This window comes from Tasmannia lanceolata, unplaced genomic scaffold, assembly GCF_043159265.1.
Source record: "Tasmannia lanceolata isolate RefF3 unplaced genomic scaffold, GAP_Taslan_0.1 ptg000005l, whole genome shotgun sequence".
Taxonomy (NCBI): Eukaryota; Viridiplantae; Streptophyta; class Magnoliopsida; order Canellales; family Winteraceae; genus Tasmannia; species Tasmannia lanceolata.
Window position 1 is genome coordinate 11,233,207 of NW_027518682.1, and position 71,472 is coordinate 11,304,678.

General features: G+C 38.5%; 4 protein-coding genes across 27 annotated transcripts; 3 read left to right on the plus strand and 1 right to left on the minus strand.

Moving 5' to 3' along the window:
* The first annotated feature begins 325 nt into the window (after positions 1-325).
* On the plus strand, positions 326-6,342 carry LOC143877477 (uncharacterized). Of its 23 annotated transcripts, XM_077379529.1 has the most exons (6): positions 326-846; positions 1,042-1,199; positions 1,527-1,569; positions 2,424-2,454; positions 4,563-4,624; positions 5,969-6,162. In XM_077379529.1, the coding sequence occupies exons 2-6, from the start codon at positions 1,197-1,199 to the stop codon at positions 6,094-6,096; spliced, it is 267 nt and encodes an 88-aa protein (XP_077235644.1). In that variant the 5' UTR covers positions 326-846; positions 1,042-1,196; the 3' UTR covers positions 6,097-6,162. The 23 variants fall into 23 exon arrangements, 4 of the variants coding, with proteins under 4 accessions (XP_077235644.1, XP_077235642.1, XP_077235641.1 ...); XR_013250635.1 differs by lacking the exon at positions 5,969-6,162 and adding an exon at positions 6,190-6,342 and having other exon boundaries at positions 1,042-1,569; positions 2,424-2,577; XR_013250637.1 differs by lacking the exon at positions 5,969-6,162 and adding an exon at positions 6,190-6,342 and having other exon boundaries at positions 1,042-1,569; positions 2,424-2,466.
* Positions 6,343-9,863: 3,521 nt separating this feature from the next.
* LOC143876624 (cytokinin riboside 5'-monophosphate phosphoribohydrolase LOG7-like) lies at positions 9,864-16,497 on the plus strand. Of its 2 annotated transcripts, none has more exons than XM_077378315.1 (7): positions 9,864-10,056; positions 11,004-11,101; positions 11,897-11,927; positions 12,898-12,997; positions 13,141-13,211; positions 14,979-15,122; positions 16,250-16,497. In XM_077378315.1, the coding sequence occupies exons 1-7, from the start codon at positions 9,949-9,951 to the stop codon at positions 16,343-16,345; spliced, it is 648 nt and encodes a 215-aa protein (XP_077234430.1). In that variant the 5' UTR covers positions 9,864-9,948; the 3' UTR covers positions 16,346-16,497. The 2 variants fall into 2 exon arrangements, with proteins under 2 accessions (XP_077234430.1, XP_077234431.1); XM_077378316.1 differs by lacking the exon at positions 9,864-10,056 and adding an exon at positions 10,824-10,869.
* An 11,277-nt stretch (positions 16,498-27,774) lies between these two features.
* LOC143877478 (2-Cys peroxiredoxin BAS1, chloroplastic-like) lies at positions 27,775-40,353 on the minus strand. The gene is made up of 7 exons (XM_077379531.1): positions 40,082-40,353; positions 38,473-38,544; positions 36,384-36,465; positions 36,201-36,280; positions 30,749-30,874; positions 28,292-28,405; positions 27,775-28,192 (listed from the first exon to the last, which is right to left on the minus strand). Exons 1-7 carry the CDS (start codon positions 40,277-40,279, stop codon positions 28,076-28,078), a joined length of 789 nt encoding a protein of 262 aa, XP_077235646.1. The 5' UTR covers positions 40,280-40,353; the 3' UTR covers positions 27,775-28,075.
* A 3,829-nt stretch (positions 40,354-44,182) lies between these two features.
* On the plus strand, positions 44,183-59,631 carry LOC143877479 (transcription factor E2FB-like). The gene is made up of 14 exons (XM_077379532.1): positions 44,183-44,647; positions 55,720-55,903; positions 56,063-56,122; positions 56,212-56,297; positions 56,378-56,466; positions 56,559-56,613; positions 56,897-56,949; positions 57,106-57,156; positions 57,251-57,299; positions 57,404-57,469; positions 57,555-57,631; positions 58,529-58,760; positions 59,062-59,128; positions 59,225-59,631. Exons 1-14 carry the CDS (start codon positions 44,468-44,470, stop codon positions 59,350-59,352), a joined length of 1,377 nt encoding a protein of 458 aa, XP_077235647.1. The 5' UTR covers positions 44,183-44,467; the 3' UTR covers positions 59,353-59,631.
* Positions 59,632-71,472: the final 11,841 nt, after the last annotated feature.

Below are 71,472 nucleotides of genomic sequence, written 5' to 3' on the forward strand. Positions count from 1 at the left end.
TATTACAATTCCAAAAAGCTACATAAGCTAATCCTATATCTTCTATCTATCTATCAATGATCTATCTTCTATTATAATAAGGAGGATCGCCTGTTTAATGTTCATTCGTGCTTACGTGTTAGCGTCCCATTTCGTCTAACCATATATATTTTAAAAACAATTTTGCTTACGTGTCAGGCCCTCTTTCGTCTTACACAGAGAGAAAATCTCCCCGATATTTTCTAGATTTTCTCACGATATATTCTCCCAATCTTTCTTTCCGAGATTTTCTCCTTCTCTCTCTCGTTGGCGCTTGGTTACGCTTAAAATCTCGCCTCCACTCACACGTAAAGAAACTTGCGAGATATTTTCCCTCTCTCTCGATCGATATGTCGGTTGGCTTCCCCATCTCAACGTCTTTACCTTGGCCCGCCTCGACTCGCACATAAAGAAATTTGCGCTTCACGTCTTTCTTCGGAGACCGATTGGGCGAAAGCCCAAAGTTCGACTCACAACATTCTCTTCTTTTTTCCGATCTCAATCAATCAACCTACAAATCTAGGGTTTGAGTTTGAGTTTGAGTTTTAGGGTTTTTGGGTAGGGAGGAAGTTATAGATGTAGGAAATTGAAGGTTTCAGATGGCGATAATGGAGATGCTTCTTTTAGATGGAGCAGAGCGTGCCGTGCCGCTACCTCTCAAAATCAATCTAGCCTGGATCTGTGCTTCTTCAATTTTGAGATGTTTGGTAGTCTTTTTGCAGTTCAAAATGCTAACACCCAGAATTTGTACAGATCAACGCCACCAGGCATATCGGCCTCGACCGTTCCCTGTCTGCCTACATCGAGCTCATCTCTCTTCCGTACTGGGTATGTTTCACCTCCTCTTTCAATTATAGCTATATTTTCTGTGGTTTGAAAGAAAAATCACAATACTTCTTCCAATTGTAGCTATATTTTATGTGGTTTGAAAGAAAAAACACAATACTTTTGACATTTTTTCTGCAATAGAGGCCTATGGCTTTTCCCTATCCATCGTGTGAATCCCCTGGTTTCGTTGAGCAGGACTGGCTCGGGGCGCTTGCAGTTTTTGGCATGTTTTGGGTTGCGCGAATGACATCGGGCATTATCGGTGTCAAGGCCAGGTGTCAGATCTGTGCCTTGGTTGAGTGATCCCTGCATAGATCTTACATTGCAGATATTTTGCAATTTCATATCAGATGGTGATCAATTTCATGCCAATTGATGTCAGTACTTATATATTGTTGATCAATTATTCCAACAAATGCTTCAGTAAAAAATCACAAATTTAATTCTTTGCTCGCTGGCTTCTCTATTTATTTAACCGGTGGAATGTCAAGAGGTTTTCAAGAAGATTTCGAGGCAAATTTCCACTTCACAACAAAATTCTCCCTTTAGAGGAAATCCAAAGACACCCTTAAGATTTGATTCGTACCATCTCTTACCTCATAAAGCTTTCGGCTCTGGATTTCAATTTATTGGTTTCACTCACAAATTCTGTCCATTGGATGATGTTCAATTCTTAGGAGTGTGTTTCAAGGATCTACATAGAGGGCCTATTCAGGGCTCTAGGTACGTACATGTATGGTTTAAGTTTTCAGTTTGTCATATTCAAGTTCTCTTACTAATGCAAACAAAAACCATGAATATCTTCTTAACTCCCATATTGCTAATTATAATTTATTCTTTTTTTTTAAATGGTTGCTAATATCTTCTTAAGTCCCATATTGCTAATTATATTTTTGGGCATTCATATTATGGTTGCAAGTGAATGACTCATGTGAGTTCAATTTGGTTATGATTTCAATGTTAATTAAAATAAATTATCAATGAGTATTGTTTCTTCTCGGACCAAAAACTTTTCTTCTTCTTCATCCCAGCTGTCCACTAGGTTAGATCTACCCTGGGTTGCACATGGCCCAAAATATGCTGTAATCGGGCAATCCTAACTGTTTGATGAAGAGCCTGCAAATGCATGGTTACGAAACAGGACGTCTGGAAGACACTTAACTTCTAGATATACATTTTTCGTACTCTTGAGGATTTTTTTTTTATCAGAGTGAATTTTCGACCATCAATAATCCAAGATGGAGCCTACTAGGTGGCTGTTTTGAATTTATCAAGGATGTGGCCTGCCCATGAAATTCCTGCACATGTGCATCATGTGATGCCACATATTGGATCATTTCCTTCCTCTTCTAATATGTTATATACATTCTCACTATAAACAATTTATTACTTCACTGTTTGCTTTGGTTTTTCTCCTGTTCAATTCTATATTGTTTTACAATGTCTTAAGATATATAACTAAATATTTAGGCCCGCCCATTTTCACTGTTTGCTTTGATATTTAGTCATTTTGATCAATTTCAGAAGTAATTAATGATATGTATTGGAAAATGTTGTTTTTTGTGTTCTGTGTACAGTTCAGCAGAGGAGCTTTGTACTAAGATACAAGTAAGCCACAAGGTTAATACGTTCAAGTGTCCCACTTAATATTTTATGAACATCAAAGAACATAAATGGAAGTGAAGAAACAATCTAAAAATCATTTGGGATCACTATTGGTCAATGTTTAAGGTAATTTTGTGACTCTTTTAGAATTCACGCACGAACGTAGAAGTTGGTGTCATTTATGAGCTTATTTATTTGGGGCCATTTATTAACTTACATTAGAATATATATTCCTAATTCTTTTTTCTGTTGTATATTTATACCTTATTTATGAATTCTTCGGCCAATTCTTATTTATGTTTGTTATTTTATAATGTCTCTATTTTTAATTCAGATTTTTGTTATCTTTATCTCAACCACGTTAAAAGGAGATTTATCACTTTCTAAGCTCCAACAATATAGACATTTTTTAAATTGAGCAAAACAAACTTATTTTTACTTTTTTGGATGCCTTTAATTGTTTTGGTTGCCCCGTGCATTGCACGGGCTGTCACACTAGTTTATATGTAAAGCGGAATCCTCTAAGCTGTGGTGGTGCCATGTGGCAGCCCCCTCCTCTATCCCGAAATTTTAAGAAGTCTAAATTTCTAAATTTCCAATAACGTTTGTATTCCCTTATTTTAAGCCTATGTAAATACGATTTATAAACGATTACGGTTTTCCACTATATCCACTCCCCATAACCCCCACGACGGTTTTCCCCTATATCCACTCCCCATAACCCCCACGACCTTTTGTTTTGACACTAAATGCGGTTACTTTCCATTGTTCCTTTTTATTTTTAATAAGGAAGCATTATATATTCACCCACTAAATGTTTCCGTTTTCCAACGTCACTAAATGTTTCCGTTTTCCAACGTGATTTTCAGCATTCCATTCAACGCTAAAATCTCCTTCATCTAAACTCCCTGATTCATTTCCATAAATGTAGCCCATCCTCCTGATTTATTTATAATTGGAAAACCCATACGTTTCTCATGTTGGTATTTATAGCTCAACTTTGGGTTTATCTCTTGACATTTCTTATGCCTATTTACAGCTCATATTTCCGTTTGTCTCTCTTCACCTTCCGTATAGCTTTAACGAATACGTTTCGAATACACTGCTATTTATTTCCTAATCACTCCATTCTCTCCTTATTTACTTCCAAAAAAAGATACTTCCCCTTATCATTTTTATATTTCCACTGATTTCCGTACAAACCTTTTTAATGCCCATAAGAAATCGTTTCCCTTCCCCGTTGGCATCCATAAACCTCGAAAATTCTTCTGATAAAATGAATTCACTGGCCACTATTGCAAACCCTATTGCATAACATTCGTTTGAAAACCAGAAAACGCATGGTTTAGGGTCGCACATTATTCCTTTTTGGTACTATGTCTCATTCTTTATAGTAATTTGGATTTTTTTCTAATCTCTTCCTGCTTTCTTTTTTTTTAAGGGTAAGCTGGGGTTTAACGGGGACCCCTACCGATTTATTAGAAATAGAAAAAAGATGGAACAATAAAAACTCCTAAAAACTCCTGCTTTCTTCTGTACGAGGTTGAAACAAGACACCCCATGCAAGAAATTATTTCCTGCATGAAGTTTTCGAAATATTCCAGAAAAAGGAAAGTGATTGATGGGGGTGTATTCTCATCAGAAGAAGGGATAAGAATTTATGCACATGTGTGTGCTTTTGGGTTTCTATGAGAAATATGTAGGTCTTCTATAGTTGTTTTTACAAGTGTTACGCATGTGGGCAATGTTTGTCAGCCATGGATTTTTTTCATGTAATATTTAACTAATCAAGTCGTGAAATAGGGGTGTAGAGGGTGGGAGGAGAGACTTGACAGGAATTTTAAATCTTCACTTACCCTCCTAAATCCCTCTCCCGTCCTCTCTGTCCATTGATTAAGTTTATCCATAAAAAAATTCATGGTTTCCAAACATGGTCGTAGAGATTTTGATGTTATTGCAATGGAATATTTGGCTTACAAAGCTTCAAGCATAGATGTGGGTCCAGTTGAGTAAAATACTGTTGTTGAGTGGATAGTAAGTTGAACATGTTTGTTGCTAAGATTTTGGATGTTTTATTTATGTTTTTATAATTTTTTGGGTGCCTCTTGCAGTTTACTTAAAGATGGGACAATCCACAAACAGAAGCTGATGCGATGCTCTGCACCAGCTAGAGGTATAATGACTAGGAAATTTCAACGCCTGTAGAATTCACAATTCTTCTTCAATTCCATTATATACTTTTCCTTTTTATACATCGGTAGCTTCACAAACCCAATTATGATTTTCTATGATGGGTTTGTAATTGCATATCTCTCTGTACTATTATATCTTCTTATGGATTTGTAATATTTTCTTCATATTTTCTTTCCCGAGTGGGTTGGGATAGGGTGTAAATAAATCAGAAAATATGTGAATTTTCTTTCTTCGATGAGAATTTATGTTTTATTTTTGCCCTTTCATGTTCCATATCATTTCCTGTTTTTTTCATTTTCCCATTTGTTCAGAATTTGAGTTGATTTTTGCAATGTGAATGATATGGTTTTACCAACTTTTAGGCTTTACAGAGTAGTTGGTCTTTTGAGAGTAGAAGTTTCATATTTTCTTGGGCTCTTTTTGAGCTATTAAAATGATAGATATATTGTTCTAAACAGTAGGTAGCTCGAAGTTTTGCATTAGAAGATGAGCCCAACATAGTTTTTCTAATGTGAATAAAGATTTCAAGTTACTAACTGCAAGCACGAATATCATCTTCACCACATCCTTGAATGATAGGCCCAATTACCATTAGACATCCTCACAATAGTTTCAAGACGTATCATTTTTCTTCCTAATATTGATAACCTATTTAGATGGTACAAAACTACCATTAAAAAAATATGGTACTAACTGTTTTGTTCTTTATCTTTCTCTCCCTGGCCAGATATAAAGCTCATGCTATTGCTTCATCTATTTGTTTTTTTGGTTAATTAACTTTATATTTCTTTTCGATCTTAAATTACTACCAAATCGTGCATCGTACGGGTTTTAGTTTTTAAAACTCTGTTGGAAACACCTTCTAAATAGATTCTTCCTCCTCTATCTTGCTTCACACCGATTTAGGGCTTCTCCGCTTGCCCCACCAACCACATCTTCTACCGCTCACACCTCCGTCTACGGTTGAAGCACTCTAATATGTCCATCAAATGGCCATCAGAAATCAAATAGCTTTTCTGCCAAGAAGCGAGATATCATAAACCTTATGATTTGGGTGTCATCTTGATGCTAGAATTTCTTGATCTCCTCCTCCCATCATAATGATGAGGAAGAAGGTGTTTCCTTCTTTCAAATGAGTTTGGCTATTACTAACAAATTTTTCTTTGAATTTGTTTTGGAAAGAGATACATTTAGTTCCATTTTTTTTAGTTTTCCCAAGGTAAGCATTAACCTTCTTTCATTAGATGCTAGATAAACAATGTTTCTAAGTGTGATCTATAAGCCTCTTTTGACTGCATTTCCTTCTGTTTTCCATTTGTTGTAGATGCTAATGCAGTTGAGTTCATCATAAACCATGAGGACGTCTCAATAACGTTAGCTCAAGGGAACGAGATAATTTGTTTTGGAAGAGATATATTTAGTTCCATTTGTTTTCAGTTTTCCCAAGGGTAACATTGGGAATACTTTCTAGATAAACAATCTTTCCAACTGTGATCTATAAGCATCATTTTTACTGCATTTTCTTTTGTTTTATATTTGTTGCAGGTGCTAATGCATTTGAGTTCACCATAAACATGTGGAAGTCTCAATAACCTTTGTTCAAGGAAACAAGAAACTATGACATTACTATCTTATATCCTAACCAAGTCTATTATGAACTGCTTATTGGGAGCAAGCATACGAATACTGTCTTTTGTCGTCACGGGTCTGCAACTAGTTAAAATGGAAAACAGTATGTAAGTTTTCCCTTTTATCAAAACATGGTAGTGCCAATATCAGTAGGGGAAGTATGTCTCAAGGGCTGTGGTGGAGATGTCAATTCTTGTAGGAAGTATGTCTCAAGAAATGATAACAGGATTCGTAGCACGTGTCATGTTACGGCCGTGGGTAGTACGTGTCATGCATTTGCCTAGTCTCACAGACAGCTCCACTTTCAGCCCCACCCGTTGATCTTGAGTCCAAAAATAAGTTTTCAGACTCAAAAGTCAAAATCAATTCTCAAAATCCAAAACAAACAGAGCCTCAAAAGCCGTTTGGATTTATGTATTTTATAATCCAAGATTGAAAAATCCTGGATTTTACATGCTAAAATCTGAATTTTACAAGATTGAGAGTGGTAAGACACCTTATTTACAATTCTGGATTATAGAATCTACATTTTTGCGTGGTTATATGTTTTGCTAAACTATGGGTTAGAACACCTCTAATAAATAACTAAAAATGGCTTTTAGTGCTACTCGAAGCCGTTAGAAGAATAGTCTGAAATCATCTTTTATTTTTGGGTCATGTCTATCGATCTTGACATGCCATCAAGTATCATATAATTCTTGTTAAATAACAAGGGAGATGATAAATTCGCACCCCCTGTAGGATAATTCGCAACCCCTTTGAAGGAGGATATGTGGCAGACTTTACCGCTTTTTGACGTTAAATGGGTGCAATTATCCTACACGGCGTGTGAATTTATCTTCACCCAATAACAATTGGAATGACGAAAGATGAACGTTGCACATGAAGCTCTAATCAACGTAGTTTATTCACGACCTAGATTGCCATAATCAACTGATCAAACGATCACAACATTTTCAGGGCTATGGCTTATCCTCACGGTACCCATCCTCACATGGTAGCAAGGATAGACGGTCCTGATATAAAGGTCATATCGGACCGGATCCCCTCCCAAGTCCCAATATTGATATATCAGCAATTATCAGTCACATATCCCCTCCTAAGTCCCAATATTGATATATCAGCAAGTATCAGTCACATATTGGGGGATATCCTGAAATATTATTGGCACCTGTACAGATATTTGCAACACTTAAATCTAGGGCTGCAACTTGGGTAGGATAAAACCCGACCTGCATCATCAGGCTGGCCCGAAAATAACATGGGTCGGGTTTAGAAATCATGGGTCACGGCTAGGGTAAGGTTTTAAATTGGAAACCGGACTCAATCTTGGGTAGGGCCGGGTTTAAAGAAAAAAAACCAGAAACCCGACTCGACCCGACTCATATGGGTGTTATGTGACTTTCTTAAATATCTCTTGAATAATAAAGAAAATTATTTTAGAAGATATTAATACAATTGTTTTCATCGAGGGGGCCTGAAGGATGGATCATTGGACCATAAGGGTATGATGGTCTTTAATGGAAAAAAAATATGACAAGAGTGCAAGCGTAGGAAATGACGTTGCATTTAAGTCGGGCACTTTTGACTACCGGGCACCGACATACGAGGGCGAAAAGCGAGGCAAGATCCAAAGACGGAAAGGAAATAAAAGAGAAGAGACGAAAGGTCGCAATCGATACACTTTTTGGTATTTTTCGTTTTCCGGAAGAAGGGCCTGTTATGTATCGAATCCCATAAGTTATGCCGCCAAAACTTGTCAGTATATTCCATCTTAATTCTTCCTAGATCCTTTTTTTTTTTTTTTACTTTCTAGTTCCAAACCTCTTTTACCGATAAACATGGTAAAAGATAATGATAAACATGATCATCCTAATCTAAATCATTTGCCTAATCATATCCAAATACCTCTCACCTTTCATCTAATACATGACGATCCAACGGCTACATCTCATCAGATCTGTTTTACTCTAACAATCAGAAGTATATGTCAGCAACACTTTTTTTCTTCTTCTTTTTTTTCCAATCTTTTTAATGCGATTTTTATTGTAAGACTAATTTGGGCTGTCATTGATTATGTATGGTCTTAGATTGTTGATCGAGGAGATTGAATGTGAAATCACCATGGATTTCCATAATCAGTAATGTTTAAGATCGGTTTGGCACTCACAATCGATTGTCAAAATCTCAAACGAAAGTTCAATGGATAAGGACAACATGTTAAGGTAGTTATCAGATTAATAAGGTAAACATATTTTGACAAGGGTTATGAGCTTATCTGTTAGAGTTCTATGATGATAAAAAATCTAATAGGACTTTTCTATTTATATGCCGTTGGTCCCACTACTTTCTATCCATTGACTAAGGTTAATCTGGCCTTGCTTCATCATCAAACACCATCAATTGTAAATAGAGTTTAGCAATCTAAATTGTGGTTTTGTATTCCAGTCAACAGTACATTTAGATCAATATTAGATCTTTATGTTGCTTAGATCTATACTGATGATGAAAATTAGTAAACTATAATAGATTTTTAAAGTTTTATAATAGATCATAAATAAATTTTAATATAAGATGTTTGATCTAGCTAGTTCTACATTTATATGATGGATGCGCATATTTTTCTATAAAAAAAAAAGAAAAAAAAAAGAGAGAGAGAGCTGGCAAAAGTACAAACGGAGACTACTTGTTCCACGATCCAAACCATTTATCTAAAGAAGGGTGACAGAATTTACAAAACAATGGTGTTTTAAATAAGGTTTTAGCAAGCTCACAATTTAGATTGCTATAGAGTTTAATATAGCTCAAATTAAATAAGTGCATTTTTATTATTCAATATTTTATCAAAAACTTTAAATTTATAAAAAGAAATCTTAGACACTGATTTAATATGGGAGGAGCGCTAACAATGAGTTGTGGGTCAAATCAGACGATTGCCCGAGTCACAACTAACGATTCTTATGTCATTGATGAGAATCATTAATTGACGAAAACACCCCTATCTGAACTACTTTAGAGCTAAAAAGTTTCATTCCAATACGTGTATTTACGTAATTCTAGTGGGTGTTTTAGTAAATTCGGACAAAAAACTAAATTAGTTTACCAAAAAGGATCCGTGCACCCTCCATTGACATTCCAAGCACAAAGTTAAAGGCGCGAGCAGCGTGGGAATTAAAAAAAAAGGAAATTTGTAAAAAGTCGCGGAACTCCTATTGATAAACGAAATTGGGTGGGGCCTACATACATCATGCGGTCCCAGCATCTCCACGAATGAATTGTCCCATGTGGACCTACTTTGTTTGCACGCGAAGGTCCCTAGCAATCTTGGTATTAATAATAGGGAAATATTCAAACTAAATGATTTTTTCTCCAAAGCTTATACTCAAATCCAAGATACAAACGACTCGACTAGTGTTTTATAGATTCTTTATGTGAAATATCCTATTTCCTTATTTGCATAAGCTTGTAGGGGTGGGGTCTCTAAGAGGGTCTTCTTATAATATAATATGATTATTTAAATACTCCTCTATCCCTCTTCTAGACTCTCTAATATGATTATATAAATATATTCTTCTATCCCTCTTCTAGACTCCCTACCCTCTCTTTTCATAGAGATTTGTTGAGAGAGAACAAGTTGAAGAGAGAAAAAAACGGAGAAGGATTCCAAATAAACACATGGAAGATAGGGAATCAAGATTCAAAAGGTTATGTGTCTTTTGTGGTAGCAGCCCAGGGAAAAAAGCCAGCTATCAAGAGGCAGCAGTCCAGTTGGGAAACGAATTGGTAAGATTCTCATTGTCTTTAAATTCGATCTGACTATAAGTTTTAGATAAGTTTTTTATTTCTTAAGAAACCCAACAAAGTTATCCATGTTTGATTCAAATCACTCAAGAAAATCATTGATTTTTTCTAAATTAATTACAGCCCAATTAGAATTTTGATGATTTAAAGGTTCAAACCATTTCCCTTTTCTTTTCTTTTCTTCTCTTCCTCCCTTTCGATCCATCTTGAAATGGGTTTTTGACATATTGGTTTTGTTAGTTGAGGATTGGGTTCTGAAAGTTTTTGACTTTCTGTATGGAAAAAGAAAAACGACATGACTGTGGGACAAACTGTTCTTTTCTTCTACTTTTTGCTATATTTGGGATGCATTTTTTGAGGGTGTTTGTGAGTTTTGACAAGTGCAATCTAATACCATCTTCTTCTTCCTCTCTCCTCCTCCTCTGATGAAAGACACTTCATTTCTTCTGCCATTTTGCATTTTCCTCCTCTTTTAATCACTCTTAATTTTTATTTTTATTTTTCCTATTTTTTTATGTGTTGGCTTTGTAACTAACAAGCTTTCAACGTGGGATTATAATTGGTGAATTAGGTTTTGAGTTTAGGCATGAGAGATGCTAGCTGTAATCAGCCTGTCTGTTGGGCAGCCTTCTTGCATGATCTTGTTTTTAAACTAATTAATAAAAAAAAAAATCATGCTTTTCCCTAGGGAACAAACGTGCTACCTTGGTATCATGACTCATTAGCATGTTTTCTTGGGTACCAAAGAGAAATTTAGGATTTATGGGTTCAATGAGATTTCAACTATCCTAGGGTGTAAGCAATGTTCTTTTACTAATTTTCAAATAATCATATTAATAGTTTTATTTACTATAATGAGGGCAACTAGTTTTGTGCTGGGTCTTTGACACGTGTCACATGGGTGGTTTGCATTTCAATGTGTTTTGAAGGTGGAGAGAAGGATTGATTTGGTGTATGGAGGGGGAAGCGTGGGACTGATGGGGCTCGTTTCTCAGGCAGTTCATGATGGTGGACGCCATGTCATAGGGTGTGTTTTCTACCATTATACTCTTTCTTTTTTATGTATGGAAGATGTGAATGAATGGAGTTTATTTTTTAAGTTATTTTGGCCTTAATGAGTATGTTTCTTGTTTTTATCTTAGCACTTATTACCACACCCTCTCCATGTCCACCTTACACGTGGCCATATTAATTCTGATCTGGTTAGCTCATCTAACTGGTCCCACATAGATTGGCCACTGCTCTAAAAAATGCACTGGTTTAACGACCCAACTGGTGTGGTCAATCCAATTTTTGGTTGCTAAATGTGGATCTTTCCATTTGGGTTTTTGGGTCATGGCCAATTCATAATGAGCACACCAAATGGACAGTCTAAGATCGAGCTACACATATGTATTGCATCTGTGTACGGTGATGATCTAGCTAGCCTATAGATGAATTCGAGTTTATTAGTGGCATGGCAATTTTTTCGAGAGGAAAAGGGTTCTTTTGTAATGTGGGTCCAATAGGCTTTGCTGAATTGAATCATGTTTGATAATATTTAGTTTTCTGGTGAGGGTGATTATAGAAAATAAAGGGAGAATATTTTTACTTCTTTTTTTTACATGATATGGTTCTCTTCGTGCCTAAGCAAGAGTACATGATGCTAGATCTAGGACATGCTGATTCTTTATTAATTTACCTTGACAATGTCAGTAAAATGTCAAGATGAATATTATGTGGAGTTTTCAATATTCATGCCATTGGTATTATTTAGTTATACAGCTTTAAGTATGTGACATCATGGAACTTTTACTGATCTTGTAGTGTGTGGGTTTTGTAGGGTCATTCCAAAGACGTTGATGCCAAGAGAGGTGAAGTTCACAACTTGAAAAAAATCCCTTCTTTTTATCATTTTCTTCCCCTATTATGAGCTCCAAGCTTTTCTGTTTATAAACAGACGAATCCATGACCTAAGAGCAATAAAGCTCACTGGACCTTTTGCAACAGTACAGCTTGTCAAGAGCAGTGTATGTTTCTGTGAAGGGGAAAGGATTGATGGGATTCTGGCTAGTGTGGTGTGGCTAGGCTTTCATGTTTTCTTGTTTTATATTTTGTTTTTTGGAGCAGTAATAATGCCCAGAATTTGATAGATGTCATCTTGTCTGAGGCTGTCGGGTTGGGCTTTTATGATTCATTTTGCTTTTATTTCTTTTGGGGGCCTCAGATTATTGGTTTTTCTTATATTTCTGGAGATATATAGATCTGCAAGGTTTTTGGGTCTTCTTAATTGGGTTTGAGACATGCTAATTAAAGTGAATAATAGGCATTGTTTCTATGATGGGTTCATGGACTGTGAAAGTTAATGAATTGCATTAATTGCTAGCATCAATCAAAGTATCTTATTTCGTGGATTTCAATTTTTTATCTTTGATTTACTGTTTTTTTAAAAAAAAATTAAACAGACAACAATAAGTTTAGGGAATTATTTAAGAAGAAAAAAATATTCTCCATTTCTGCTGTTATCTTGTATTATAATTGTTTCCCTGCTCCTATCAGTGTTTGTCGAATTGGCTATTTGACTATCTCTTTCTTTTGCTTTTCGTGGTCTTTTAAAAGGTTGTTGTGATTTGTATTTATGGGACAGCTAGCAATTTATCCAAAGTAAAGAATTATTTTCTCTATGGCTCTATATTTTTTATTTGACTTGTATTGTTTATAATCTTATACAGAATCTTCTTCAGCTGAGTCTCTTTATTTCTGCTGTTAGAATTAAAATCTTTGATGATATGATAAATACATCAACTATTAGATTTCTGAATATATTATATGATCTTGTTGCAGATAACTGGCGAGAGTGTTGGAGAGGTGAGAGCTGTATCTGACATGCACCAAAGGAAAGCTGAGATGGCTCGCCAAGCCGATGCTTTTATTGCTCTGCCCGGTATGGATTCTTAGCCCACCTCCAAAATATTCTCCATGCTTGACTATCCATTTTTATGTACAAATTCACACAATTTGTGATCTTTCTAATCTTTACTATGCCCCCCGCGCCTCGCGGGACATTGGGAAAATTTAATAAATCAGGTGGATATGGGACGCTGGAAGAACTGCTGGAAGTCATAACTTGGGCTCAGCTGGGAATCCACCAGAAACCGGTAAAACTCTCATTTAATTGCTACATTTAGTAGAAGATATATGATTATTATGGTGTATAGCCTATCATCCACTATCTCTATATATCCTTAATGTACTCAAGGGTGGTTGTGCACCTTGGGTTGGGTTAGGTTGAGGTTGTGCTTAAAAAGAGGAATGCTAAAGTGAAGGGTGCCCTTGCAAAACCCAGCTACAAGGGCACCCCTATTGGACCATCTCACCAAACTCTATTGATAACAGCCCAAAAAATATATATATAATTAACGGAATAGTAAAATCACTTTGATGAGATGTCGTCCAATGGGGCGTCCTTGTAGCTGGGTTTTTGCAAGGCCATCCTTCAGTTTGGCATTCCTCACTAAAAATGAATCGAATTTGATTGATTGCCATAGTTAGCAAAAATACGATTTTAAACAACCTTTAAAAAAAAGGGAAATGATAAATGTACCAATTTTCATCACATGGGACACCCAACTGCAGTGTACGTGGCAATCAAATCCATTGAATTCTTCTGACGTGAAGTACGTCAGCCCCTCTGCAGCCATTGATACACTGCTGCTGGGTGTCCCAAGTGATGAAAAGGAGCTCATTTATCATTTCCCTAAAAAAAAAAAACGTCCGGTTGTGTTTTAAAGAAAAAAAAAACTGCATTTTTGACAAATTTTTCTGCTTAAACCCACTATATTTAAGAAATGGCAAAGTAACCCTTGAGAGGGGTAGCGCTTGATGTTTGTCTTTTATCTTAGTCGTAATGTTTTTGACATAGTTTCTTTTCTAATTTTTATATAAAGTTAATGTTATATTTAGGATTTTGGTTTGATATCGAGGCGTACAGATACACGCATATGCCCTTTCCCATTTATTTAAAACCAAAATTTATTAAACATGTTTTTTTGTGTTTCCCTTTATTTGACCTTTTTTACTATATTTGTTTAACCTTTTTTACCATATTAAATCCGAATTTTCCCTCCTCTTTTTTTTTGCCGTATCATGTTTTGCTAACTATAGGTAGCACCCTATTCAAGGTATGGTGTGGCGCACTCCAGACATGGTTCTCCTTGACTTATGGTCCTTATGGAACATGTCACCATGAATGCTTAACCTTTTATAAAGAAATAAAGGAAGAAAAGTGAAATATGCATGCATTTGCCATGGTAGACGCCATGCCTTTTGCCACCTTGAATCTTCCCTCGAAGTCATAATGTTCCCACTGGAAAGTTCTATGGTACCCAATACTAGATAGGTTAGTCGTCTTCAAAAGTAGTCAAATATATATGTAACCAAAGACTCTCTATACTGCATTCGAGTCCGATTCCTTGCGTGTATACAATGATCTCCCCCTGGTTGCCAATGGCTGGTCAGTTACCTCCTTTTCAGTCAAAGTATAAACTAAAAGCATATACCCCATTTTGATTACTTGCATTAATGTAAGACTTTTCATTTTGTAAAACCCTAGAATCAAGGAATTGCATGGTGTTTTCTTGTGTCAAAGTATAAACTAAAAGCTAAAAAGCATATACCCCATTTGATTACTTGCATTAATGTAAGGCTTTTCATTTTTGGAAAGCCCTAGAATCAAGGAATGGCATGGTGTTTTCTTCTGTCTCCTGTCATGGAAAAAACCGGATGGGATTGATTAAAAATAATCAAATTTATTGCAGTCAAACCAATGTTTTAGGTAGGCGATTAGCATATCTGGATTACTTTATATGAATATATCTTCACGTTGTATATTGCAATATAAAGGCTTTTGAATATATTTTGGGCAGGTGGGTCTTTTGAACGTTGATGGATACTATAATTCCTTATTATCATTCATCGATAAGGCCGTTGATGAAGGTTTCATCTCTCCATCTGCTCGTCGTATAATCATATCTGCCCCAACAGCCAAGGAGTTAGTGAGGAGCTTAGAGGTAACGAAGGCTATCTTTATATAAGAGATTCTAGTGGTTTTGGGATTTGTGCCCGGTTCACCAGGTTCTACTACTGTAGGGCTCAATCATACTCAAAAGAAGAGTTTGATCTTGGCGCAGAAAGATATTTCGTGGCTTACATATGCATGAGAGAAGAGCCACCTCAGATTAATTAAATGAATAAGACAAAATCTGCGGAAAAGTGAGTCTGAGTGGTTGTTCTGTCGTGCAAAAGTCAGCCGTGAAATGCTCTCCAGCCAAATCCCCTAGCAAATCCACCTCTTTTTTATATTTCTAATAGTTAAATGATAGAGAATGTAGTTGTCAAGAGAAATTTGCGAGCGGTTTGACTTTACTGCACTTCCAATGCTTAAATAACTAATAAATTATAAGAATCAACTTGCCTTGAAATTTTTTAATTTGCACTTAAAGCCGAAACTAACATGGGTTCCTCTCACATGTTTTTAATAATCAGTTTTGTAGTAGCTTCACTACTTAATTATGCATTAAAAGTAGATATTATTGCCTAAGAATAGGGTAGGGTCTAGGTCACCACATGAGTGTGACTGCAAATGTGGATTTTAATCCTTAATCTGTAGCATCTAGATTCTAGCCAGTGGGTCCTACCTTAAATTACCCATGGTTAATCTCAATCATTGGATTGATTAATTGCATTCCACAAAGGGAGCATTTGGATTACGAGAGTTAAGCGGTCTAATCGGCATCTGATTCCAGGGTTTCCTTCAACAAAATGAATGGAATCCGGGGCGGAAATGACACCCTTTTGTAATTGAAGTGGGGAAAATGCCCAAAAAAAAAAGTGTCATCCTGATTCCGCCCCGATTTTACTAGAGTTTTTCTAATTGAGTTTTTTATTATAATTTTTTAACCATTATATTTCCCAAGAAATCAGAATAGAATGCCGATTTCGATTCCTGATTCCAGCAATCCAATTTAATGCGGTCAAATTGTTAAATATTTCCAAAATTAGGGCAATATCTTGGCCATGTCCAATCCGATGTGGGCCATGCTGTGGAGGCCGGATTAATGGCTGTTCTTCACATTTATTTACCTGTTATTATCTAAATAAATGTACCTAGAAATGTATTTATCTTATTTTTTTTCAGGAGTATGTACCAGAGCATGATGAGGCTGCCTCGAAGTTGATTTGGGAGGTAGATCAGCTAAGCTACGTGGCTGAAGCAGGTGTTGCGACGTTGTGACCAAGGGATCGTATCAGAATTTTGGGCCCTACTACATACACGTTTTGCCATCTTCACCCTTACCAAAAAAATGTTGGTTTTTTTTGTTCTTTCTGATGGGGTAAAACAGAAATGTCATACAGATCTCTCTATACATAGTCACTACCTTTGTTTTGCCCAAAAGCTCTTCATCTCCGATAATCTTTTGAACATGCTCATCTCTTGGCAATTATAAATTGTGAATAGGTGTAGGAATAATATAGAACTAGTTACGAGAGAAAAAAAATAAAGATAAAATAAAACAATAAGGGGCCGTTTGGATACACGGATTTTAGATTAATCCATGATTTCTTCAAAATTGTAGCTAAGAGACAAGAGAAGAAGTGGGCCGGCCGTCGTTTTTTACTTCTCGCCCTTCTTTCTGTCTGCAAGAGAGTAGCAGATCCTCCAACATTTCCAGGTTTTAGAAATCTCAGGATGCACGAGAGATTTTTAAAACCTGAATTTCTCACTTAAAATTCAAGAAATGCTGTCAGGATAGCATACAACAGCTTGATCATGAATCCTCTTTCACACTGTTTTCAAACTAAAAACCTGGATTCTAAAATTCGTGTGTCCAAACGGCCCTAAATCTATTAATTGAACGCTATACTGTGTCTGACGAAGGAACATGTCGCATCTAAGTGATTGTGTTACAGACTTACAACAAAGAGTGCGCGTCAAAATAATACTCGCTCAAACCGTCATAATTAGGGCTGCAACTCGGGTCGGGTTTTGGAGAACCCAACCCTACCCGAGAAATATCTCAGGTCGGGTCGGGTTGGGTTTTTTTTTGGAAAACCCACGATTCCCAAACCCGGCCCTACCCATGATAAATCTCGGGTCAGGTCGGGTTTTTTCACGTTGACGCAATTTTTTAAGGAAAATTCTTGTTTGGCAAGGCAACTCAACTCATAGAAGTAGAAATTACAGTCACAGTACACTTGAATCAAACAATGATGTAATTACACTCACATTATACTTGAATCAAACAATTCTGTAATCAAACAATGTTGTAATTACAATCAAACAATGCTGAGTCAAACACTTGAATCAACTCAACTCATAGAAGCAGAAATTACACTCACATACAATAACAGTGGTGCGTGGGCTTTCACTTTTAACTTTTAAATAACAATAGAAAAAAATGTACATACTATAACTTATGTAACTCGGGTATGTAACTCGGGTCGGGTCGGGTCGAGTCGGGCCCCATCAAACCCGGCTCGATCCGAGATTCATGCGGGCTTTTGAATGGTGAACCCGGCTCGACCCGAAACCCATGAAACCTGAACCCAACCCAGGCTATTTTCGGGTCGGGTCGATGCGGGTCGGGTAAAACCCAGCTCGAGTTGCAGCCCTAGTCATAATAATAAATATAAGCAATAATACTCCCTCATACTGTCATAATAATATGATAAATTCGCACCCCATGGAGGATGATTTGCTCCCCTTTTACACGAAATAAAGCGTTGAAGTCTGACACAATTCACCTTAATTAAAATTGGTGCGAATCATCCTACTAGGGGGTGGGAATTTATCATCTCCCTCTCTCTCTCTCTCTCTCTCTCTCTTAATTTTTCTAGGAAATTTGGTGGAAAAGCATTTTGAGGCTGGCTTTTGCATGAGAGAATATAATCTGAAATTGACATATGTGGCTGTTCTCTCAAGCAAAAGTAAGCTGCGGAATGCCTAATCTGAAATTCCATAGCAAATCCTAATTTAGAAAAAAAGATTGTTTTGGTTGGTACATTCTTCTTTTTGGAAAAGACTTTTAAAATCAAAACTCCGACTTTGGCGATTAAAAGGTTGCCAAAATGACAAAAACACCCATCAAGGGTTGAATTTTTAAACAAACACCACCGTCCATAAAGCACCCACTAGCCATAGATGTGACGATAGAAGAGGACAATAGAAAACAATGTCACCTCTAGAGTTTTCAGCGATTAGAACTAATCGCCTCGGATTTTACAGTACCGGAATATCTGCTTCTCAAATAGTGAAACTGAGGTTTATACTAGCACAAGATCCACAACCGACATAAAAGAAGAGCAATCACTAACAAGATTTATTCCAATATATGATAGAAGAACAGCACTACAAGATAACAACAATAAGAAAAACACCCCTTCAAGACGTGAAGAAAATACGGCTCAAGTTCAGTCTTTGCTTTAATGGAAAATACAGAGTAAATGGCTTCGGTGAGTGGTAGTGGATATGGGAAAAGTGGAGACTTCAATTCTTGAAAAATTGGTCGTGAGATTAGAGTTTCAAACGTGGTCCGAATTTGAAATAGGAGCAAAATGACACACATATGCAAGCTAGGCCAACAAAATGCCCATGGACACAAAATTACATTCTTGTTCCCGCTACATCTCTCAAAATAAAAAGAAAATAAAAGCTAAACAAAATAAACTTCCATAAAATACACTTTAAAATTTAACAGCCCTATCGTAGACCCCACGTGCTCATAAACAAAAAAAAAGTCAGGTAGACATTGTTCAACCATCTAATCATGTCGGCTTTGCATGCTCTAAACTCAAATGAACGCGTTTACATAGTTTTCGTGCTGTCGCTCTTCATCTTCTAATTATGTGGAGAATGTCGGCGACCGAATTCTGCGAGATCTCATCCATTTTCTTCTGTTTTTTCTTTCTTTATTCTAATTTTGTCATTCTTTTTTTTTTTTTTTTAATTCCATTCTTCTATAATCCATATTGAGGAGAAGACTTCATTATGGAGAAAAGGCGAGGTCGTAATTTAAAAGAACCGAGTGGAGATTTCAAAGCCTACCGACAGTTTTCTTTCTTTTGGAACATCTACGTAATAACAAAAGTGACATTATTTTTCACAATATGTAAAGGGATTTGCTAGGGACCATCTTAGAAGGCATTTCGTGCTTGGGCTGTTGCATGCGAGAGCAGCCACATCATATGAATTAAATGAATAAGACAAAATCTGAGCCTATGTGGCTACTCTCACGTGCAACAGCCAAAGCACGAAATGCCTTCTAAGATGGACCCTAGCAAATCCCCACAATAAATGTAAAAACAATTCATCTGTGGGTCTCCATTGTAAGTAGGTCATGCCGTCAAAGCATTATCCATCGGACTATCCTAACCATCCATTTTGTTGGCGTAAAATAGATGGTTAGGAGAGTTGTAAACAGAGGTATAAATGATCTCCACAAATTGGAAGGTTAGGATTGTTGGAAAATCTGCCTTATTTCCCACCACCGTATTTGCTTGCGTAGGAAGGCATAAGGCAATTTAGGAAACATTGCTTTCTTTAGGTTTGGTAAAAGCTAGTATATTACTCTTGTATCACACGGTAAAACATTGTTTTCTTTAGGTTTGCATATTACATTTCTTGTGAAAATTAGCGTCACTTTTGTTTTATATTGATGTTCCAAATGAAAGAAAACTGTGGGTAGGCTTTGAAATTTCCACTCGGTTGTAAAGGATTCGCAACGGGGCTGATTGCCACATACACTGCTGCTCGATGTCCCAAGTAATCAAAAGGGGAGGATATATCTGTTACGAACCTAAATCGGTTCGCAACGGAATTGATCTTCTTAGAGGGAAGATCAGCCTCTTGATCCACTTCGAGAGAAGGATCAATCCTCCTTTATGCAAAAGACACAATTTCTCAAATTAGTTTCTTCACTGATTTTTCCATTAATAATAACATGTGCTTATATATATATATATATAGAGAGAGAGAGAGAGGAAGTCTAAACTGAAGGGAGCCCTTGCAAAAAAGAGGTGAAATGGCTCCTCCATTGGCTGCACATCACCATCATGTTTGACTTTTCAGCCGTTATTAATGCATGATGGTGATGTATAACCAATAGGAGAGCCCTTTTACCTCTTGTTGAAAGGGTTCCCTTCAGTCTAGAATTCCTCATATATATATATATATATGAGGAAAGTGTCTCTAGTCTCTCCCCTAGATAAGCTTATCTACTCCTCCCTTTAAAAAAACACAGTGGGCCCACGCTGTTTGGATGATCCAAAACATTCATTTGATAGGTCCTAACATAGATAGGATGTGCCCAAAAAATCAGCACCAAAGGGTCATCCTAGAACTTCGTTTGTGGTGCCTTGTGGTACCCAGAATGGACACATATAAACGTCCACACGTTTATATGCGTCCATTTTGGATATGGTGTGCCCAATAAAACGAAGTTCTAGGATGACCCTTTGGTGCTGATTTTTTGGGCACACCCTATCTATGTTAGGACCTATCAAATGAATGCTTTGGATCATCCAAACAGTGTGGGCCCACTGTGTATTTTTAAAGGGAGGAGTAGATAAGCTTATCTAGGGGAGAGACTAGAGACACTTTCCTCTCTCTCTCTTTATATATATATATATATATATATATATATATATATATATAAAGTACTCAAAGATAAACATAGAAAGATCCTATTATAAGAATAAAAATAACTAATTAAAGGCTATCTTAATCTAACCTAACTACTAAATATATCAGATCTGGTAGGATTCGATCTCATTCTCTAAAATAGCCTACTAATTTATTCCATCGCAAGTGGGTCCCATTTAGGCACGTAACAATATCACTTCCCATTTTAGAGTCTTAATCGTGGGTTTAAATTTCGACCAAAATCCGAAATTTCGGGTTTCGATCGAGTCCGACACCGAAATCACACATACCTGAAATAGTAGTTTATTTCGACCAAAATTTCAACCGAAATTGAAGGGATTTCACCCAAAAATCTCAATTTTATTAATTATTTAATATCTTCCGACGGTTGAAATTACCAAAATTTTGAATACGAGATAAAATATTATTTTTTTCGATTTCGTCAGATTTCATCCGAAATTTTGAAATTTCGGTTTCGGTGAGGACCGAAACGCATTTCCAAACCTAAATTTGAAACCGTGGTCTTAATCGAGAAGAATTGTTGCACATTTGGGTTGCTCCGACCTGTGTCAAAATGGAATGGATCATGGATGTCAGGACTCACAAAGAGAAATAATGGTCTTTTCTTTTTGGGAAGTGATATTTACGCCCCTTTTGATCACCAGTTAGCCCCCCTTTAGTCATTGATACACCGGCGCTGGGTGTCCCTAGTGATCAAAAGGGGCGTAAATATCACTTCCCTTCTTTTTCCGTTATAGATGTCAGGACTCACAAAAGAGAAATATACTCATTTCACAATACAGTGAAGGGCAGCAATTGAACAATCTGAAGTTCACAAATGGTTTCCCTGTTATATACAAACAGTGATTTGAGCATATAGAAAAAAGCATATATACAAATTCAGATGCATAAAGGAATGATTCAATACAATATTGAATGAGGGAGGAATGAAGTAAATTGGCATTGTCTACAAAATCAGCAAATAGTAGTTTATGTTGAACTTTTGAAATGTTAAAGTACAAAAGATAAATAACGCCTTCTCCAAAAGCTTAAGCTTTTGGAGAAGTTGGTAAGTTTACATGGTATCAGAGCCAAAGGTCTCGAGTTCAAACCTCCCAGATAGCAAAAATCCACTTGCGATGGTCGGCCCAAAGTGAGACCACATGTGCCACGTGTTTGCCGAGTGGGCTACACGTGCGGGGGAGTGTTAAAGTATAAAAGATAAATAACGCCTTTCTCCAAAAGCTTAAGCTTTTGGAGAAGTTGGTAAGTTAACAATTAGGTTGCCTCATTTGCCTTTCCAACTGCCTCATTTGCAACTCCAGCCCCCTTGCTAATCAGTGATGACGTGGCCTACATTCATGCATTCATCTGGAAATATAAAAGGTCCAAAAGATCTTCACAGTCGGTTGTTAAAAAAAACCAAAGTGAAACAGAGACTTGGGTCATGAAACCAGTAATATTTAAATAGCTAATTATAAAGATAGGAACCACAAACACCAAACTACTTCTAATACCTACAAGGCGAGTGGGATACGCTTAAGATGTGAGATTTTGAGAAAATTGTGCAGCTAAATGTGAGCAAACAACAAGAAACAGAGGTCAGAAAATTAATCAAATACAGTAAAAGATTCTCATTGCTAACAATCTTATAAGTGTAAACAACATCCGAAGGTGGATTTTCTAAAAAGAGCTGACGAACAGACTATATGCAACTTTCAAAGTTCTGGTCATTTACTTTCTAACCACAAAGGAGTATGAAGTAGACTTGAGAGACACTTGATCATGGGACTGGTGCAAATATTCTCTTCATCACCCAAATCCAATGGGTGTAATGTTGCAAGTACCCAGGAAGAGCAACAAATGATTCTTGTTGGGAATCAAATTTCAAAAACAAATGTCACATGGATTGAAATTGCAATTCTAATCTATGAGAGAAGATACGAGTGTTGGAGATCAAAATACTCCAACCAAAGGATGGGATACTCACACTGGATCTTTTAACTTCAAATCATTATTCAACCTTGTTGCACCCTTTCCTGCACCTGCACCTTCGCCAGTAGCTAGTGTGTGGAACATACTGGCTCCTCTTAGGGTATGTGCCTTTTCTTGGACGGCGGTTCTAGACAAAATCCTCACAGGGAATCACCTCCGGCACATGTGGATCATTGACCATTGTGTGTTAGGTGTGGAGGCGGGAGAGTCAATTGATCACATGTTAATCCATAGCAAAACAGCCAGGTATTTGTGGAACAAAATTCTAAACACATGGTATAATGGGTATTCCCTTCCAAGCTATCCGAGCTCTTGGAAAGTTGGTCTTTCGCTCCTTGGCGTAGTAAAAGAGGCAAAATATTATGGAATGTGGCATTATTAACCACCATTTGGGTGTAATGGAAAGAGAGGAATGCAAAGTGTTTAGAGGCTTGGTAAAGATTCCTCCTTTCCTCTTTATTAAGGTGATTGTGCTGACCATCTCTTGGGTCAGGGCTGGCCCAGTTTCCGATTTGTGTCAGCTCATGACTTATGACAAGGTTGGTCAAAGATATGCTCCAGCAAGGAGCAGAGGCTTGGGATCCACCTAGTAGCGGATATCTAAAGCTAAAATTTGATGGTTCAAGCTTGGGGAATCCCAGGTCAATTAGAGTAGGTGGTCTTCTTTGAGACGAATGTGGCACAATGATATGGGCATTTTCAAGACCCATTGGGGTTGCAGACTTCGATGGGGCGGAGATCAGAGCAGCTCACCAAGGAATTAGAATGGCTGACCCCAACATTCTAGATCAGGTTATGGTGGAGGGCGGCTCCCTTAATGTTATTAGATGGTTGGAGGGAAGTTGCTCTCATCTATGGCGGTTTACACATTGGATAGATGAGATTTTGGATCGAGTGGCAGGTGAGAAGATTGGCTAATAGTGACGCCGATAGGCTAGCTAGAGAGGGTCTTAAGGGTGGCCTTAGAAATCTTCGATTTCCTTCCCTTTGACAGGTCTTTCTGTTGTAAGCATTTTCTTCTTTTTTGTTGTTGTCTTGGCTCAATCTTCACGATCGCTGGGGTGTTTCCCTTGTTCTTTTTCCTATTAATTTAATTCTTTGCCATTAAAAAAAAAATGGATGGAATACTGAAAAAAAAATGAATTGGGGGTTCATTCCTTTCCTATAAATGAACTGTTTTTACTTCACATACTAGCAGCTGGGCTAACCCCATGACCTTGAATTGCATCTTAAACAGCTAGTCTGAAATAATCAACCCATGACTTACTAATAGCTCTTATACGAGACTCTTGCAGGTCACTCATCCACCTCGAGGTGGCCAAAGATCATACATAAAGGCAAAGCATAGATGATGTACAAACCACAGAGCAGCATGTAGATACAACAACAGCTGGATTATTAGGATCAGATTATTATTGGGTTGTTTGGATATCTTTTCTTCGTAACAGTCCTACCATTTTCAGGCTTCAACTATTTCAACAGTTTTTTTTCTTTGAAACTGTTCTTGATTCTTTGCTGTTAAGTCTTGACTTCACACGTACAGGAAGCTATTGTAGTAGAAACAGATCATTTGACTTCTTTGCTATTAAGTATTGTCTTCACATGCACCGCACAATCAAGTATTTAGATTCTCAATGCAATAAAATTTAGTAATAAATGAATTAGTAACTAGCTCTGTTTCTTTCGTCGTAAAAATGGACGTAAATTTGTTTTATGTTCATTTTTACCACATAAAACAAATTTTACTGTCTTTAAGAGATTCAGATCAATCTTTTTGCAATGCTGTCTTTAAATTCTGCAAAAAGAAACAAAGTGAGTGAAGAGAGATACTTCAAGTCTATGAAGAGAGAGAGAGAGAGAGAGAGAGAGAGAGAGAGAGATACCCGGACTGGTAATCTCTCTTAGAATGATGAGGAGCTTTCTCTACAGTGCTTGAAAAAAATGAATGCACAATAACGTGAAAGGCGGGGTTTAAATAAAGTGACCCAAACTGGGCCGGGCCGGGCCGACCCGTGGGTGCCCGCAAGTGCCCGTAAAAACGATTTAGATTTTATATGGTGTAAGCCGTTATAATCATGTACCGTACGGACCACATCTTAGGATGATCTAAACCGTCCATGTGATGGAACACAACTTCAATTGGTCATACCCCAAAAATCATTTCCTTAGGATGATGCTAGCCCTCCTATCTATGTACGTTTCCATAAATAATAATATGTGATTCCTACATAGATCAGAGGGCTAGGATTATCCTATGGAAATGAGTTTTTGGGCTCAACCTATTTATTTATGTTATTGCCCATCACATGGACAGCTTGAATCATCTATTATATAGTGTGGGAATAAAAACAACAATAAAAAAAGAAGAAGAAAAACCCGGGTGACCTGCAGGTCCACACGGCCCATAAGGGTGGGGTTGGGTTCACCAAATTGTGACCCGTAAAATTCCGGGTCACTTATGACCTGACCCGTAAGATGCAAACCCGCATGGGTTGGGTGAAACCCGGCCCGGCTCACCCGTTTGCCAGGTCTAACCTTAATCACGGGGTGATGAATAAGAGATCCTTAGGGAAGTGATATATTCGCCCTATTTTCTTCCCTTGGCCACCCCCTATAGTGATTTATAGTACATGAGGGTGGCCCGGATATCATTTCCTGATCCTTTTAGAAAACACGTGTGCAGCTGGTCAGTCCCACCTTACGATTGATCTGAACATCCATTTGATAGGCATTGCTTTGGATCTCTAATGGCCAAAAAAAAAAAAGCGCCAATCACGCAATCATAGCATCTAAGAATGTGAATCTATGTCATGTTTGTAGGTTCATGGCTACATTGCCGTTATCATATGACAACCTCAATAGTTATTAGTTGTTCCATCACTTCTGAGCCTCCCCTTTGCATTTGCCTTGGATGGCCTTTCTAAGGGTATGCCATACAGGCTGTGTCGCCAAGGGTTCTTCAAGATAAAATTATCAGGGTAGACAATCTCAAGAATAGCTTATCCAAGGATTTCTATCCTAGTGGAGAACAGCCTCATCATATGTTGTTTTGGCTTGTGGAGAGGGTATATTTGCATTCGCCAGCAAGCAAGCAGTTTGTTGGGTGAACCAGAAAAATTTGGGTAGTACATATGGCGCCCAACATCTAGTGATTTAGATAGTTAATCACTTAATCTAGTGGGTCTCATAGTAGATGGGCCAATAGACATGTAAAAGCTTTGTTCACTTAATAGTAACTTCACAATTTAAAAGCAAAAAACAAAAGCAATTAAGAATTTGGAAGATAAAAATCAAGGTACAAAAGATAAAGAGAGAAGTTGAGAGAAGTGCAAGAGACTTTTTATAGTGGTTCGGCCAAACTCAACCTACGTCCACTCTCACAAGGAAACTCCCTCCTTTTGATTCCACGATCCCGGTATTCTTAGGAGTGAAGACCAAACCGTTGCATTCAAGCTTTATCATCAAGCTTGACTACGGGTTGATCTAATGCTTCTCCACCAAGCTCAAGTTTACCCCCAAGCTTGTCCTTCTAGAGATTGATAAGATGCCTGCTCATCAATTACAAGAAGAAAGAAAATAATCTTCACAGAGGCAAATTTACAATTGAAACGCAAACACTCTCAAAGAAAAAAAAATTGCAAGTGAAATCATAAGCTAATCCCTCGAATTGTGTGCAAATAATGGCTCTGGGGTATTTTACCCTTGGAAGATGGTTCAAGGTAACCCCAAGTGCGTTTTTTACATGCTTAAGACCTTAGAACCCTTTTTATAGAGGTTTGGAACCAAAACTAGCCGTTATAGGCTCCAAATGGTTACAACAACGAACCACGAACCACAGTCGTCCGTTGGTCTAGCCATTGGAAATGGCCAATTTAGACAATTTCTCAGATGGTTGACTGTCCACTTGCACGGTTGTCCATCAAGGGTTCTGTTCTGGATTGCACAAATTGCATAGTTTTAGGCCAAATTGCACATTTTCAGGTCATGGCCATCTGTCTAAAGGGTGGAATGTGTCCAAAAGTATTTAAACTCCTCTCGAACTTTCCGGGCATGTGTGCAATCCATTTTATGTTCAAATTAAGCTCAATTACTCTCGTTTTAGTTTAACCCTAGTGTCATTTACCCACACGGCCACACATACAATTAGGGACTAGTTTGTACATTCTAGGCTTTAACTTGAATCTTCAATTCTTCTTCGAGCCTTCAGCATCTTCTCCTTCCTTGGCCTTCATACTCCAAGGCTCCAAGCTTAGTGCTTTGATCCATGCTTCTATAAGTCCCATTTTGACCTTCAAGAAGAATACTTAAAACAACAATCAAGCATTAGTATTATAACTAATATAAAATTACAGTGTGTGACATGTAAAAGAGGCCAACGTTGAAGCCTTGGGCTAACATATTGTTTTACAAAATAATATCAGGTTTGCTAAGACACTATTGTAAGAAAGAAGACTTCAAGAGACGAGATCCCCTCACACCAGACACAAATTGAGAAGATAAATAGACCAGTCATCGGATTTATCACGAAACGAAGATGTAACTGCCCATGTTCTGAATTGCAAAGATCTAATTACCTAATTTGTAAATTAGGTTTGAAATTCCATTTATTATATTCATAAATAATAGTGTTTATTTAACAGAAATTGGTTCTTATTTTGTAAATTGAACAGAAATTGCCTTTCTTATTCTTGTAAACCTGTTGTTCCAAGTTTTATGTGTATATTGACCATAGGTTTCTCAACACAGCCATGAAGCACCAAGAAGCTTCATGTAAATGATTTCATATATATTGACCAAGTGTTAAGCATGTGAATGATTTCACAAGACAACAGCATTCTACAAGAAAAGAGAGGTGACTTTGAGGACCCCATCCTTGTTGAACACCCAGAAGCTTTACTCATAGCATTCTTCCAAGGCAGTAGAGCATCTTGTTGTGGCTATACTTAATCCGAGTGCAGTTGCTGAGTACTCAATTTCATGGCTACTGTATGAAAGTTTTGATCACATACAAGAAGTTTCTTCATTATCAAGAAGAAAACTCCCTCCACAAGAATCTAGATCCAATTCAATCTACATATGTCGACAAGGGGGTGAATATCAAATGGCAGGGAATAAATTTATCAGCGCTGAGAGAGAGAGAGAGAGAGAGAGAGAGAGAGCGGCACCGGGGCAATGAATTCAAAACCCGGGAAATATCCCATTAAATTAAAAAAGAAAATGGACTGAAGGAACGTCTCTAAACTCGGAGAAGACTAGAAGCAGGAAATAAAACTCCCTTTGCAGCTCTTCAACAAAAAAAAATGCAGCAGAGATACTGCTAACGTTTGTTTATATAGCTGCAAAATACTCTTTGCTAAGCTTGGGATCCGGCTTCATTGACTTATCGCCCGGCTTCCACCCAGCTGGGCAGACCTCATCTGGGTTTTCTTGGACATACTGTAGAGCCTACAGGACATTCCAATTAAAAGGGATTCAATAAGAGGAAAGCTCTCTATTAGCCTAAGAAAATGTGAAAGTGCTCTCCCTTTCTTTTTCATTGCTTACCTGAAGTGTCCTCATTGTCTCATCGACACTCCGGCCAATGGCAAGGTTGTTAATGGTGGAGTGCTGAATCACACCTTCCTTGTCAATGATGAAAAGTCCCCTCAATGCAATCCCCTGTAAAAATAAATAATTGATACTAACATGAAATCCAAATTCTTAAGAGCAAATAGACAAAATGGAAGTTGACTAGTATTTTTTGGGGATACTTCTTAGTTCAGCTTTGTATTAATGAGCAAAAGGTTAATAGAAAATCAATAATTTGGAATAGAACCTTTGTAAGAGAGGATTAAGAGACACTATGCAACAACGGGTCCTTTTCATTTACTTAGGTTACGGGCTTAATTATAGACCTTAATTATAGACCGAAGCTGTGCATACACAAAAGACAGTACTGACACTATGCAACAACGGGTCCTTTTCATAGGTTACGGGCTTAATTATAGACCGATGCTGTGCATACACAAAAGACAGTAAAAATCATTTTGAATGTTAGCACTCTCGATATCATATGTGAATTCTTCTAATGTATTTGTGATTTACACTGGGTATATATCTCAAGTGCACCATCTTTCCAACCTCATAAGTTCAATTTCCGACCCGGATATTTATTCATCCTTTCGTGCTCAACCCTTCATAACAGAAATCTTCTGCATAAACAGCTGCTTTGCACTCTGCCCTTTAAAACATTACTCTAGCTTGTGCAGCCAAGATCTTGCCTTATTCCTGCCTCCAACTAGTACTTTAGTACCAATTCCATCAGGACTGCCTTCATGTGAATCAACTTCTTATTACTCGTTGTTTGTCATTTTCGAAATCAAGATATTTCAGGTATTGATACACAATCATTAAATCACTAAATATGATTGCTTCATATTTCGCTAGATGTGGATACATATTCTAAATTATTTGATATAATCTTATACTGCATTTCCTTAGATGCTTATGTTTTACTTTTGAGAACCACTAGTTTCCTGCAATCCTGCTGCTTCTTCAGAATAACTAATGCCATCCCCTCCCCTCTTGAATCCTCCTTTTCTTCGTTGGCTTTCTCTATAAGTTTGAAAGATTGAAAGCATATGAATTTAAAACAACAAATACAAACATATATGAGGTCTAACTCCACTATACTTAGTATCTTAAAACAACATAAACTAGCGTGCATGTGATATTTCTTCCTATCCTCATAAGCAGCATACGAATTCAAACATTGATCTCATAGTGGCATATCATCTTATCTTGAACAGAGGCAACACAGGCATGCACACGTGTGTTACGCATGAACACACGCGTGCGCGCATGTGCATGGCCGTACCTTCCCACACGCACAGCACACAGTGCGCATGAGCGTGCGCACTCATGCGCTGCGCCTGCCAAAAAAGAACGAACAAGGGAGAACGCCGAAAAAGGTACAATTAATCAGGGAATTCTTGAGAAGAATCAAAACTGTAGTTTTTTTATATCCATATGTACTACGTGACATTAAATAATTTTAAATAGTATGATTCTTCCGTACACTTAAAAAATAGTACGATTCTTCCGTGAAATTTCTGTAATGGATCAAGATTTGACTTGGTGTTGAATGTACAAACAGACCATTATTTTGGGGAAAAAATGCGAATGTTAACAATTGTGCCTATGGTTAGTCTAGAACACCCTAGTGTTACAAACCAAAAGGTAATTCAACAAACAGCCTCTGACACCCCCACACCATTGCAATGGGCTTGCCCATCAGCCTAATTAGCTCTAATTGAGATGGGAGTGAAAGAAGCACAGCAACCTAGCCCAAACATACTTAGGGCATGTTTGGCTACCATGAATTTTTTTCCTGGAATATTAGCTAAACCAATAGTGAGGGAGGGTGGGAGAGGGATAGACGCAAGAGGGACTGAGAGGAAAGGGTCAGAATAGCCTAAAAAACAAGGAAACAAAAATCTCCACCCAAAACATGATTGGATTTTTCCTTGTTTTTTATCCACTTCTCACCCTCTCCTCATCTGTGCCCTCTCAAGTTTCTCCTCCCCCCACCGCCCTACGCCTTCTCCCTTCACTTGAGAAACTAATTTATCATCAAAAAAAAAAATTCATGGAGCATGCCCTTAGATGAAGCAGCAAGGCGTATGAAGGGAGTGATGACCCTTCTTGAAGATCACTCCAAAAGATCAACCAAAAGCGACTTAAACAACCCCTTCCATTCCCTAAAAAAAATCGTTTTTCCGTTCTTTTTCATTGAATCTCTATGATAGTGAACGAGAAGCGGTTTATTAATTGCTGAGATCTAGTGAAAAAGCAAAATTATAGTTCCTTTGGATCGCAATATGAGATATATCATGAATAATTGCAATGATTAATGGACTGCAGTAAGCTTTTTAATCAAAAAAAAAAATTGTCACAGAAGACAAGTTGAAAAATCCTTTGCTCCAAAAATAAAATACCAATTAAAAATGAGTAACAGCATACCTGCTGTGGAATTAAAACACCAAAGGATTGTGAAATTGATTTGGTCACATCCGAAATCAGTGGATAGTTAAGATCACCAAGTCCACCCGACTTTCTGTCTGTTTGAACCCATGCAAGATGGGAAAACTACATGGTATAATGATAACTATTGTCAGGATATAGGGAAAAAAACAAATTTCCAGTAGAAAGATGACAAGGGCCATGAGAATGTGTAAATTAAAGATTCAAGTGAATATCATATATGAAAAAATGTCTCATCCACCAAAATACCTGGAAAGCATATAAGCCATCTAACCAGTACCATATTCAACCATCAAAGACAAAACAAAAGAACCTGATTTTACTGAGGAATCACTTCAAAGTGAACATGATGCTTGGGAAATTGATTTGGTCACATAGTTAGCCGTTGTACTTTGGGATCTTATTCAAAGTATGTAAATACCAATGCCGATCACTATTCAAACAAGTCCAGTAGCCTTTGCTTTCCAAACTAGCACTAAGGGGATAGAAAACCGAGAAAAGAACAATTAAAAAATATACTTAAACCATTATAAAAACACTTAAAATAGTGATCTAGCTGAAACATTAGAAGTTATGCTTTGCTCAATAGAAGATAATATGACAAATTGTGTTGCCATATCGACGGTGTATTTATTTGACAGTATTTCAACGTATTATTAGTTACATTTCATTGCAGGTCCTCCATAAGGGTAAATCCTGCTCCAATATTCTGTTCTTTCCAACTCAACTCAACTAAGCCTTTGTCCCAAACTAGTTGGGTTCATTTCATAGAAGAGTGGCAAAGTTTACGGCCGGCTGCCAACCTGACATTCTGTTCTTTCCAATGCAATCCCAAAAAATTTCTTCCACTTATATCTAGATTATAATATCCAACTATAAACGGGAAAAAAAGATTAGATTTTCTATGCATAAATTTTTTTATACTGGGGAAGATTTTCTGATTTTCAAAGTACTCTCAGTTTACCAAAGCCCCCCCCCCCCCCCCCCCCCCCCCCCCAGGAACAAAAATGATAATACTACTCTTTGAAAATGTTAAACATAAATTAGAAGTACAGGTTGTGTTCCTAATTTCCTATTAAGAGGTAACAACAGAAGACAGATTTTTTTCATTCTCAGCCAACAGCCATATAAATGTATCGTGTGCCATGAGAAGCATTTGGAAATGGAATGTCCTTAAATTTCTTATATACTAGATTGTGTAAAGGTAAGATAAAAAATTTCTCTTAGATTTTTCACTATTTCCAATCATGTTTCTGATTATTTATTAGCGCTAGGTGCCATCTGGCAGCATTGGATATGAGCAACACAGCACTTCACACTACCACTCTCAAGGTGCCCACTTACAAATGATTACATAAAAGACTTATCCTCATAAAAATTCCAAAACTGCCAGCTTTTACTATTTCCTGCTCATTATGTTTTGTACTCCTATGTCTATGTTGAGCTTTAGAGAATTTGTCCGACACTATGTCTCAGCGTCCACACTCCAAAGTAACATGTATCCAGTTAACAAAGACAAACTCAACCACAATGCCTTCATAGAAGTCATATGGTTAGCATCTCTGGTTAGGATAAATAAAAGTGCAACCTCACACTGGACCCATAAAGGCGATACAGCTGACCCACATGAAATCAACGAGAGATGAAGTACAATTTACTGAGCAATGCTACAGAAAAAGGTTGTGGAGGAAAGAATATTCTTAACTAAAGAGAGGTGACCTATAATCCGTCGTGGCAAAGTTAGTCGCATGAAAAGTAAAACAGGCAGCAATGTATGTTTTTTGTCTATTAATCACAGCCTTTCAAATAAAGTGAATGGCTGATTTTGCTGCACTGAAGCTTCAGCGCAAAGGATCTTAGTCCCCTCAACTCTAGAATGGCTTCCAGGAGTAGCACAGAATGGGTTCAGCCAACTTATTCCATAGCTTGTATGTGTCGCAATAAGATCTCATCAAGTGAAACTGTTTATAGAATATTCGGGGATATATGTGTCACACATAGGCTTTCTAAGGTGCCGCTAAAACATTTGACGGTTCCCTATAGCGTTCTCTTGCATTCAATTGACTTGCATCTAAATCTTATTAATGGACATTTGGAAGAATGTGACTATAAATTACTTACTAGATATTGGAAGATAAGTAAAGTAGTCGATTGGCAGTATGAAACATCCCGAGGAAGCAATATAAGTTTTTTGAAGGGATCAGGTATAGAGTTTATAAAAGAGACAAGGTTGGATTATGGAATGATAGATGGTTCAAAGATGGACTCTTTTTTCTTCTTTTTTTGAAAGGTGTTCAAAGATGGACTCTTAGGGGGGTTGTTCCCTGATATTTACATTGTAACCACAAAGAAAGATGATTTTGTTCAGGACTGCTTCCAGTAGATCAAGACTTAGATTTCTTCAAAGATCCAGGTTTTTCTTTTTTTTTTGAAAAGTAACAGTTTCCATTTGATAGAAAAAAGGATTACATCAAGGGGACAAGAGGTCCCCAACCATACGTGAAAAAGCCACACTAATACACGGTGTTACAGAAAGGATTGCCACTCATTCAGCCCCCTCAACTGGTCCCTAAAAACACTTGAACGGTCTCCGAGTTAACCCCATCTTTTGCCAAACCGTCCGCCATTGTATTAGCGGATCTCCTCATATGCTGTATATGAGGGCGGATAAGACGAACCAAGTCCCGGATCATGTCTAAAATATTATTAAGATTCCATGGCCCACAGCTTCTATTGGGTGCCCATGCAATGGTATTTTTTGAATCACCTTCGACAATAAGAGGACCAAGTTATGCTTTTCATACCACTTCAACCCAAACAATAAGGCCCTCGCTTCAGCTTCATTAACGTCGCAGGACCTCGCCGGGCCGCAAAACGACATTAGTGCATGGCCGTTTGTATCACGGACCACACTACCAATACCGGCCCTGCCAGGATTGCCCAAGGAGCTGCCACCAAAGCTCAATTTAAACCACCCATCCGGAGGGGGATTCCACCTTAGGGAAGCTTTCACAACAGCCTTTTTCTCTGATATAACCGAGTACCAATTCCTCAAGATAGCCCCAACAATGTAAGGAAGACCACCCTCTCCTTTTGACCAAGCTATAAGAATAAGTTTAATGTCAAGGGCAATATGATGCCAACTCTTCGCCTTTTCATGAAAAAATCGATTATTAGTTTATTACGCTCTATCCAGATTACCAAATTAATGCATATGGTATCGACATCCACATACGTTGCCCAATACAACCATGAAAAGCACCACCCCAATGTAGCACCTTGGTTATACTGTTTTGAAATACCCATGACATTCCAAAAAACTTGATGATACCCATTCAAATTGTACAAGTGAAAGGGCATAGAAGCAACAAGTGATCCAAAGATTCCTCCTCCTTGCGGCATAAAACGCACTAGCTAGCAAGCCTAACTTTTCTTTTCTTTAAGCGGTCGCAGGTGTTTATGCGTCTAGGAGAGACCGTCCAAGCGAAAGCCACGATACGAGGAGGAGCAATAGACCGCCAAATACGAGCACGACTGGAAGCAGGGCTACACCCATCATTCAACTGGTAAAAGAAAGATTTAATGGAAAAAGGGCAATTAGGATTTCGCTCTTGGAAGATCAAGTTTAGGCGGAACTTTTTTATGGAGAGATTTATCAGATGGCTCTTTTTTTTATTCTCTTGACTCTTGCTACATGAAGAAGCCATGAGTACATAAAAGGATTTGGATCTGGGACTCTTCCGAGTTTTTAGCGTCAAGTCTTTCTATCACCATATTGTTCCCTTTCGCACCTAATCAAAGTTTGGCATATCCCTGCACCGCCGAGAGTTTGTGCTTTTGGCTAGACTGCTTTCCAGGATAAGATTCTGAATTTCTGACCGGTGTTTAAAAACTCGTTGACTCGACTCGGAACTTGCCCGAGTCGACTCCCTTTCACCTTGGCCGCGTTCCGCATAGTACCGCATCCGCATTCCGCATTTTGCCCTACAGAGTCAATAAAAAACTCCTTCGACTCTCCTGAGATATGACCACGTCCACCGTGTTATTGGCCGCATCTGAGCCGAGTCGATGAGGATTTTTCTTGGCAGCGTTCTATGTCATATCTGCATTTTTAAACACTGTTTTTGACAATGGACCACCTTTGCAACCATAAGTTTCTAATTGAAGATCACTGCGCTCTGTGTGGAGGGAGGTGAGTCAGTGGACCACTTGTTTAATCATTGTAGGTTAGCCAGAGACATGTGGAACTGCAACCTCAATAGATTTGGAGAGTCATGGGTGTTCCATGCTCGAATGGCAGATTTGTTCTATTGTTAGTCCTACGTGCCTTGTTCGAGGAAAACAGAAGATTTTATGGAGAGTTGTTCTGCCAGTCGTCATATGGGTCTTATGGAAGGAGAGAAACACCCGCATATTCAAAAGTTTTGTAAAAGGTACACGATTCATATACATGAAAGTTATGGCGCTCACAACAGCTTGGGTGAAGATATTGCCATGTTTCAAATTTACTTCTAGTACTGAGCAGGTGCTGGAGGGAGATATATTTCAGGAGAGGGCCCAAGTACCATTACCGAGATGGATCCCTCCAAATCCAAGCTCGATTATGCTATACTTTGATGGCTCGAGTTTGGGCAATCCATGTCCAGTCTGAGTAGGGGGGAGCTTTAAGAGAAGAGTCGGGCCGCAGGATTTGGGCTTTTGGTGCAATCGGAATCAAGAACTCTAACGGGACGCAAGTGAGAACGTTGTTGGAGGCTATAGGTCCACTGAAAGAAGAGTCGTGGGAAGGGGATTCTCTCAATGTTACAAGGTGGATGGATAGAAGTAATCCCCACCAATAGAGATTCGTGGACATGATTGAAGAGATGCAAGATCACGCTAAGGAGTTTCCGGTTCACTTTCAGTATTCAGTAAGTTAGGAGATTGGTCAAGAGTGATGATGAACGGTTGGTCTGTATGGGAGTTGACAGAGATCAGGCAGAGAGTTTTTTTTATTTTCTTCCACTATAATTTTTCCTTGTTCGAAGGAGTTTTATGTGCAGCTTTTGCTTGTTCGTTTCGCTTGTCCTGTTTCAGACTATCTCGGTCATGGTTTTCCTCTTTCAATAAGATGCATCATCATTCAAAAAACATAAGTTTTTTTTATTGAAACAACAAGAAAACACAGCATAAGTTTTTATTAGAAATGTCTCATGTCAAACTGATCACGAAGACCATTGCTAATTGTAGACCTCAAGTAGGACCCATGATGTATTTGGGACTGTAAGATAAAGACATAACAGATGCACGATATACAGGTTGATTTCCAATTATTATCATCTAAACCTCACCTTTCACAGATCTACACAATATTCAATATGCCTACGAGATCATAAGGGAACTAAGGTAATGTCATCAAATCGTGTTTTATACAAAATAGGGATCAACTTACCACACTGTCAATTGAAACACCCAATATTTCTGTGTTTAACTTCTCAAAATCTGCATATCGGTCACTGAAAGCAGTTATCTCTGTGAAAGGAAAAAACATCAGTACTCACTCACAACCAGTCTACTGATTATGATTCTTTCAACTCAACTTAGTATTAATATGCAACAGAGGCCCCAAACTTACCAGTTGGACAAACAAATGTAAAATCCAGTGGATAGAAAAACAGAATCACATATTTCTTCCCAATATAATCAGAGAGCTTAACCTGTGACAAGGAAGTTTTAATTAGCAATGACGGCCCATATTAGCCTTATTAACCAGATTGAAACTTCATCTCCATTACTCCAACTTTCTGGGATGTACCATCAGGTTTCATTTATTCCACATTCAACTCACGATCTAATTTAGAAACAAAAATCATAATCAGCAAGGACATATATACATACATTTTTTTTAATATACATACATACATATAGCACCCCCATTACAGTACAATGGGTCCCACCTTTGATTGATCTGAACCATTCATTTGACCCTTGCTTTGGACCCCTTATGACCCAAAAAATCAAGCCAATCATTCATGCAATCATCATGTCCAGTAATGTGAATTTTTTGTTGGTGGATGTGAATTTTTGCTTGAAAATACATTCTTACCGTCCATAATTAACAGCAAAAATTAAATATTATGGGAAGTAAGGGTTGGGATATTGTCTGATTTTTGGTCCATAGAAAGTCCAATGCAAGAGCTATGAAGTGCAGAATTTAGATCAATCAAGGGTGGGACACACTATGCCAAAATGAGGGACCGCTTTGTATTACGAGGTCGTTATATTAAAACCCGGAATATTTTTTTTTTTTAAGAAAATAAAAATCTTCTGTGCATTTGGTCCAACATTAAACAGATGCATCACAAAACGTAAATAACATGGAAAATAGGTAGTTTAGTGAAACAACACTTTGTCCTAAAGAGTCAACATTGAGATGAAGCAATCATTTTTTTCAATGAGTAATAACTCATAAAATCTGAATGAAAATGCAAACAAAGCTAATGTGAACAAGTATCAAACTGTAAGGATCAACTATCTGCGACAGCAGAACTTTGAAGGCAAATAGATGGGCAATAGGACATTATCGAATAGGTAAATGGCCACTATCGAACAAATGTAGTCTATAAACTGTATAGCTTGGAATGTCAGCTAGGGTAGTTAATGACAAAAGAAAAACTTTCGATTTCCTTGAGCAATCAATTTTCGAATTATTCAATTGGAATTCAGAAGAGGGCGAGCCTTGGCGCAACGGTAAGGTTGCCCCATTGTGACCTAGTGATCATAGGTTCGAATCACAGAAACAGCCTCTCTACAAAGCAGGGGTAAGGCTTGCGTACATCTAGCCCTCCCCAGACCCCGCACTGGCGGGAGCCTCGTGCACTAGGGCCGCCCTTTTTTTCAATTGGAATTCAAAAATGAAAAGAAGAAGAAGAAGAAACTGGTAAGAAACTTTTATTGGTAAAAAGAGGAAAAAGAAAGCTATTTAGTATCCACACTCCCTTTCTTCAACGATACCATTCCAATCTTTACTTTAGACTTCTTTAATTTGCTTCTAAAAGTTGTTACAATTCCCAATACGCTCTCAATAGCCACTAAAATAGTAGTTAACAAAGTAGGAAGTACTTTATCAAAACAGGGTGTGGATATCATTTCCCGAAAGAAAATGTCTAGTTTGTTGAATAATGACATTTGGAGTTAATAAAGTGGGAAGTAAATTAATCAAAACAGGGTGTAGATATCATTTCCCAAAAGAAAATGTCTAGTTTGTTTTATAATGACATTTGGCTGCTCTTCTTACCTGTTCCACAATTTGCAAGCACTTATGTGGTAATCAAACGGCACATGGGACAAGACCAAGACAGTTTATTCAATCATTTAACAATTAGTACAATGTATATGCTTGGAAGTGAATAATCAGTTAATTTGTTATTTATGTTGCTTACATACACAACTAATGTATTAGAAACATAGTTTCTGTTTACATCCATTTTCCATCTAAAAACCGTGAGAACTTCTCCGCAGTTCAATATGTAAGCTAAGGTATAGTTTTCTCTGCATTAAGATATATTCTTTCTAGAAAAACAATATATCATGTTTATCTATCAAAAACAAAAGCAGAATATATCATCCTTTGCATTAAGATAAATCAGATTTACATTTTCTTGATTGCAGATGAATGTGCAGTATAATCTGTGCTAACGTAAGGGCCACGTAAAATTGTTTACCTTGATGAACTCCTGGTCAAAAACTGCCTCAGCTTCAAAATCAGGCGCTGGGTTTCCAACCAATGGAAGGGTCTTTTCAAGAATGAGGAAAGAAAGAAAGAAATGAAGCTAAATCAGATGCTTGGAGGAAAACCACTAAAACTTTTACTAATATCTTTGACAGAACCATAAATGCAGACAGATAAGTAACTAACTAACAATAAAAACATGTTATAAAAGTATTGTTTAACTAACATAACATGTATTTTTCCAGCAGGGCTGAGATAAATTACAATTTGTGCCCTTGAGAATGCATGTTCTCTTTGGAAATTCAGTCGTGTGGACTATCAAGTTTCCCCATTTTGTCATTTAGCTATGGAGAAGCTATGGAGAACATGGAAATTAATTGGTACAATAAACATTTTGTGTTGTTATCGAGCTAGTTCAAGACAACAAAATAGTTGAATTCTAGCTCATTGGCTGCTTGCTTGACTATGGGATCCCAATGGAAGCCCTTTAAAATAGTTTTATAACATTAAGTTTTAAAAGAAGGAAAGAAGGAATACAAAGAATCCAGTTGACATTAGGGTATGTAGGGAATTTAACCGGGTAGAACTCGCCCCTAAAAGCTAGTCGTTAGAGGGAGGGTGCCCAATAATCTCCCCCTCCACGGGGAAGCAACATGGACAATCTCGCCCCTCCACGTCGCGGCAACCGGAGTTTCCAAGATCTTTCCCGAGGGGAATTTCCACCCTCAGAGGCAAACCGGGGATACCATGCCCTGCGCTCTGATACCATTCGAAGGGAATTTAACCGGATAGAACTCGCCCCTAAAAGCTAGCCGTTAGAGGGACGGTACCATTCCCTCATAACCCATCCACATCTATTTGTTTTTCCCGATGTGGGATCTTGCTTTTGCGTGGAACCCCAATAGGGTATTCATCAAAGTTTTTTGCTGAATGATAGATATCGTTCCTCGCCACTTAGCAATCATTTCTTGTTTTTTTTTTTTTTATCGCTGGTCATATGTACAGAACTCACTTTTGAATCGGGCATCTCACGGTGGAGGCGAGGTTGCTCCCCACCTTTACATTAGCTATTTTCAGGCTCGTGATTTGGAGTGGCACAGGCTCCCTTAATGTCAAAAAAAGGAAAAAGGATTGCAATCTCAAGACTATATTAGTATTCAGTAGTGTCGACTGTCGACTAGGCCATATTGGCTTTCAAATGCTGATGTTGGAAAAACATAGGGTAGTTAATTGACTGAATGTGTTTTCGTATATGATGACAGTGGCTGGTTGAATGAGTAAAGAGATGCACGTTCCATGTGATGCTTTGTGATCTCTAAGTCCCAGTCGTTTAAGAGATTATGACAAGCAATTGTGAGTACCAAACGAATTATTGGACCCAGAAAACCCTAATCCACCAAGGAAAACAAAAATGCACGGAGGAAACTATAAAAACAACACAATTAACCAAGGAAGTAAAGTTATCAGATCTCTCTCCACAATATCCGTCAAAACCAAACCCTAAAACTTCAATCCACGCAATCCAAGTAACACCTAGAAAATCCTTTCAGAAACGAGACGAAACAAAACAAAGCCAAGCCCTAGAAATCTACATGACTTACAGCATTCACGGAAAAAATCCTCCTCGAAGAGTTGCGAGCCGAGATTGGCCGAGTGGCGCGAGGTTGAAAGGATTTTCTGAGACCATCGAAGGACTTTGGAATTGTTAGGGTTTGGGAGAAAGCCGTGGGAGGTGGTAGATAAGCCATGGGAGTTGCAGAATTGTAGGAGAGAAGGAGAGGAGCCGATGAACAAGCCATGGCGAGCTGAGAGATGATACGTGTGATGTGATGAAATGTGTGGACTAGCAGAGGAGAGCGAGTGAAGAACAAATGACACAGATTTCAGACAACCGGGAATCCAGGCAATAGTGGGTTAGGTAACGGACGGTAGTGTTTGGTGTACGAAAGTTACGTAGTTTAATTTCACAGAGGTGGGACCTCGTGGGTCTCACCATTGGTTGATCTTGACCGTTCATTTTTAAGCCTCTGCTTTAGATCTCTTGTTGCAAAATCTTATCAATTTTGTAGTTTTGAATGTGAAACCTTTTTTACCGTCCAAATATCAGCAACAGAAAATGTTTATAGTGGGATGATTGGCGCAATTGTTTTGGACCGTAGATGATCTGAAGTAAGGGATATCTGGACAGGGTCAGATGAATTGAAGGTGGGACATTGAATCATAGTCAGCAGCCATTATAAAGGCATTCGTCTGTTGATTGGAACTGCTCAGCGTTTCGTGGAGACTGGCCACTATAACTTCATACACTTGATCATCCCCTTTTAATGACAATGACTACTGAGGGCTAATTCATCCTCGTGTATGGTGGGCTCGGCAAGCAAAGTTAAAAAATGAAGGTTGATTTAGCCTTATTCTTGCATGCCGCTAATCCAAAAATTTAGAATAAGATGATTGGTGAGACTTTTCAAATTTTTTATTAGGAATTTGTTAGGGACCATCCCAGAAGGCATTTCACCGCAGCAGACACCTCATGAATAAGACAAAGTATGTTGAAAAATTAGCATATATGATGCAACATATATGTGATGATCTCTAGTGATTCCCTTTTAAAAGAAGAAGGTCGACCCACTTCCCAAGAGGGTAATCTAGTTAGGTAGAGGAGAGACATACATATGTTTTTTTTCTCCTAACGTGATTCAGAGAAACTCGGATTGTTAGGTGCGGGTTGTTAGTACGAAGAGGAATGTATTTTATTTTATTTTATTATGACGAAGGGTGTCCCCACCCCTTCATGGGTAGGGATGCGCATCGGCTAAGCCTGGCGGGTTTGGAACACTCGTCGCCGGAGAGCAAACCCGTGACTTTAGCTGAAGAGCCACACCCGTTTCTTGTTGGGACGGGACCTCACTACAATGCAACTATTGCTGGGTCCAGCCCATTTATTGATCTGAACCATCCATTTGACTGACTTTGATCTAGTTCTTTTATGTTTCAAAATCATGCCCATTATCTCATCTTAGGATCATGTTTACTTTTTGTAATCAAATATTGACGGACAAAACTACGTAAGGGCAACGGTACTGAGTGACAAACAATACTCATTTTTTGTACTAGCATGGGTTTTAGGCCACAAGAGATACAAAGCAAGGCATATCACATAGATAGTCCATATCAATCAAAGGAAGGACCCATATTGTCTTAGCGGGCACCACTAATTATATTACAAGGAAACACTTCCTAGACACCCCCTCACCTCATGAATGTAGCACTTCCTTCGGCCAATTATTTGTCTTAGTTTTGCTAATGTTTTTCGTGCACTGGATTCTATACATGTCTCTGTTGTTGCCACGCAGAAATTCATGACTATTGTGACCACCGCAATGAATGTAATTAGAAATATTGAAAAATGTTTGATATGTACTTATATGCAGTACAACACATACTTCGAAAGGCTTTATTGTTCGTTTTGACAATAATTCTTAAGAAGGTACTCTCTTATAGCTTAGATCGTAGGGTTCTGGGTATTAGAAATAAAAGTAGGAATTATTCACATTAGAACAATGTTGTTTCTTTGTCAAAGCAATAAAATATAAGAGATTATAAATTGAGCAATGATAGAATGAAGGGTGCTCTTGCAAAAACCTCAAGGGCTCCCCCATTGGTCGATTTCAGCAAAAATCAAAGCTGTTCCACTTTTTATTGTGCCATCCACTTTTTTCGGTGCCATCATAAAATGCACTTTGCTGAAATTGACCAATGAGGGCACCCTTGAAGTTGGTTTTTGCAAGAGCACCCTTCATTCTATCATTCCTCTTATAAATTTATACAGGTTTAATTATTAGAGACCTAAATGGAAATTTTCTGTCGTGAATTCCTTGATTTGTGCAGATTTTTCTTACTCACTGTTGATGGTGGCATATTTATTATGAAAAATGATAAAAAAGGAAACTTAGGGACCTCATCCTGATCTGATCCTGACCTCTTAACCCATCAAGCCATGATTAAGGTCTCACCTAACCCATTGATTTTTTCTTTTCATGAGGATCCACAAGCTTAATGTTAGCATTGACCCTGACAGTAACTGTTCTTGTAGTATACTAGTCGAAGGTGAAGAGGGCCAACCATCTCAGCGATAAGGGGCCCTTAGTTGAATGTGAAGCGGTCCCACCATTTCAACGATTCCGCGCCTCCACCATGTGGAACACACGAAAAGTACCACGTCACTTAAATTTGTAGGGAAGTGATTTAATTCGTTCCCTTTTATTTCATGGGCTACTACAATCTGGCATGTTAATGAAAAGCGACCCCTCTTTTTAAGCTGCAAGGGGTGGCCCCGGGAAGAAAAGGGAACGAGTGTATTGTTTTCGAACTTTTATAGCTTCAATATGTTGGCACGTGTGGCAGAAAACTAAAACCAAGCATTAACTCATGCTGACGTGTACCGCCACGTCATCTTCATAGAATGGCGCGCTCCGCGCTTGCTAGGGTTTATGCCTAAATAATCGCGAAGGGAGCAACATAACAAAAGGCGCGAATCGCCGATTCGAACGAAATCAGTCATTACGAATTTTTTAAGTCTACTGATACCTGCACTACCATGTCTTAATAAATGCACAAACTCAGCTTGTCTTTTCCTCTTTTTAGCTTTTTCAGAACCGCAATATCCTTTGACAGCTGTTTGAATGATAAAAGACAAGGTGGGCTTGTGCAATTATCAAAAAATGATAGTGCTGATATAAGTTATTTATTAGTACCATAAGTTGGAGTAGGGGTGGACATGGTTCGGTTCGGTTTTGGGGTATACCCAGAACCCAACCAATTGCAATCGGTTCCCAGATTTTGGAACCAGAACTGAACCACTTATCTTTGGAACCGAACCGAATCAGAACCAAACTTGATTGGTTCGATACGGTTCTGGGTTTACCCGACCTTTATTTTATAAATATTTTTCCATTTTATTGGAGAGTGAGAGAGAGAGAGAGTCGGAGGTTGGAGACGATGAGAGCCGAGAGGATTTTGAGCAAGAGTCGAGGGTGGAGGGTGGAGACGGTGAGAGTCACAACTCGCAAGACAAGAGTCGGAAAAACTAGGGTTTCCACTTTCTAGCGTTAAGTTTAACAGGCAACAAAAAACGTTAAGATTAAAACTTAAAAGGCAAAGAAAAACGTTAAAGGAGGTGAATTTATCCTCAAGCAGTAGTAAGCCATTCTCACGGAACCGTTATGGGGAGGGAGTGATTTTATCCGTGGGGGGGGGGGGGGGGTGTCATTACTCTTGGTTCTAGGATCCCAAACCCAGAACCGAACCAATTGCAATCGGTTCCCAAATAACTGAACCGGAACCGAAACACTTGAGTTTGGAACCGAACCGAACTGAACCAAAGTGGCCGGTTCGGTTCGGTTCCTCGGGCTGGGCCGAACCATGTCCACCCCTAAGTTGGAGGGAGAGAAATACAATAAAAAAAAGAAGGAAAAAATCAAAAGAAAAGAAAAGAAACATATTTTCACAATGAGGTTGTTGACCTCCGTTGCGACAAAGTGGGTCGCCCAAAATCTGCCCCTTCATAAGTGAACACACACGTTATTTAAATCTCAGCCCTTCACAAAAAGTAAATGGGGATGATTATAGGCGACGGACTTTAGTTGCGACGGAGATAAAACACTCTCCGTCGCGTGTGCGTATTTCTCTTTAATTGTTTTTTTTCTCGCCTTCCCTCCATATCTATCCGAACTAAATTCCCTCCTTCCCTCGTTTTCTGCTCATTACGCTTTTTTAACCTTCCCCTCTCTTTCCCCCTAAAAAAAAAACTAGATCTCATTCCATCCTCTCTCTTCTCAATCTCTACCCTAATAATCCTCATCTCTCCCCTTCTCATCCGATTTGGCCAGAAATTAGACGAATCTTGTAAAATTCTAGATCTAATCGTTCGAGATCCAAACTGAGGGTTTGATTTCTCTGGTTTTGATCTCTCAAAAATTTCTGATCTCATGTCTGGAGGCCGGGCTTCGAATCACTCCGGGCAGATCCTTCAATCTCTGAAGCGTCACATCCCGTTCTCCTCTGCGAAGCCGCCGTTTGTTTCACCGGAGGATTACCATCGATTCTCCTCCGGCGAGATTCGACAGCCGTCCGGTGAAGATGCTGAAGCAATCTTTGTTAAATCTCCCGTGAGTCTGTTTCTAATCGCTCTTTATTTTGTTTCTTCTATAGTTCTATTTAGGTTTTGTTCCGGATTTATTCTTGCGGTTTTTTTTTTGCTTATCAGGGAACGAATTCTGGTGAGATCGTGTTCTATGAATGTTGGTTTTTCTATTTAGGCATTTTACTTTCTTATTATTGTGAATCTGGATTGATTATTTTTGGTTTTGTTGGATCTATTAAGATATTCTGATTCAGTAATTTTTTGATGAATTATTTTCATGAAAGGGAAGCTGTGTAGCTGGATTAGCTTCAATTTTCTTGTTCCAGGATCTTTCATAAATTAATCTGTTGATTTTTAGTTACTTTTAATGCATGAGTGAGATTTTGATTCTCAGAGAGCATATGAGTTAGGTTTATGCATCAGTATGCATGATTTGCTAACTTTTATTGCTTTTGAAATGATTTCTTTTCGCTATAGAATTGTAACAGTTGTTAGTATTATTCTCTGTTAATGTTTCTAATCTGGCATGGCTTGATTGTAATTTGTTAGGAGTACTCCGTCACCACCCTATATAATGATGTACTCACTGGTGTTTGTTACTTTTTTTAATCTATCCATGTTTCATAGGAATGATAAATCATGCAAAACCACTTCGGCAATTGTAACTAAACCAAAACCTTCCAAAGTAAAAAAAAAGAAAAAGACGTGTTGAAAGATTTGTCTGCTATATATCATCATGGCGATTGATGTATACCACATATTAGCCTTTATACTTTTATAGAGATTCTTAGGCAAAACATGAACTGCCATTTTGAATTACTGAGGTGGATAAAGCCTCGTTCCTCCTGTACATGACCATGATCTAGATGAAAATGAGGTTTTCACGACACTGTTTCTCTATCAAGACCCCCCGAGAAGTAGTCGCTTTCATTAATACTCTAAGAAACACCATAAATCCGTGCTTATGTTGGGACTTTGTCGCACAAATTTTCTCTGTGCTTCATTTTCTCCTAAGCTAGCCATCCTTTCTGAACATGTCTTCCAGCTTTTGATATTATAGATATACCTCCAAGGTTCTGAGGCAGTTTGGCTAATGCTCCCTCTATCCACTGGTTTTATTTTTCTGGTTCTCGACAGTAATCAAGTGCTAGTAATGTGTCTTTTCAACAGTAATCAAATGCTAACACCAATATTTTTGGTGGTACTAAGTTTAACTTTCCATACACGTAAAGAATTATTTTTGTACAATTGTATTCAGTGGGAGCTGATTGGTTTTTTTGGGACTTCTCGACTAAATTGTTGTGGATGGGTTAAGGTTGATGACAAGATGGCACTTGCAATGTGGACAAATTTGGAGGATCATCAGGTAGGTTAGAGAAATGTTAGTTCCTTTGGGAAGAGGCAAATAATCTTTTTTGTTTTCATTTGTGAAGTTGAACATATTATTTGCTAGTTGCAACAAAAGAGAATAGAGAAAGAACTAGGAAATATGGAAATTCAAAGACATCCATAGTGACATTCCCATTATCTTGAAGCTCAGTTACCTAATTAGCTTCCTTGTGGATGGGGGTTGTCAACAAAGACTAGTCAAACATGATATGATGTTGCAAGGAAAAGCAGTTAAAAAAGAACATCCCTTTTCAATGGAATTTGATGATGGTTTGCTTCATGGATCTTGTTGAAGATGTCCTCAATCGTCTCAATATCAGTGACTCTGTTACCCAGTAATTCATATTCAGTGAATCTTTCTTGATCAATAAAGAATGTCAGGCTAACAAAGACAAACTTATTTGTATGAATTCCCAAGTGACTTGGGTCCCTTCTACATTCAATACATTGCAGTCTCTAGGTGCTTTGGATCCAAAAGTCCCTTGTACTTTCATGTTCTGCTTTTTGTTGTTGCTCCTTATAATTGTGACACAAAATCTCCATCACCGTCTTAGTGCAATTGCTTTGGACATCATTGAATCTGTCCGGTTTGAGGAAGTATCTTACGACAGGATCAGTGGCCATCATAAGATTTAAAGAGGTGGATAAAAAGCAACTACCCTTATGGGTATGGTTTCTTGATTGTTCAAAATGTTGTTATGATCTTCCTAAGCATCTTCTTAAGGCTATGCTAATAGTGGGGTGGAATACAACGTGTTACGTGATGAATTGATTCCGTGTGACTTGGAGTTGGAGGAAACTGCTATTTAAAAAAAAAAAGAAATTAGCAGAAGTCATTAGGTGGGCCTTTTGAGGGGCAAGAGTGCTTGGGTGGCCTATTCCTGTCCTTAAGAGTTAAGACTAGTTTTGGGATTGTTTTTCATGTAGTAGGTGATCCCTCATTAGATCTCACAAGGGGGTTAGTTCCATCTTTGTTGTGGAAGATTAAGCTTGATTTTGTTAGAAACATCCAAAACATTACTAGGAATAAGGAAATTTTGTTAGAAAATTTTGTGGAGCCTGCATGGATGGGTGATGTAAGGATATCTTGAATTTTGCCACTCACTTGTATTGATGGACTTGTGGGAGGTGAATAATTCTCAACTAATCGATGAGAGGTGATTTGGCAGATAGGTAATGATTAATGAGGGGGACCCCCTCAAAAGTGACATGACTTAGAAAGAGACAAGGTACACCTTGGCAAGAAACTCATTTAATGAGATATTATATGTGGCAAGATGGATCATTCATTAAAAGGTATTCTTCTGATAGATCGCTTATTGATCTGAATGTCAAGCAAGCCTACATCAAGATGGTAATTTGATGGACACAATGCCAAGATTATTAACATAATAGGGCTTTGAACTCTTTTATTTTCTGTGTATGAAACACAATTAACCAAACTTTTTGGTTTGATGTATCTGTTCCTAATCTTCTTTAATTTTTAGAGTGCCATTTCCTACTCAAAATGGATTGTGTCTCATAATGACTCATGAATAACTAAGTTTAAGCTAATTGTTTAGTCATTCAAATTAAACACCTTGTTTTCCTCACATGATAACTAGTTTTCCTGGGTGATTAATTTTGTCCTTTCCTTGAACTGTTCTTAGAAGAGGTAATCCTTTACTCGTCATATATCTATTTGCCGTTGTCTAGTGCTCCATTTCTCAGATCAAGATCTAGAAATGCTGATAAACCTTTCATGTAATGTTGTTATTCGTGGCTTAGTAATATTTGATAAACCTTATCTTGGGTCTTCTCACATGTTAGTTCATATTCTCATATTCAACAATCTTTTACCTTCTCTCTTAGTTAGACCAATACCCATGGTGGACAATTGCACGGGTCCACATGTTTTTGATGTGCTATCTCAAAAAACTAACTCTTCCTAGCCTCCTTGGTCTTTCTTCTAGCGTTCTTAATTTCTCATCATTCTGTGTTCTTACACAAAATTCTTTTATATAAGTAAACTTATACCATTTGACCTGAGCTGAATTATGATAGTTATAGTTTGTGCTAGGAGCAAGGCAAAGGTCTGGAAGCAAAGAGAAATCTTTTACCCAAGAATTCAAAAACTCTCTGGTATACAATTTCTTCTTTGAGGTATCATTTTGAGGACTTATAACATTTAATTCATGAAGTTTTCTGATGAGCGGCAGCTTAAGGGTTGAAGGTGTGGTATTAGCGAGGCGGGGATGACAGATTACTTACGTGGGAAAGATGGTATAGTCTGATCGTCGATTTGAGGGTCCTTACTCCTTTGCAGGCCGCCCCTACTCCTTTGCAGGCCATGATGCTCTTTCATCATTTTCTAATTTAGATGTTTCATGACTACTCATTTGTGAAGTTCAAAATAATGATGTGAGGGTCTAGGTGTGGAATGGGTGTCAATCGACCTTATCAGTGCTGTTATTTGAAAACTAGCATGTGATTGTTTAAGAATAGAAGAAAACTCTAATGAAGCTACAAACATTAAAACACAGAGTTGATAATGATTGGACTTTTTTATGGCGATTACTCGGCTTGTGTCCCAACACCATTGAGCTCAATTTCGATGGTGCATCATTTGGCAACCAGGGTTTGGCCGGTATTGGAGGTGTTTTCAAGGACAACTTTAGAGATATCATTCGTGGTTACTCTGGGCCTGTTGGTAGGAAAGACTTGAATGGGGCAGAAGCGAGAGCCTTCCTCACCGGCTTAATTTTTTTTGGTCGCGAGCTTGGTGGAAATCTTCTTGTGGAGGGAGTCTCATGTAATATTTTTTATTCGTCTGGAAAGTCTTCTACTGGGTCATGATGATTGGATGGAATCATCAATGAAAATTATGAGTTCTGTGCTTCTAATTCCTTTTCCTTCCCCCACATCCTCCATAGCGCTTATGATATTGTTGGTTCTCTTGCTAAGAGGGGTGCAAGTAGGGAATACTTGTATGGGGCAAGCTCTGCCCGAATTGTAATTTTTTTCGTTATTCTTGTTGCTTTGATAATTTTATGTTTACTAGTTGAAAACAAAAGGATTGGATGACTTATGTCATCTTTATTAGTGATCTACTGCTTGCTAGCCTTTCCTCGTCAATTTTCGGTGGTATAATTATGATTGATGTTCCATATGGAAGTCAATACATATTCATAAGTCATAAAATCTAAGTTATATTCAAAAAAAAAAATCTAAGTGTGGAATTCTTTTGTAAAGGAATGGTTCATTTGGAATAGCTAGCCCTTTCAAATATAGTAAAATATTTCAAGCCTTTAAAGGACATAAGGACATTTGTTCCCATCTAAACATGTTAAGACAAGTTAAGGGGCCGATGAAATTTCTAAATGAGGATTTCATAGATGGCTGGTGGAACAAAACTAAGTATATGGTGGCAACATAGTTATTGATATTATTTCATTTTGTTTAATAGAGACGAAATGTTTCGTACCAGTGGGGAAATTGGTACACAAATAAGGAAAAATGTCCCGGTCAGAATTTTGTTTTGTAATCTGTACTGGTCTGTTTCATTATGTTATGTCCATACTGGACGGAGTGGGACTCAACAGGGTGAAACATTTCTAGTAGTTTCCTTTCATCAAAATGAACTGATGGTGATAGATTAGGTTGTGATTGTGCACTCTTCCACTCACTCTCCTCTCCTTTCTGAAAAAAGGGGCTCTGCCCCTGAACTCCAAAACACTTCTAGTAGTTTCCTTTCATCAAAATGAAACTAATGGTGATGGATTAGTTTGTGATTGTGCATTCTTTCACTCACTCTCCTCTCCCTTCTAAAAAAGGGGTTCTGCCGCTGAACCCCCTAAGGCAACTCATCGCGAAGTTGGACCCGCATAGTTGCTACAAAGTGTACAATCCAAACTTGATAATGACCAACAAAATACAAGGCACTCGTACATCAACATACTACATTTTAGGTTTTATTTGCATACTTCATTTTTATTTGAAATATTTATTGTTAGCACATAGCATTTTGTATGATTAATTTTTCTTAGGCTCATTGATGTATTCCAATAAATTTGATGTTTTAAGTAATAAAATGCGTTTTTTTGTTAAATTTACCTGATATAATGGGTTTTAATATTTTTCTAATAATTTCTTTTTTTTTTTCAATTATCAAGCATTAAAAATAATCCCCGGTTGCATCGTCTTTTTCAAAACGGAGTACTGAAACTAACAGAATGCTGGTACGCCACTTCCCACTCACCAAAACAAAACACTGAATGAAACTGTATTCATAACTGTGGTTGGCAAATTGTTTTAAAGATATATTTGAGAAACATCCACCTTGAGTATGATGATAGTGATGATGGGATGAGTGACTATGCTAGCTTAGGTAGTTTCGGTCGAACATAATGTTGATGCAGCCACTTGGATGTTTGCTGCTCACTTTGTTTTTGTTTTTCCTTCTGGTAGCGTAGGATCTTAAATATTAATTTCATTTGTGGTTTGTTTGCTTATTTGTGCTCTTTTAGGGTGGTGAGGTATTCTCATATGCACAGAGAAGTGACCTCTTGTCTGACTACCTTGCAAACAACGGGGTAGAAAAGGAAGAACTGAAATAAAGGGTCCTTTTGCGTTTTGGCATTTCAGTTTTTCCTTTTGGATGTTTACATGCCGGCATACTTTTCCCGCATATGCCGTGCAATTCATCTGCAGTCTTTATACTATATTACCAATTTTCTGCATAGGTTAGCAAACAAATAGCTTGGTTTCAATCTTTGTACTAACTCAAATCTGCCTGCTCCCATTGATGGGGGCAATGGAAAGCAGCCTCCTCCTCTTCCTCCTATCCTCCTATCTTTCTCGTCCTTGTCCTCCTATCCTCGTATCTTCCTCCTGCTCCCTCTCCCTCCCTCCCTCCCTCTCTCTCTGCTCCCTTCTTGAGATATGAGACCATCCATGTAATGTCATATGACCCGCTGATTGCGCCAACGAGATGGCACCCAAGGTTCTGAGGATCACTGAACCGAGCCTCTCTGCTTGTTAGTTTTCGATTCGATATCTTATTTCCATTTTATCTTTAATAGATTGGAAGATATTAACTAGCTTTCGGGATCTCTTAAAAATGGAGCATGGATCGTCTTGCCTCTTCTTTTTTCTTTATATTCATTTTACTGAAAATGGTTCACCTTGCTACAAAAGATGGATGATGTTAACGAACTAATTTGGAACAAGAAAAAGTTGGCATAAATGATCAAACTATAAGAAGAACAAAAAATTCATGGATATGCTGAACATATGAGCTAGGGAATGCAGATGTGAGAACAATGGAATGAGACAGAAACATGGGAAACTAGGAGTAGCACAGCCAATAGTACAAGCAGTAGGCTCACCATTGAGATCCAATAAGCACGAAAGCTTGATAAAAAATATAGAGCGGCACGTAATGCTATGATGACTGATGCATTCGCAACCACTAGAAGTGATACCTGATTCATGCAAATGGGCTAGGATTAAACCTTAGAACATCTTGGGTATTGCTATGTTCAGTACGTTTAGTTCATTTTCTGTAAGAATTCTTCTTTCTAGAGCATTGACTTCATATTTATTTTTCCACATGTAATCCTTAGAAATAAAGATCCGACTATGGATCACTGTTTGATCCCTTGCCATGACTTCATATTTAACAATGTCCTGTTAGCATCACCACATCTCTCTCTCTCTCTCTCTCTCTCTCTCTCTCTCTGTGCGCGCGCGCATGGTCAATACATAGGTGAAATTCCTGAAAGCATGCAATATTTTGGAGAATTTGAATTTACGTTTATATCACCATATACTGTATTGAAAGGGACCTTCATATGATTTTCATTGATTTGGAGAAAGCGTATGATAGGGTTCCCATGAGTGTTATGTGGTGGGTCCTTGAAATGAAAAAAAGTGCTTACTAAATATGTTGATGTGATTAAGGATACGTACGATGGAGCAGTAGCTAGTGTCGGAACCAACTGATGGCACGTCTAGTGAGTTTCCAATTATAATAGGATTGCACCAAGGATCAGCTTTAAGCCCTTATCTTTTTACGCTAGTTATGGATGAGCTTACGGAGGGTATCCAGGATGAGGTGCTGTGGTGTATGTTATTTGCAGATGACATAGTATTAATCGACGAAACCAAAGCAGGAGTAAATGCTAAATTAGAGTTATGGAGAACTACTTTGGAATCTAAAGATTTTAGACTGAGTAGGACTAAGACAGAATATATGGAATGCAACTTTAGTAATGTAAGGAGGCGGGACGAGGATGTAGTAAATATGACTGGACAAGAGCTACCTGAGAGGGATATCTTTCGCTATATTGGTTCAATTCTACATAAGGAGAGATTGAAGAGGATGTTAGCCATAGAATAAGAGCAGGTTGGTTGAAGTGGAAGCTTGCCTTAGGAGTTTTGTGCAACTGTAAAATCCCTACCAAGTTGAAGGGAAAGTTTTATAAGACAGCTGTGAGGCCAGCCATGCTGTACAGCTCAGAATGTTGGGCCACCAAGAAGCATGAGTGTAGCGGAGATGCGAATGCTTAGATGGATGTGCGGCCACACAAGCCTAGATAGAATTAAAAATGAAGACATTCGTAAAAAGGTGGGGGTGGCTCAAATTGAGGAGAAGATGAGAGAGCATCGCTTAAGATGGTTTGGACATATCCAACGTAGGCCTTTGGATGCTCCAGTGAGAAGAGGTGACTTGTGCCAAATTGATGGAGTAAAAAGAGGTAGGGGCAGACCGAAAACAACTTGGGTAGAAACATTGAGGAAATACTTGATAGCTAGGAACATAACAGAGAACATGACCTTGGATAGGATAGAATGGAAGAAAATGATCCACGTAGAAGAACCCAACTAGAACCAGGATTAGAGCTGGGTAAATTCCTTTTACCTTCTTCATGAATTTTTGTAAAGGATTCATTTAGCCGACCCCAACTAGTTTGGGACAAAGGCTTTGTTGAGTTGAGTTGAGTTGAGTTGAGTATACTCTATTGAAAAGGAATGCACCAACTATGATTCCATGGCTAAGCACTTGTTATGGCTTCCAGCAACCATCCACTTTCCGTGAATATAAATTCGACTAACATTGTTACTGTTCTCCATCTTCACGCACAAGCAGATTACATAAACATATGTGTGTAATGATGTGTTCTTGTGCTGTTGTTGGTAGGCACTGCATATGAATGTGTTTGTACAGGTGAATGCATGGATGAGTGGGCACACTTATCTGGATGTTTTTGAACCCCGTGTGTTCCCATCTCTGCATTATTTTTTGACTATGGTAGAGTAGAATAGGAAGAAACATACTAAAATTTTAAACCCTGATAAATTACTTGCAACGATATCCTCTTTTATTCAGAACTTCATGATGTTCTAATACACTTTAAGCCCAAGGGTTGTAATGGGTTCATACGTTCACCTTTACCTTGTTGTTTTGATGCTAGCAAACCTAAATTAATTAGTCTTTATGGACTAATGTGTTGCTTTGAAGTGTTGTGGCTTATACAGGAATTTCATATGTCATATCGCCATTACACAACTCAACACAACACATGGCTTGAGGATCAACATGCACAATGGACCAAGGAGCTTGCACATACATTGAAGACATCATCATTGGAAGATGTTCAAGTCAAGAGCTCAAGTCAAGGATTCCAAGTTGCCTAGCACAGTGCTAGTAGAAGCTTGGAGCTGAACAAGCCTTGGTAACAACTTCATGCACCTTTCAACATGTATTGAAGATTGGAGGAGAAGTCACAAGAGCCAAATCAAGTTGAAGATGTTCTCTCGCAAGTCGAAGATGTCCAAGAAAGTGCGGAGGAGCCAAGTAATCAAAGAAGACTCATTAGTATACATTTTTAGATTGTATTTGGAGTGTTCTTGATTTATGTGTTTGCACTTTCAAAGGTTTTCAAAATGGTTTTCATAACAACTTTAACATCTTTGAAAACCATCTTACACGCTCCCCAAAATGTATTTGAAAACCATGGACATTAGCCCAAAGCCCATGGCCCAAAGTCCCTTGGATTTTATAAGTTAAAAAGGTTTTTCAAACAGGGCCGGTCGACCGGGCTTCCCGGGCGACCGCGGTAAGGTGGCTGGAAATCCAGCATCTTCCGAAAATTAGCGGGCCGGTCGACCGGGGCATTCCGGGCGACCGCGGAGGTGTTCCTGGAAAGTCAGGAACAATCCGTCATGGCTGGGTCGGTCGACCGCGACGGTAAGAAATTTGAAAATAAAAAAGGCGTCCGATAAGGGCGGGCGACTGCTATGGTTCGGTCGACTGCGCCAGTTTGGCAAAAGAGCTGTTGGGGCTTGACTTTTTCAAGCCAGTTTATTACAGTTTTACCCCCAAACGGTCATATTTCAAATGGGCTATATATACATCATTAAAACCTATCTAAATAACCTTTTGAACATTTTAGAAAGATCAAATCCCATATTTTTGAGCTTAAACTTTTTATCAAAGGTTGAAACCACTTTGAACTTGCATAGTTGCATTTGCACATTTTATCAAGAGGTACTCCATGGGCTTTACATTTATATCTTTTTTTTGGAGTGATTGTGAGCTCACATCTTTGTAATCCGCCTATTAAGAGGCTTGAGAGTTTTTCTTTTTATTTGTTCTTCAATTGTAAGAGGGTCTCCGATTCGGCCTGATAAGAAAGGTGAATCGTGGAGTTTTGAGAGAGGGTTCTACGCTTCATACCTATAGGAGAAGAAGCTAGTTTGTGGAGAGGGTTTTTCGCTTCGGCCTTTGAAGGAGAAACTTGATTGTAGAGGGTCTAGGATTCGGCCCGTTAAGAAAGGAGAATCCGAAGCGAAGAGGGTTTGTCCCCTCGAAGGTGGAGAAGCTGTTTGTAACCGAGGGCTCATTGATCCGGCCCGTTAAGAGTGGAGGATCGCTTAGTGAAGCTTCAAGGAGGTCTTGAAGAGTGGACGTAGGGCTCAGTCCCGAACCACTATAAAATCATTGTGTACCTCCTATTGTCTCTTCCTTCCTCTTGCCCTCTCTTTGGTGATTGGTAAATTCTAGCCTTTACTTGTATTTATGATTTAATTGAACAAGGGTTAGAGCACATAAACTTAAAGTAATAACCAAACCCTAATTTCATTATATTGCAACTTGAACAAGGGTTTGATTTAAAGAACTTAAAATTGGCAAAGTAATTTTCAGAATCCAACTATTTAAGCCAAAAATTTTAATTGACCAATTCACCCCCCCTCTTGGGTTGCCACACTTGCATTTCATACACCTTTAAAGTGACATTGGAATTTTAGCTCTCATTTATGGGTTGTTAGAAGGTCCTGCAGGTCTAACGTGAATTGCGATCCGTGACATGAACCCAAGAATGGAAGCATCTGTCACTACATAAGCTAGTAGATTGCCATTCTTTGCCATGTATATTGTTAGATTTAATCTTTAGGGATTCACTTATGGTGCATAATGAATATGCCTATACTAAGGTCAAATCTTCCCATTTGGTGGACCATATGAAACTCTTCTTCTTTCATTATCCTTAAATGTTACATTAGACGTCCTTCTGACTTTAGTATTATCTGTAGCATTAGAATTGGGTTAAGACTTAAGATAATCTTCTCGTTTGCACACCTGTTTTATTTATTTTGCACTGTGATTTTTTTTAACAATTGAACGGGGCCTTTACGAAGATGCCTAATTTTTTGTTGAGTGTGCAGTTGAAGCGGAAGCATGAAGAAGAAGAATATGAAGTGGAGTCTAGTGAGTGGGCCCCTGGATATACTGAAGTGGTTAACAGCCCCCACCGTACACCTGTATCAGGAAAAGGAGGTAGAATCTATAGCAGGTCAAAGGTCTCAAAGTACTCCCGATCTGGGCCTCAAACTCCTATGTCAAACGCTGGTGAGGAGTGTTGTCTATTTGAGTCGTATCACTGTTTCCTATTCTTTCCTATGTCTAATTGAATGGACTTCTATCAATGCATGTATACCTTGTTGGGCTTGTCTCTTGGTTTACAATAAGAAAAAGATTTTAATAAGAGATTTTATGGAATCATTTCAGGTTGCCCCTCCAGCAATGCTCTCACCCCAGTTGGGACTTGTCGTTATGATAGCTCTCTAGGTGGTAACATTAAAGCATTATATGCTAGAATGTGTATAGTATTGCTTGTTTATGCTATTAATAAAAATGTAGACATTATTCTTGTGCAGGTCTCTTGACAAAAAAGTTTATCAATCTGATCAAACATGCAGAAGATGGCATTCTTGATCTGAACAAAGCTGCCGACACTTTGGAAGTGTGTATTTTACTAGTTTTTGCTCAAATCAGATGTACACATTTTCATTCTATTTATTATAAGGGTATGTGTTGGTACAGGTTCAGAAGAGGCGAATATATGACATAACCAATGTGCTGGAAGGAATTGGACTCATAGAAAAGAAACTTAAGAACAGAATACGGTGGAAGTAATCCAGAATTTCATTTTTTTCCTCTTTAAGATTTTTTTTGTTCGCTCGTTGCTTAGGATACACTCAATTAATTTGAGGAAATTTTGCAGGGGGCTTGACGTCTCAAGGCCAGGGGAGGTTGACAATAGCGTTGCAAATTTACAGGTTACATGGACATAATTGTTAATTTGTTTGTATCCGCACATGCACATTGGTATTTCTGTTGCCATTGACTTAAATACTTGTGTTTTAATCTCTGTTACTATGAAGTGACATTAAGCACACATGACATTACAAATGTTGGTTTTGCGGCTTTTGCCACCACCTCCAGTTTCCATTATGCTAAACTATGATTTACAAATTCTGCAAAACTGTTTGTGTCACCTCTGATTGCAAAGTTAGTATTGGGTGCTGGATTTAATCTGATGGCAACTTTTGATTCCTACAGGCAGAAGTTGAAAATCTTTCCATGGAGGAGAGTAGAATAGATGATCGAATAAGGTTCTGTGATTTATTGCATTGCTAAAATCTGGTTGCTATTTAGTAATGAGTTTCATTTATTTCTTCATCGATGAAGCCATCCTTTTAAGAAAAATGACAATAAATCAATTGCTCTTTCCTACCTTTGAATTATGCTCATCTTCTAATTCATTGCAGAGAAATGAGAGAAAGATTGAGGGACCTGAGCGAGGATGAGAACAATCAAAGGTAGAAGTTTTTCCTCGTGTAAGGAGTCTGGTACTAAACAGCGGTTAATCATTTTACTCAGTCATTGCCCTTTCTTTCCCTTCTTTCTGTTTAGGTGGCTTTATGTGACAGAAGAAGACATCAAGGGCCTACCCTGCTTTCAGGTTAGTTTGTTTCCTGTACATTTTTACCGGCATGACTACGATCGTGTTCCCTGTTTGCTGTTTGCTTAGTAACCATTACTGATTCCTGATATTGGTTCTTGCAGAATGAGACACTAATAGCTATCAAAGCTCCTCATGGGACTACTTTGGAAGTCCCTGATCCTGACGAGGTATGGAAAACCTAGAAGGGACTGCGTAATAGAAGTCCATTTTATCCTGTTTCTGATGCACTAGAGGTTGTTTCTTTATACACAGGCCGTTGAATATCCACAAAGGAGATACAGAATTGTCCTAAGAAGCACCATGGGTCCAATCGATGTTTACCTTGTCAGGTAATGTTACCTTTGGCTTATGTACACTCACAGATTTTTTCTTGATTGCTAGTTTGAATTTGATAAGCTATTATGCTGGAGTCAACAAGACTTAAGCTAAGACCACGATCATTGTCAACTAGATTTAGTGGAGAATTACTTGGGTCAGTTTATTGGTGATGACTATAGTTCTTTGGGAGGGTGGTTGTTTCGGCGATAGGTTGTCTGTTTATTGAAGTCATTAAAATTTTTCTGGAGAGACCATGGGAGCGAATTAAATGATGAAGATCCTCGCTAAGCTTGAGAGACTTTTGGTCTTTCTCTTTATGAGGCATTTTATCATGGTTGTCTCTTAGATGAAATGATTGTTCGGGTTGGTGTATCAAAATTTCTTCAGAGGAAGTAAGTGAGTGAATGAAACGAGGTAGATCTTCATCAAGCTTCAAATACTTTGGCCTTTACATATTGAGGCATTGTTTTGATCATGGAAGCTGTGGAGCATAGGCAACGAAGTAGAGTCCCATCAGCTTGAGAGACCCTGCCCTTTCGCTTTTGGTGGCATCTGTTTGTTGAGCCATTACTTGTCCTCGGGGAGTCTGGAGTTAAGAAGAAATGATTGTTGGTTGCTGGAAAGCTTGTAGCCTTTTTCTTAAATGGTGTTTGTAGTGGAACTGGAAGGATTAATTAGTTAGCGTTATTATATTTTGATGAAATTGTATGTAGTTTTAATTTTGTTCTTATGGTTCAGGAGTATGCTCTTGAACAAGATATGCTATGTAAATGCAAGCTGGGACCTCTGGTCCCCAATGTAATTGTAATTCTCATAGTATAAATATACTTTTGCCAACTTTCAAAAAAAAAAAAACAAAAAAACATAACATTGTTTGCTGACACTTATTGCTTTTCATTCCCTTTTAGTCAATTTGAGGAGAAATTCGAGGAGATGAATGGTGTCGACGCACCTCCAAGTCTCCCACTTGCATCAAATTCAGGGTCCGCTGAAAACCCACCAGTGGCAACTGTCACTGAGGAGAGTATGCTCAGCAGAGGGAAGGGGATACTAGAAGTTCAAGATGCATGTTCCGAACTAAATGCTACCTCTCAGGATTTCACGAGTGGGATCATGAAGATTGTACCATCAGATGTTGATGTAAGTGATGTTAATGAGGACCAAATGCCAATTTTTAACAATGGGTTTAATTTCATGAAGATACAACCTATCTGTCAAGAAATGATAGGATTCCACAAAATGTACTTTTCCCATGGTGATTAAAATTATAATATTCTGCAACTTAAACAGAAACCTTGTAAAAAGCACTTGAGTTCATTAGCAAGTTGGTGGTCTGGACATTTTTGGTTCCTCTTGTTCACTTATTACTGCTTTCTCCAAACAGGTAGTACCAAAATTTATTCAATAAACATCTTTATCAGAGATTTTGTTTATTTTGCAGAGTGATGCTGATTACTGGCTTCTAACGGATGCTGGAGTCAGTATTACCGACATGTGGAAAACTGAGCGTATCCTTTTTAGATTAATTTCCTCTTCAGTTTTTGTTTCTTTCCTGGTTTTTGCATTGAGCATGAATATATTGAATTCCTTAACACTAATCAAAGCTGAGGTTGAATGGGATAGACTTACAGCCGAGGACAATGTGATGGTCGATGGTAGTGCTCCACGACCACAAACTCCACCATCTGGTGTTATCGAAGTGCCATCTAGTCATAACTCAACCCGGGGTTAAATGGGAGTTCGAAAGAGTAATGAAGAAATTCAGGTCTGTACTTTCTTTATCAGAACCCATCATATGTATCCATCTCCCCTTATTATCTCGCTGGTTCTATCCTAGGCTCCATATTTTAACGGCCACCATTTGTGATCAACTAAATTCCCAAGCGAGGTTACTGTAAAAGCTAAGCAAGGGGAAGGGGTGGATAGAAGAAAGCTTGTTCGATGTACAGTTGAGTAATATATTTGATCCTATGATTCATAAATGAATAAAATTGAAATCATCCTTGCTCCATGCCCCTCTATACATACAATTCATGATCTCCATAAATTCCAATTATGTTTTAGTAGGTGAAGCAAAATAATTTGATTTCCAGGTGTTTATTTAATTGCCATTGCGGTGGTTATACTACAGCTTATTTGATCTGAATTTTTGGTATGGTCAAGTTGAAGCAGAGAAATTCAATTAGCAGATTGAACGTTTGATTATTATGATTAAAGAATGATTAAAACTTGCAATCTTTATTCTTTGAGTTGTTCCTTTAGTGCCTCTTTGGATGTCTTTAAAAGTTATTTACATATAATCTCATATGAGGAGTTCTAAACTGAAGGGTCCTTGCAAAAATATGGATGAAAGGGTGCCCCCATTGGTTGTACATCACCAAGAACATTAAATGCACACTGCTGACATGCAACCAATGGGGGCGCCCTTTCTCCCTATTTTGCAAGGGGCACCCTTCAGTTTAGAACTCCTCATCTTGTATGCTAAACTGAGGGGCACCCTTGCAAAAATGGGGTGAAAGGGTGCCCCCATTGACAGAATCTCACCATTTAATGGGGGCACCCTTCAACGGATTAATGGTGAGATTCAGCCAATGGGGGCGCCCTTCAACTGATTTTTTCAAGGGTGCCCCTAAGTTTAGCATTCCTCATACATAGTCACATACGCGCGCGCACACACTCGGTGCTTCAAATCCTGTGTCCAGAATTTCATTTCATACAGTATCGAGTTGAACTCCTTGAGCAATGTAACGGTATAAAATACAGCTTACTGATAATATATCCTGCCTAATTGTCTTGTGTACACTATCAGCAAAACATGGACTAAAACCCACAATTTTTTTGGCTACTGATATTGGCACTCATATTTTGATAATTGCACAAACTTGTCTTGTTTTTTAGAATATTAAATTATCAAAACATGGTAGTGCCAATATCAATATCCTTTTCTCCCCCCCACCCCGTTGGTTAGGTGAATGCTGTGTTGGTTAGGTGTAAAAAGCAGATTCACTGTTCAAGTAGTGCACATGCCCATCTGTACACAGTCTAGTTCGATGGCCATAGTCTAAAAATCATACACTTAGTTCCTGAAGATAAATCCACTATCTTATTTACCAGAGCCACTCCCAAGTCTTTTCATGAAGTCACTGAAATGCTCTAAAGGGTGTGGCCATGGTTAAAAAAGGGGATGGATTTATCAACATATACAGCATAAGCAATACACAAACCTCTGCAGACTTGAATAATTTATAATAAAAATGGGAACAATTTTAACAAATTCTTTGACATGAGGGGATAAATGAACACATGGAAACCAAAGAATTACAGTTCTTGCTGAGAAATTCTTTAGCTTTAATGACGAAAAATGGAGATTCTCTAGCTCTAAATTCTGACCTTTGAGACCTAAGAAAATATGGGATTTTCTATAAATCTATTGCATGACAGAGAATCTATAGCAAGTTGCTCTCCGGCTTTGAAATGATCTCTACCTGCAAAACTCGAGGGGCAGTTTAAAAAGGGCGTCATAAATCGACTCCCCGTGTGTCTATCTCTCTCCTCTTTCTCTCTCTAACCTAGAGGAGAGAGAAAGACACATGGGGAGTCGATTTATCACTCCCCTTTAAAAATGGGAAGTGATATTTACGCCCCTTTTGATCACTAAGGACACCCAGCGTCAGTGTCTCTATGGCAAAAAGGGGCTAATGTACTTTTTGTCAGAAAAATCTAGTGGCTTTGATTGCAAAGTACACTGGCAAATGGGTGTCCCTGTGATAAAAGGGGCGTAAATATCATTTCCCTTAAAAATTCATAGAAGAAAATAAATGGTGATTCGAAGGTTTGAAATTGGTTATACGCTCAGCATTGAGATCATAAGAGGCAAACGAGAATTATGCGTTCTTCTTCTAAACTTGTTTTCTTCAGCTTAAAATCAGGGCCGAAATCTCGAACTGTTAAGTGATTTCAGAGCTCTCACATAAATTTTCGATATAAAACACCATGGAAAGCTTCAAAAACTGAGAAATTCAAATGAAATTCCTCGTTAAGACAAAGAATTTACACTGAAAATGTGAGTGTCCAGAGAGAGAGAGAGCATGGGCCCACAAATTGGGCGTGGCGTTAAATTTGCTTACAGTAGAACGTTCTCTAGCTTTATACCATGACATTGCCAGGTTTTAGATTTTAGAATCCAGGTCTTTATTTTGAAAACAGTGTAAAACAGGGTTCATGATCTGGCTGCCATATGTTGTCCTGGCAGTGTTTCTTGCAGTTTAAGTAAGAAAACCAGGTTTTAGAAATCTCATGATGGGGGAGAGATTTCTATAACCTGGTTTTCTTACTTCAAATCCAAGAAACGCTGCCTGGACAGCATGTAGCAGCTTGATCATGAACATCTTTTACACTGTTTTCAAACTAAATCCTGGATTCTAAAATCCGCGTATCCAAACGGCCCTCTGGTGTATTCGCTTATTGATCACTTTCTTTGGATCAAAGTGTGTGGTACATCTCTGTTGATCAGTAGGCAAATCGGCTCACATTTCCATTGATCTGAACCAAGCATCGGGTGGGCCAAAGTAAGATCTTCGCTAATTTCAAGATCAGTAGACTGATTTGGGGGCTAGGATCATTCGATCAAGCATAGTTTTCCGGCTACATGTAAACATTGTTATGTGGTTGGACAAAGAGATGGCTGTAGACTATGTTTTAAGTGTATTTCTAGGGAGTAACCATGCCTCCTTACAGTATTATATTTTTCATGATTATAATCGTACAGCTGTTCATTATAAGAGAAGAACAAAGGAAATTCACCAAGAATAAAGGGTTTTGTATGGGCTTGGGCCAGCCCGGTCCTATACGCTAAATTCCACATTAGGGTAAATAAAGCCCCCGGAAGGGTCCCTTACTAGGGCTATTTTGGCCATTTCAGCATGAACTAAGGAGGTGGTATACTCTCTTCAAAATTGTAAGGCAGGGAGAAGTGACAAGCATCAATATTTCCCCCATAAAAAGTATAATAGCGTGGAGACAAAATGAGTTTTCACACGTGCTTTTTTATCACTTGCTGGCCCCACCTTACACTGTCACGTGTTTAAAACAAAATACAGACAGCACAATTTTAGCGATCTGATCACGACTGAAAAAAATATGTTCCGTTGATTTGGAAAACAAGGGCGATGATAAATTCGCACCCCCGGGAGGATGATAATTCACACCTTTAATGGATCCACGTTACAGGGGTGTGAATTATCCCACAGGGGGTGTGAATTTATCATTGCCCAAAAACAATAATATTAAGCAGAGGGGAATGATATATTCACCATCTCCTCCAGCATTCCACCAGTTTTGTTTGTCTTTTCCTGAAAATAAAATCAATAGTAGAAGAAGACATAAAATGGGTGGAGATATCATTTTCTAGCAAAAATCACGTTAGATTCCATTTTTCTGATGATCAAAAACCTTAATTGGTCCCCACTTTACTTAAGAAGGTCTTTTGCATTAATTGATGTTAAACAGATGATTTTGTGGGGCCCACGGGAAGATTTTTGGAAGTGATCCACGATATAACAGGTAAACGGATGATTAAAGAATGCCCCATTCTGGGGCTAGAAGATGAACGGCTCGGATCATTGAACATGTAGGGCCCACTTACAAAAACAATAGAATAGCTAAGTTCTATATTCACAAAATCTTACCTCATGAAAGTATAAAGATCGGTGACTGCCTTTCTACTCTAATCTGGAGTCAAGGCACATGTCTATGTGATCTAGACGGTTCATTTTTTTGGCCCCATTTAGGATAGGCAACATGTCAATATCAACTTGTCCAGATGATCCACACCATCCGATCATCTCACTTTTACCTATTGAATGTGGAATGGTGGTAAACATCTTTTAATTGACCATTTATATTACGTCATGTTTGTTTTGCATTTTGAGAACCGATTATGTGCCCAAAGCTAATTATTGTACTAAAAATTAAACGGACAAATTTGAGTCCAACAAACAGCCTTAGACTCACAATCGGTTCTCAAAATCTAAAACAAACATGGCCTTGGAACCTTGTATACAGATGGCTAAGATTGTACAATCAATGTTAAGGTCCATCTACTATGTGGCCCTACATATGAACAGTCAGAAAGAGAAAACAGTGGCTGACACTCCTCTCACCATCATTTTTCAGATAAAAAATAAAGCTAGCCGAATATGTAACTCATGAGTACTGAGCAGTTCGATCTCTTAGGTTTAGTGTTCGTCTATGCCGAGTTTGGATCTCTCTCTTTCATTTGTTCCGAGTTAGGGCTGGTATATTGTGCCGATGAATGTATCATCTGTCTCTTTATCTAATATATACCGGTAGGGTCCCACCAAACCCCAACTTACCCATTAAAAAAAAGAGCTAGTTAAACTCTATTTGACAAAATTCTAAGAGGGTGCCTGCGGATAGAAAGCCTTTAATGAGCCGGCCACAGTGATATTGGTGACTTAAGGTGATCAGTCAGATAAATGGACCAGATGAGTCATAAAACACCCAAAAGGAGGTGGCCATGGTTAATATAGGGGCCTCATTTATCATCAACTAATAAGCTCAACGGCATGATATATCATAGATCCACGTCAACAATACCTAGTCCCACAATCCACATCAGCAATTAATGATGGTAGGGCCTACATGCCAATTTGTAGCTTGAGTAACTGCTGTTGCCTTTTTCTTATTTTATTTGATTTCTTTTTCTGGGTGGGGGCGTAAAGCCCGTGACCACCACGAAAGTTTCACAAGAATGAAACAACAGAAAAGTTAAGTTTCACAAGAACAGAACAAAGGGAACATGGCGGAAAGGAATGTATTTCCTTTTCTTAAAAAGCGATGCCAAGAAAGACAGAACCTGCATGTCCATTAAGGCCATCTTTGTTTTGGATTAGTGATCAGTTTTAGACTCATAATTGGATTTTGAGTCTTGTAATCAGTTTTAGACTCATAATTGGTTCTCAAAATCCGAAACAAAGAGGACCTGATGGGGTGTGAAAACACAAGCCTCTCACAGGCCCCCACCTGTCCCAGAGTAGGTGAGCTGCAGCCTCTCACAGGCCGCCACCTGTCCTGGACACCTGTCCAGGACACCTCACCAGATTTTCCCTATAAATAGAGGATCAAAGCTCAGACCAATGGGTAATGCGAAAAATTCCTTCTCTCCCTAAAAACTCTTAGACATCTCTCCTTCACTCCTGCTCATACTGACTTGAGTGTCGAAGGGCCTGTCCGGAGTAAAATCCGGTCTGGTCTTCTGACCTCGCTTGCCTTGTGCAGGACTCACTCAGCTCCCCTAGTCATTCAGCTCAACTCTTACATCACTGCTGTACCTGTTACCGATTTTAGGTCTAACAGGACCTAAGAGGCCAATTGGATATGCGGATTTTAGAGTCCTTGATTTCCTCAAAATCATGGATGGGAGACGAGAGAAGAATCACTTCTCTTTAGAATCCTTGATTTTAAGAAAGGAGAATTTATCCGGTGTAAGCCCTTATAGTCTCATACTTTTCAAAAAGTACTGTACATACCGCACTACTGGATGATCCAAACCGTCCATATGATGGGTCATAGTGTAAATAGGTCGTGTCCAACAAATCATTTCTATAGGATGATCCCAACCCTCTGATCTGTAGATGAACTGCATATTACAGGAAACCTATATAAACCGGAGGGCTAGTGGCGATGGCTTTTCTCAAGTCGTCGCGAAGATTCCGGGGGTGGGCCACCGCCCCAGGTTTCCCCACGCGTACGGTTCTGATTCGCTCTACGAGGAAGGGACAGAGAAAAGGCAAGAGTCGTCGTCGTCCTTTTCTGTCTTTATCCTTTCCGGGTACAGAGAGAAGAGACAGCCACTATTTGGGCCCCACGAGATAGTACCCATTTATTTTGCCTCCACATTCGTCGGATGATCCTAGCCCTTGATCCACAACTAATAAGTTAAGTTAAACCGTTGATTTTTAGTCCTTTTCCTTCTAATCTTACGCATGAAACAAAGACCATGTGGGTTCCCCGTGATGGTACACGGTGGTTGCCTACGTCCACAGTTTGGCAACTTGGTTTTCAGAAGCTAAATAAATAATCAAAAGGTTACTGATATTGGCACTGACGTATTTCTTTAAATAATAGTACGAACTTATCTTGTCTTTTATCATTCAGCCAGCTGTCAAAGGAGGTTACACATTCCCAAAAAGCTATCAAAACGTGGCAGTGCCAATAGCAGTAGTCATAATCAATATGCTAAATATAACTCACAGTAAATGAAGGGAAATGTTATCAGCACTGCTGTATTTTGATGAGGGCACTCTTTACTTTATTAAAAGTACGGTATGGCCCGCACCGTAGGATGATCCAAACCGTCCATTAGATGGGCCACAGCCTAAATAGGTTGTTCCCCAAAAATTATTTACATAGGTTGATACTAACTCTCCGATCTATAGAGGGTTAGGATCAACCTCAAACATTCAGATCAGAGGGTTAGGATCAACCGATGGAAATGATTTTTGGGGCACAGCCTATTTAGTGTGTGGCCCATCTAATGGACGGTTTGGATCATCCTATGGTGCGGGCCATACCGTACTTTTAATAAAGTGAGAGTGCCCTCATCAAAATACAGTAGTGCCGATAACATTTCCCTAAATGAAAATATGGGACCCGTAGGACACGTAGAGGAGAAAGACTAGGCACTGACTCTGCATTCCAATAATTGCAAACTAGTGGAAAAAAAGGCAAAAGAGGCAGATTAAGAAGCAGTGGGCGAAATAAAAACATAGCGAAGAAGGAATAGGTGAGGAGCTCAGACGATGATGGCTAATCGCTGTGACAATCCAACGGCTGTGATTCTCCGGCTCCGATTCTTCCCCATTCAGGCACCCTAAAGATTCTCTAAAATCCCCTAATTAAACCCAATTAAACCAAGATTTCGTGATATTAAAACCACCCTTCTTTCATAGAATCCCCTCACAAAAATCTCTCTCTCTCTCTCGATGGGAACGGTGAGAACAAACGATCCGTTGCGACGGAGGAACTCAATCTCATCTGGGGTTCCAACCATGCTCGATCTACCGTCCAAAACACTGTGCTCCAGCTTCCCCATCGGAAATTGCGATAAGGCCATCCCAGCCGTTGATTTCGAGCTCGTATCTTTAAGGCCACTGTCTTATACTAGCTTAAAAGACCTGATCCCTTCCTCGCCGGCCGGAATCCAGTCGCCGACGGTGGCCGGAGCGAATCAGAGCTGCTACGAAATCTCGATCAGGAATCGGCTTGTTAAGCACGCCGCTTGGGCTTACCTTCAGCCCATGGCTTCGTCTCCGAGCTCTGATGGTTTGAATTTTTTTCACCGGATGTGGGGCAGATTAACCGGTGAGTTTAGGAATCCGGTCAAAGCTTTTTTAGGGTTTATTAACCGACACGTCATCCCGTCTATCTCTCGTGCTTTTGGTCGTCTCCTCGGAGCGTTTTGGTTTGGAGGGAATAGGAAACGGTAACGGTGATAATGTCGACGACTGTTAGGATTTGTAATTGATTGACGGATTCCGTTTTATAGAAATATATTTTATATTTTACAGTTTTACCCATACTTTTCCACATTCTGTTTTTTTTCCCTGGGAATTGCAATGAGAAAATCATGAAAAAAAAAAAAAAAAGAATTTTGAGCCAATTTTATTTTCTTTCTGTTTTTGCTTTTGGGGGTTAATATTATACACCAAAAGCCAGTGTGGATTTGCTGCATTCCTAGGTTCTGCTGTGAATTATTTGTAAATTGGGTTGGAGTGGTAATACACTGAGTGATGGTGTATAGCTATGTGTATATATGATTCCTTGTAGAACAAGCCTCTTCTATTGATTTTTTTTGGCAGTAACTTAACCCTCCCACATGTGATTGGAATGCTTTGGACCGTTCATCCAGTGGGCCCCAATAATAGCAATGCTTTGAAATGTGCGTTGCAAATGTAAGGCTAAGGAAAAATTGAAGGACAGTAGACGTCCAACGGCTCTGATTAGGTTTCTAATGAGTGATTTTCTGTCTATTGCATCCGGATATGGGTTTTTTTTGTTCCCAGGATTTATGTGGGTAAAGGTTTAGTGGTCACATCAGCTTTTTAAATTCTTGTTTTGAAAAGGGTGTTCTCTCTTTCTCTCTCTACCCTCTCTCCACTCATCATAATATCTTTCTCTAATTAATGCTTGTCCCCTCTTTTGTCTCCTACCTTTACCCACATAAATCCCAGGAAAAAAAAAAAACCCGGCATCCAAACAGAGCGAAGGATTTCATAGAATTTCATCTGACTGTGACTGGCAAAGTTCTTTGAATATAGGATAAGCCCTTAACTCCAATTTCCCCCAACTATCTATCTCATACTTTGCTAAACACCATTCAAAAAAACAAAAAAAGAAGAGGTTTTTGCAATAGAAGTCTTCAACCGTGCTTTATTTGCCAAAAAGAGTCTTCTAGTTTCACATTTTGCAAATAGAGTCTCTAGGTTTAAGTCTTAATCTGTGAGTGAACAAAAGACCCACGGCAGAATTTTTCTAACTCCCTGAAAAAGATGGAAATATCCACGACACAGATCTTATATGATTGGTGACCATATAAACACGTGTTTTTCTAAATGTACGGTACGACCCACTCCATAGGATGATCCAATTGGTCTGTCGGTTGGGCCACCAAGTAATTAGGTTAGTGCGCAAAAAGTCATTTTCATAGGATGACCCTATAAGAGCTTCCATAATGTGTGGTCCCTCCAAGACAATCAATAATAAGTTTTCAATCAAGGGTGTGAGAATATCATTTCTATATATACTAGCTTTCTTATGCATGGGTGTAAAAAGTAGGCCCACTCCATCAAAACGTGATAGTGGGACCCATCGTATCAAAACATATCACTGGCCATCACAGTATTTTGGTCCTTCACAAGGTAATTTTCATGTGAAAGACCCGTCAAAATGTGAGGCAAAATGGCAGGCCCCACCCGATGCATGGGTTTGAATTGAGCTGGTGGGACCCATCCTATCAAAACACATCACTAGGGTGTGTTTGCCGTACCGTTTGAAATAGCCAAACGGCATTTTGGTTTAAAACGCCGTTCGCCGCTTTGCCAAACGGCGTTTTCATGTTTGGTTGGTCAGATCAAAACGGCGTTTTAAACGGCGAACGGAGGTATTGTGCGTTTGGTTGCAAATGCCCCAAAATAGAGTTTTAGTGGTAAAATGACCAAAAAAAGGGCATTGTTTGGTTGGCCTCAATGTAACTCAACTACTCTCTTATTAGGCCCATTTTTAAAATGTCATTAGGATCTCAATCAAACACTATTAAAATTAAACATCATTGCCAAAAAAAAAATGACTATACCTTTGGGGTTCTTCTCCTTCTTCTTAACGGCTGGATTTGTTGGATTTGACGAACGAGTGGAGGCGCTGAGGCAGTGAGGCGTGAGAGGGTTTGCAACTTTGGATTTAAAAAATCAAAATTAAGAGATCATATAATGATATCGCAACCCCTTGTTTTGAATTAAATATTAAAATTTAACAAATTTGTGTCCTCAAGAATGATATTTTTTTTTTGAAGAGGGCAACAGAATATATATATATATATAGATGTATAAACAGAACCGAGATGGTCCTGAAGGAACAAAGAGAATAGAAAGATAGCAATACAATAAGTCAAGGAGGGAGATAGTCAAAGCACTCAAACTCGGCCCGAAAAACGCCGTTCTTGGCCAGGGAGTCGGCATCCGCATTGGCTGATCTCCTGATATGGCAAAAAACTATGGAGGAGCCCTTAGATCTATCCTCTATCTCCTTTAAGAGAGGCAAAAATCGCCATGGGGGAGAAGCGGCGCCCGAAAGCCAGTGAATAACATAAGGAATCCCCTTCGACTATAATTCTGTCGCACTCCAGGCGAGGCATGGAGTGAAGCCCGCTGTGCACGGCTCTAACCTCTGCCTCATTCGAGTCTGCCAATCCTCAAGAATGATATTAACACCCATAAAATCGCACGCATATACGTAAAAATGGGTTTTAGTGAAGGCAAACACGTAAAAACCCACAACCCAAAAACTCCGTTCAAAACGGCGTTTTGCAAACGGACCTCCCCCCCTCCGTTTACAAAACGCCGTTTTGAGGGTTCAAAACGGTGTTTCAAACGGTGGTTGCGCACCCAAACATTTTGGTCTTTTGTGAGTTAAAAATAATTCCACGGGTATTTTGGTCACAAATTGATGGAATGACCTGATTTGCAAAATTCACCCAAACCTTGTGACTCTATTCGCAAATTGTGAAACTAGAAGACTCTTTTGGCAAATAAAGTTCTTTTGCAAAAACCCCAACAAAAAAACAAAGAAAAAGACTGAAAAACTGGTTACGTGCACAGAGCTATAGTTCTGAAATAAGGATATCATATCTGTATACAAATATAGGAGAAACCTAATCTTATTTTAGAACCAAAAAATTTATAGGAGCAGAATCTTTGGGTTGTTTGTTCCATTTGGTCGTGTAGAAGTTACTTTTGTCTTTGGAAACCACATGTAAAAGAAGAATGCCCGCTTGACTTCACCATACAATGGCAACTTTCACCACAAGGATTTGGATAAATCAAATATCATTAGAACTTGATGTCATTATTAGAATTTGTAACCCAGTTTGGACTCAGTGAAGTTCTCAGTCAGATCGATTAGTCGACTTTGTTCAACTTGCTATCCCACGAAGAACAGGGCAGTTCCCGTTTGTTATATGGTTTGTTAACCCATCATCACTGTAGATTCTAAATTGGATGTTACATAGGCATCATAGTTCATGCAAAAGAATATTTTTTCGCATCAAATTAAATGGCAATAACTATTTACAATGAGAAAAATCAGTTTGGGTTTTTCTTATGGCTCGTGGTAATATCAAATTTATTTTCACGAGCAAACCCTTGGAAAGTGATTCAGCTTAAGAACAATGTACCCTGGTGATGTCCAAATCATAACATAGTTGTGGAATTCTATGGAATCATCTATGAGCTCCAATGTGATGTTTTTAAATACATCTAAGGAAATATAGGAGACATTGGCGAATATGTATTCTTCTGATAAGAATATCACTCTAATGTACCAATTATGTCAAGAAATTTTTGTTTTACAAAAGGCGGATAAGTCTTTGTGGGAGTACCACTCTTCCTAAGAGGTTTGTGAGAAGAACCTTTATCAGCCTCTCACAACTGATGTGGATGTTCATTGTTAATAACGTGAGTTGCATGGCTAGACTTTTCTTTGGAATTGGACTCTATCTGTTGTTATGCTTTTTATTCACACCTTAGATATTGGAAGAGACAATTGCCCATTGGGCAATGCAATATATCTTCCTCACAACTCTCATAATAAAGAGGACATAGATGTTTTAGTCCATCCCTTCGTAAACATTTGTATGTGTCAATGTTACATTCTGGATGACTACTATTTTTTACCCAGATCTCATTACTATAGATATATATTCATATAAAAGTGATGACCCCATTCTTTCAAATGTTTCTTTTCACAATAAAATGGAGTTGAGTACTGATGAAAGATCAGTTATACCAGTGCCCCTGAAAGTTTATGCTGGAGGATCATCCCCACGAAAAAAGCGAGGGGAAAACAGTCATTTCTAAGATACCCGATGTCAAAGAAGTCGAGCCCAACCACTCCAAAGGGTTCTTCTATATCTACTCTCATCTCTTCTCATCTCATCTCTTACCTTCCTTATTTCTTGTTCACTTCGTGCTTTCAATTTCTCTGTTTCAATATTATTTATATACCATTATACCCTAATGGGTAGGGTATACTATACAAGCAGGGTAGCCAATACCAG

Excerpts from the sequence above, each read along its gene's own strand:
- LOC143877478 (XM_077379531.1), bottom strand. The coding sequence starts at position 40,279 with ATGGCTTGTTCATCGGCTCCTCTCCTTCTCTCCTACAATTCTGCAACT. Across the intron at positions 36,466-38,472 it reads TTGACCAGGAGTTCATCAAG|GTTAAGCTCTCTGATTATAT; the intron begins GTAAACAATTTT and ends TCCTTGTCACAG. Across the intron at positions 36,281-36,383 it reads TACATTTGTTTGTCCAACTG|AGATAACTGCTTTCAGTGAC; the intron begins GTAAGTTTGGGG and ends TTCCTTTCACAG.
- LOC143877479 (XM_077379532.1), top strand. The coding sequence starts at position 44,468 with ATGTCTGGAGGCCGGGCTTCGAATCACTCCGGGCAGATCCTTCAATCT. Across the intron at positions 56,467-56,558 it reads AAGAACAGAATACGGTGGAA|GGGGCTTGACGTCTCAAGGC; the intron begins GTAATCCAGAAT and ends GAAATTTTGCAG. Across the intron at positions 58,761-59,061 it reads TTGTACCATCAGATGTTGAT|AGTGATGCTGATTACTGGCT; the intron begins GTAAGTGATGTT and ends TTTATTTTGCAG.
- LOC143876624 (XM_077378315.1), top strand. The coding sequence starts at position 9,949 with ATGGAAGATAGGGAATCAAGATTCAAAAGGTTATGTGTCTTTTGTGGT. Across the intron at positions 10,057-11,003 it reads TCCAGTTGGGAAACGAATTG|GTGGAGAGAAGGATTGATTT; the intron begins GTAAGATTCTCA and ends TGTGTTTTGAAG. Across the intron at positions 11,928-12,897 it reads AGACGTTGATGCCAAGAGAG|ATAACTGGCGAGAGTGTTGG; the intron begins GTGAAGTTCACA and ends ATCTTGTTGCAG.
- LOC143877477 (XM_077379526.1), top strand. The coding sequence starts at position 618 with ATGGCGATAATGGAGATGCTTCTTTTAGATGGAGCAGAGCGTGCCGTG. Across the intron at positions 847-2,423 it reads TCATCTCTCTTCCGTACTGG|TTCAGCAGAGGAGCTTTGTA; the intron begins GTATGTTTCACC and ends TTCTGTGTACAG. Across the intron at positions 2,455-4,562 it reads AGCTTTGTACTAAGATACAA|TTTACTTAAAGATGGGACAA; the intron begins GTAAGCCACAAG and ends TGCCTCTTGCAG.